This window comes from Diprion similis, chromosome 6 (assembly GCF_021155765.1).
Source record: "Diprion similis isolate iyDipSimi1 chromosome 6, iyDipSimi1.1, whole genome shotgun sequence".
In the NCBI taxonomy this organism is placed as follows: domain Eukaryota; kingdom Metazoa; phylum Arthropoda; class Insecta; order Hymenoptera; family Diprionidae; genus Diprion; species Diprion similis.
The window spans coordinates 13,023,046-13,083,993 of NC_060110.1; the positions used below are offsets into that span (position 1 = coordinate 13,023,046).

The window sequence follows — 60,948 nt, forward strand, 5'->3', positions numbered from 1 at the left end:
AAAACAGTTTTCTTAAAACTGATTATGGTTAAACGATGAATATTGACTTCCGTTCGATGAAAAACCTGCACCGATTACAACGGTCCATAGCGAATACTCGTGAATGGCCGAATAGCGTAATTTATTTAAAAAATGCACATATATAGGCATTAGGTATATACTATATTCTTTTTTTAACACCTCACGGAGTAAAAATACGAGGACATAATACGCACGCTAATGAACGGCACGCCGGGTATTAGAAGGTACAAAAATGTAAAGTTCCAACGTAGAAGAGGCACGCGAAGCTGTGAAAAATTGTACGTTGATTGTTATTATCCATGTTGTTGTTGTTATTACGTTTGTAAGTCACGACCAGAAATTCCACGAGACGTATAACTCGCCTAGTTGTTACGGCACACTGTCTACGTCATGCAATATTACAAGCCAGTATGGCAACGAGTGCCGTTACTTGTGCCCGAGTCCGAGACAAACGTCTAGCTCTGACCGTTTTCAAACGTTGTACCTGATAACTGCTTGGTAAAGTTTTTACTATTGCCACCAGAGAAGTTACTGTATGCCTGAATAACCTGCTTGTAAGTAAATACTGACGTGTACAGTTAAACATGATTGCAAGAGCAAAATAACTTTGACTTTTGACTGCAACTTTAAATTTTAGACGATTTTAGTGATAATAAAAAATAGTGCATAAAAAAAAACTGCTAAACTTCATTTGAACGACAGACTTTCTTCTGGCAGTATTTCCCTAATAACACTATTTTTCAAACTGGAGGAATGATAAAAATAAAAATAATGTAATGTTTACTTTCACTTGTTCAATGGCTAGACTAATACATAAACCGTTAAAATAAAATTCGATTAATTGTAGCGGAACGTAATATTCACCGAAAAATGTCGTATAATTTATGTCATCTCAACCGAAAATACTTTATCGAAAAATCGGTGAAAAAATGTTGATGGTACAACGGTAATGAAAAAACAACACTTTCTTCAAGGATATATAATTATATATCGTAATTCGCAATCTCGACTAAGAGCGTATTTTATTCCGGTATCAAAAAAGTATGTATTCCATTCACAGGATATACCAATTATTGTGCTATACATTATAAATTATATGCTACAAGTATATTGTACGCAGAGTAGTTCTATTATATACTTATATATTATAAATTTGTACATACGGAACGGGCTACATAGTTCGTGTAATTAAACAACGCGTTAATTAACGCAAGGCCCGCGAATTGTTCGCGTTTATATAATATGAGATTCTGTTCACGTAGCGCTGTATAGTAATAACAAAAACAAGACTGTACCGGCTTTACCAATTAACTAAAAACATGTTTATCGTTGAATACTTCAACTACTTTTCAAGCCAAGCGGGTATTGTAGTTTTTCTTTTTCCCACCGATAGAATAATTATTGATTTTCAAATTTTCAACCGCAGTTTGCTCTCGACAGTAACAATTCAATTAGTACATCCCGTATATTACCATTTTATCATTAATCACACGAGCCTTGCAATGGTTTTGCAAACGATGTTAAACATACGCGTATAATAGTACATACATCCAATGTCAGGAGAAATTTAAACTCTTCATACGGCGAATCCAACCTGCATGACGTTGTAAAGATGATTTCATTCCGAGTCGACCACGTCATCTATGCGTGTTTCAAGGTACTTCGAAATTCCCGAGGAATGCAGCTTTGCAGGACACGTCAAGGCACGCAAGAAATTGCTTCGCGAGCGATCGACGGTACATAAAATTATTCTGCTTGGAAATTTCATCATTTTCACTTTCTTTCATTCGTCACTCGTATAGCCAGTTATACCTCAATTTTGATTATTTACCATTTTTGAAAAACATGAGCATTTAAATCCAAACTTCACCACGGTATCAAACAACAATAAAGATTATCAAGATATAATGTGAAGTCTCTACGAAAAAGTGGATATTAATATTCATACAATATGAAATTATTTTTCATTTTTCGAGCTTTCAAGCTTTCAGGCTTGTAAGATTATTTTTTTTACACTCAATAAGTTGTACGTATCTGTAGAACCCGCTTTCGGAGAATATTGGTGTTTTATCAAAAGAATTGCGGACTTGATGTAATTTTTGGTTCAAAGAATAGCAATACTTGAAAATACTCCCTGCACGATTTTTTAAATTTCCTTCATTACATCATCGTTCAACCCTCGATCGAGTATTACTTTGTTAGTGATTCATACGAGCATTTTGAAAATTAAATTCCCCCGAAGTTTAACAAATCTGGAGTTTACCGGATCATCATGAATGACACGGGCTTTGTCAAGAGCCCTAAAACATTGTATCCCCCTCCGGTGTAAGCCTTGGGTACCAACATTGAACGTTGTATCCTAAATTTAACGGCCACAGGTGATAATAACAACGCGGTGAAATGAGTACCCAGAACAATAAGATGAAAAGCATTTGCATCGTCTTTGGGAAATAGCCGAGGATTCAAGTGTAACAACGTTTCAGAGCTTTGCGAGAGGCTTATTGGATAGACTCGGAGAAGATGTAAAACCGCGCTTTGCTGCTTGCACGGTCTTGCGGACGGATACCTACGACGATCCATACGTTGATGTAGTTTGCAGAGAGAGAGTAGAAGAAGCGCGAAGACGTGGCCGGAAATGAACGTTACGCCTAGACACGCTTAAGGGAGAATCCTGGTCCATTTCGTCGTCGACTTAGGTATATATCTCTAAATATCGAAGTTTTCGTATCTTAAAAGCGGAAAGGGTTCAATCAATAGGCCCATTCTACACTCGATTCTGAAGAAAAATCACCGCAATAAATTTTCACTTGACGGAGAAATAAAGAAATGGCATAAATTCTACGAATTCACTATTACGATTTCTTAGAATCGGTTCCATTTCTTTATTTCTGCGTCAAATAAAAATCCATTAGAGTTTTTTGTTCAAAATTGCGGATAGAATGGGTCTGTTGGGCCCTCTTTTGCGTCTGAGATACATGGACTTCGATATTTGGCGACATATGTACGTAAAAGTCGAAGTCGACCAGAGATCACCCCCTGAAGTCGAGGCAGTCAGACTGCGAGTGGGAGTCAAAACTTGGAAGGGTGAATATTGCGAATGGCCGATATATTGAAATTTTTAAATGTATAAATAAAATAATGAAAGATGAATTCTGCGAAATTTTGATTTTTCAAAGCGTCGCTGATTAGAATGACTACTAACCAGTGACTCAAGATTTCGAAGAATTCATCTTTCGTTATTTTATTTTCACATTTAAAAATTTCAATATAACAGCCATTCGCAATATTGACCCTTCCAAGTTCGACCGCCACCCCAGACTGCAACAACAGCGATGCACCACGTGTTTCACACCACCGGTTACCAGTAGGATTGAAGGGCAGCAGAGAGCACTTATGAATTCGTAAAGTGACGTTCTCTGGTGGTGTAGGTTAAGTAGCCGAGGTATGAGGTAGGCAGGTACGACCAAGTGCGAGTGGTCGATGACCCAGGTAACGGAACGACAGGTGAGTTAAGCGCGGCCATTTTGAGAAACGCTGCAGCGTATTATACGTAGACGTACGCAATATGAATAGACGTCTCTCTCGCGCTGCATGTTTTCCAAACACGTAATTATCAGCGCACTGTATCGAGCACGGCGTGTCGCTCGTGGAACTAATTTCAGTCAATTTAATTAACGCGATCAATTAACTGCTAGGCGCTCGTCTTACGGTACACGCCTACCTACCTACCAACGTCGCGGAGATTATCTTCGTCGTTTGTGCCCAGCATCCTATACGGGAATTCTTGAACGCAGCTTCGCATTGAGCGATGCAAAATTTCCCACCTCGGCGTGAATTTTTAAAGAACGATGGCCTCACCTCCGTGCATTAATATTCGACCTTATTTCTAATTACATTATACCTACTGCTTTTATATATATATATATATAACTTGTTGGAAGTTCTCTTCGAAATGAATACGTGGATATAGAGAAGGGATTTGGAATTCTGTTAAATATAAATAAAACAAACGAATGGAATGAATAGAAGAATTATCATTATCGTCGACGGGATACCGGAGGCACGTGCTTCCGTTGGAGATAAAAAAAAAAAATAATGACGCATATTACTTATCTCTGCTTCTTCGCTCTGTATCACTTATATTTCCAAACATCTATACTGTACACACCTATAGTTGTATATTAACGTGAGATTAATTGTACCGAGTTCCGTTGATAAATGTATGAAACCTTGATATTCAACAAAATAAAGATATTGAAAAAGGAACCACGAGAACGAGATATGACAAGTGTAAACTGAATAGGTAGTAAAAACCCACCGATATAACTTGTACACAACAGTAACAGCCGATCACATCTCTCGCGTTAAGTTTCAGACTCGTATACAGCCGTATTGAATAATGTTGAAAAATTTTAATAAGAAAAAACAAATACGTGTGTAAGATATGTATACCTAAAATGAATCTGCAGAAGCTCATTTTATCTGTGCCTCAAGGTAGACTTCTCGATTCGGTACAACAAAACGGGATATAAAATAAGGAGAAGAAAAATATTTTAACAAGGCGTTGCAGAAGCTGAGCGCTCGAACAACGAGAAGAATTCCTCCTCCACCCCGTGCACGCCATCCGGAATCTCCGTAATCAGATTACAACGACCCGCACCTTCCCTCGACGTATACAGCTATCTATATCCACTCGCGTTCACCCTCATTCGCGTAAATAACGTCAGACATGCGAGCATTGGTTTCGTGGGCACCAATAAGCCGCACCACTCGAGTCTCCGTTTAGCCCATTGGGCACGTACGCTTCCCGATTGAACCCCTATAATACATTCAGCATATATGGTCCATTGATCGCGAATTATACGCGATGTACGGAGAAATCGGAAGTCCGCCTTCGCGGGGTGGATGGATCATTCGATATAGCCGGGTGTTTGAAAATTAGGATAACATAACATTGCAAAAAGGTCAATCTACAGGATTCCATATGCCGTGTCGTCTGGTCACCTCCTAGATGTGATCTTCTTCTTCTCGGACGGTTTTTACGATTACCGGTTATAATTATCGCCGATTCTCCTCACAATTCCGATCGCTAAAATATCGTCATACTACTATTATTGTTATAATCATCGCTGTGAGTAGACGGAGAGATATTTGCGCCGCAAGGTCGCCTACCAGACGTCAGCCTCCGTCGCGGAGGTGAAAGTACGAAGCAGTGGGTAGATTATACACAGCAACGGCAACTCTGCATCTATCCGTGATCTGGTACTTGGTACAACTAGAAACCTTTTCCACAGCCTCGCGTAGCCATTAAATCTCTAGGATATAAATGCCGCATTACGTTATGCCCCAGGTACGAAAAGACCGCGCGACGCGTGACGATACAATACTCGGTGTGTTTCTCAACGCCGTCTGGATAGATTATTTTTCTTTTTTGTCTTTTTTGCTCCTCGATTTCGTCCGTTGCAATGCAGAATAAATCACAGAGCCTGCAATTAACGGAGCATATGGTCAATTCCTCGCGAAGCAACGAGAAAACATGCAGAGGTATGCGACAAGAGGAAAGAGTAGAGTTTTGAGGGAGTGCCGGAAAAAACGGAACTGTTTCGAGTCGCTGAAACCGGTCGAAAAGAAGCCAGAAAACACTCAGTGCCTGCTTCAGATGCATAACGGTGAAAATAAGGAACGAACGTCTTGGGATTCCTCCGAGGGCTCGTGGGAACGCGAATGCCAAACACGTAACGTGAATACAATGCGACACTAGGCGGGTGAACTCTGACGTATGTAGACAAGCTGTTTCGACTTACCACGCGTGTTGAGTTTGAGCGCACATTGCTCGTTGAGGGCACAAACTGCCGGTGCACTTGAAGGTGGAGTTGAAGCTCAGTCGAGACGAGGTAACATGACTGCATTCACCTCGAGATGATAGAGACTCAGGATCGCTGGCCGCGGAAGTTTGAGCGTCACTTTAATTAATGTATTTATTTATGTACTTATTTATTTTCTTGTAACACTTTTGTCAACCTTAATACTACGAAGGAACGAATAAACCGGCACAAATCCCTCCCGAAACTTTCAGTTTATTTAAATATAAAGCACTCTCACGATAAATCAACGAACAAACAATCAATCAATCGATCACGTGTGTGACACTCTTCAATGTTCAAATTATGTTCACGATTCAACTGTTTTGTCACGTGATTTGGACTCCTCTTTGCGGCGTGCGGTCCCCGCGCGATAAGAGAAGAAAGAGGCAGGGTGTAAACAACCCGTCAAAACGTCGACTGCGCTCTAGGTGGAGCCCGTCGGACGGGGGAGTGTTCTTCACGCCACCGTGGGCAAACGCGAAATCAACCGGTTCGAAGGGACGACCGTGAACGACGTCGCGGAACGTAGACGGAGACGGAGACGGAGACACTAGAGACGCCCGGGAAACACAGCCTCGCAGCTGCGCGCACCGCTCGAGCTGTGAGGGCTCGAACTGCTGCGCTCCGTGGGATTGGAAAGGCCTCCCCCCCCCCCCCCCTCGCGGCGTCGTCCTCCCTCCCCGCCGACGCCTCGCCGTCGCGTCTTTCGCCGTTTCCTAGCTATTTCTGCCGTGGAATCGGGATATCGGGATACCTGCGGCACAAGGCGGAGGAGCGTGGTGCAACTGTTTTTGCGAAGCGTACCGTGGCTTTATGCACGAATATGATTTCGCGGATTGCAGGAATTAGGTTCAACGGGGATTTTATCGCACTGAATAAGGATATTATCTCCTCTGTTCGGGGATTGTATTATCTCTCTGTCTGTATTTCCCGCGGGAGAACTTTTCGTATTGATTTTTGCTCGGGGTATTACCGAACGCGTGGTCACAGCGCGCGTTTCGGTTGATAACGAGCAAACGCGCTCGCGATTTATGTAGCGAATGACGATCCCGTTTTTACCGGTAAACATTTCTGTAGACTCTTATTTTTGACGGTTAATCAAGGTTTTTTAGACCTCTGTTTAAATTATACTTAAATTACACTCTGAATATTAATGTATAATCAGCATTGTTATACTATGAAGATACAACGTGTCTCCTGTCGCTTCTTTGTGTCTCCCACAATTTCCGTTTCGTAAATGGATGAAAAAACGAAAATACAGTGGGTACACTTACCCGGTGTGTATATTATATCTTCAGCGACAAAATCTCGAACAAAATGTAGAAACAAAGTAATAATATTAATACACATGCGTACTCAAAGAAAGAACAGATTTGTGGAAAAATTATAAAAAATTTAATCAGAAGGTGCGTCGAACAGCCCGTGACTGTTCCTTTAGAACATCCTTTATGAAGCTTCCTCTCAATTTTTAGAACAATAAAATGTTCAAATTTTACTGAAAACTGGCTGGAAAATTGATCTAAGGACAGCTCAAGCCTGTGTTTCCTCGAATCATCGCTGGTTCACCAGTGAAGCTATACACGATGTACAAAAATACTTGTATCGTATACCTTTCATCTGTACAAACAAAGTCTCTTCGTTGCTTCTATACTCGCTAGACAAAAGTCACGTTCTATCCGTTATTATTGCGCATAATTTTATATGTACCTCGAAAAATTATTCATATCAGCAGAATTTACCATTGTGTTTCACATCACACTTTCCGCATTATAAATGACACCACATTTAAAGTTTGTGTAACAAGCGGAGAAGCCACAATTATTATGAGACATGCACTAAGAATAGTCCGCGTCACCAATAACTGTACACTTGCGGTCATACCCGTATCTACATATCTTACAATCGTCGTAGTCCCAGAGACCGAATTTTCTGACACACTTGGGACACGCTCTAGACGTGAAAAGTAAGGTTCGTTGAATGAGACTCGAAGAATTCTGGAAAACGAACTGTGTCGTATTACCAGTTGTATATACTGTTGTTTGACGTGAACGAAATTCTCAGCGGAAATTAAAAGACACTGAAACGATACCTTAATTTCATTACCATACTTTATTAGAAGTCTGCAAATCTCATTAACGATTTTTCGGTTAGATAGACTAGTACGAGAAAAGCCAGTGACCCGCGGATCTGTCAAAACATAGCAATAATTCGTCTCGATTTGGAAAGCTCCTCGTGCCAGTTATTAATCAAGGAATCAGTCACTCCTGTCTTTGTGAGAAAAACTGCAAGCACGACCAAGGTGTAGATAAGCATACAACTCGACATACATAATAAAAGGCTTATATTAATAAAGGATATATACAATGAAGCGGTTGTGTTAATTACAGTGTACGAAAAATGCGTGAAGCATGCAATGCCTTTTGTATTATATATTCCTCTTGGCATTTTGGCATAGCACAGAACTTGAATTTAATTAGACTACCAGTGCTTCACGCGTATACGTTCTACTTGTTCGATCTCCGGAGAGCAATCTGAATTTCGATACTACATATACGCTTCTAACTTTCGCATCATGACTCTAGTGTATAACGCCTAGGCAGTTTCCGAACTGTTATCAAGTCCAATTCTCGTATGTCGAGCCTATAGGAAATATTGACCTATAGATGCATACATTGTTCAATTTACGACCATGTGCATTTGCATCCGAGGCAATAACGCTGGTAGGTTTTGATGCAATCGTACAGGCGCGGATATACACGTGTATACACATAGCACGACTTTCGTTCGAACAAAATTTGACTTCGCAAAAAGAAGAAAGTTGTAGTTTGGAAATTCTCTGATTTTGCCGTATTCAGGGAGCTAGAAATATTCTAACGCACGTCGAATCGCTAATCTATCAAAGGTATGTGGTGAAGATGTAACATGCGGAAAGTGAAACGTTCTCAGACAATTGAATTCAAAATAATACATCAGGATTAAATTAGACATTGGAACAGTAGATTGCAGAAAACTTTCACTTTCAAAAAAGTGCAATTTTCCCAAATTTCTAAACACATTAGTCACCTGCTCATTTGCCGAAGAGAAAAAATTCATAAGCACTTACGTTAAATTTTTCAATCACGGCCAATTTGAAATTGTGGCTAAGAAATTTTAATTTTCCTCCAACAGATAAATACATACGATCGGTGAGAAGATCTGACTACAGTAAATTATCATCACGCATTCTAAACAAAACCCAGATGAATTAGCAAGTAATAGTAAAATTTATTTTTATTGTGAAAATGAATGTTTTACATATGGCTGGTGTTGTGTGTAATATTATTGGAAATAACGCTAAGTTACGTTATGTAACATCAAACGTATGCATAATAAAAAATAAAATCGTAAGAACAAAGCCAAAAATATTTAACCATGTACTTATCGACTTCGAAGAGTTCAAAATCGCGTACGCGCATTCACGTCTACATTTTTACTGTGTTTACTCAATGCAACGAAACATTCTGATGCTCATTATTATAATTAAACCGAAATATTATTTTTTCACCGCAATTGTCTGGTTCAGAAGCATAAACTATACAATCTCCCAACTATTACATATATAACAATTTTGTTTAATCATAACTTTCATCGGTTCTCGTGAAAAACGTAACACCTTTAGTCAGCCGGCATGAAATCCCTTTTAAAATACATACGATAAACGAGAGATCAAGGTTTTACGATTACTATCACAGAACCAGAAGACACCGCTAAGAAATTGAAGAGCCGCCTGAACCAGCAGAAATGTTCGGTTCAAATCTTCCCAAACAACTGTTTCATCTGTACCAGATGTTTGAGACAACCCAATTTCTACACGTAATTGCACCGAAAAATACTTTTTGCAGTAAAGTTCGTATGAAAACTACACCAGTTCCACAGAATATGTACATTTTCATATGTTGAATATTTATAGAAACAGTCCATTCAGTTTTGAACTTATCCTTGCAATTACAGTTGTGCGGTAAAGGTCAGTACTGACGACTTTTCAAGAAATTGTACGTGCAGATCTAGTCGCAATTATCTGAGAAGACAGAATACATTTTGTCCAAAGTATGATAAGCATTTTTTTCAAATATCTTAGCAAGGTAGAGCCAAGATTATTTTTAAAGAGCGATAACTAATATTACTGAAATAGATAACAAAACTAAGAGGAAATTATAATTTTTTTCAGTAAATCCACACTCTTTCTTACAATGCGATACGTTTACATAAGACATAAGTGTTAATTTCCATTACTGAAAATGACGTTCGCAGTATAATCTGTTTAAAAATACACACATTCTTTCGTTTCTTTAGATCAACGAAAGATAATTGCATTTGCACAAAAACAGAACAAATTTAAACAATTAATAAGGGAGACGATGCGATTAATACGAAAGACCAAATACTAGTTTCATTCAAAACGTAAAAAATAAAATCAAGCTATTCTATATTAAATATTCCGAGGTCGAAGAAACACAAAAATGGCTGCAATATCAAGCGAGCCATGCTACAACACATCGCCCGCTAACCAACGAATGCTGCTGACATTTCTCTTTTCTATCCGCCTGCTCATCATGCTTAGTATTCTTTCGTCTTCTTTCATCTCATTACCTAGATTAAATTATATCAATATTTTTTATTTATATATATCACGCCAGTCCCTCCATCATTATAGTAACGTAGGTACACTTTGTCTCAACAGTCACTGTTAATTTTTGTTTTTATGTGTTTATCTTTTTATCTTTTCAAACGTGTAAGCTAGTTACTAATTTATGCTGGTTTTTGTGATCCCTTCTTGCCGATAAGCGATTTGTGGATATGTGGAATGACACCTGGAAAAGAAAAGAGTAAACTGTGAAAGATGATTCGCAATCTCACTTATTTGCTAATTAAGTGAATATCTCGATCTTAATTTTACGAGATTTGACAAGTTTTCCTCGTACTGAGAGTGAATATTTTACAGAACATAATCGGTACACAGAGTTGAAACTGAAAATAAAAATGGGGCATTTACCTCCTCCTGCAATAGTTGCCTTAATGAGACTGTCCAACTCTTCGTCACCACGAATGGCGAGCTGTAGATGTCTTGGGGTAATACGTTTCACCTTCAAATCTTTAGATGCATTTCCCGCCAGCTCCAATACCTGAATTAATAAGATTTGTCAACGGCATTGTTTATCGAGCGAATATCCTTAATGAGAAACAAGGAGAATCCCATAGTTTTTTCTAATAATGTCTAACATCGATATATTTCAAATGACAAATATTTACATTATGCAACTGAGATGCGAATTCTATTACCTTTAATTCCTTAAATTTCCTACTAAATTGCTTGCTAGAATGATGGAATAATGAAACTGTAACCGATATGTGTATAAAGGAATGGAATTGATGTAAAATCAAAGGATGCGAATGATTAGATAGTTCTTGTCTTTATCCATGAGCCTACGCTCCGTCATTACTGTCAATAAGCAACGACCAATTTCGATTTCAGAGACACAAGTACATTGTCAGCAACAAAGTTTGGAATGAAAATGGATTCGCGTTAATTTGCAAGTTCGGATCTGTTCAGTTCTACCAAGTAACAACGTTGAACACTAAAACGCAGCCAGTAATCACGCTAAATGAAATGAATAAACAAGAATGCGACGAAAACACCACTTATCCATTGTGATGATGCACTTTCCCGCCTAAATTACGTCATGAATGAAACCGTTGCACTGTACCGAATGTGTTACCGTTGTAACGTAAATATAGTACGAGTATAAACACTGCGAATATTACCTGTCAACTTTAGTTCAACGTAATTTTTATCCTCTGATTGATAATTCCATTATCTTATCGCAGAATTATTGTTTTTTTAACGGGGAATTACGAGTTTGTCGTAAAGGCGGGAAACGGCAGCCATGTTAGCGGCGTCACCAACGGCACCTTCGTCTCGTATTTTAACTCACCTCAGCCGTCAGGTACTCGAGAATAGCCGCGCTGTAGACCGCGGCCGTAGCACCGACACGTCCATGGCTCGTCGTTCTGTTTTTCAAGTGCCTGTGGATCCTTCCGACGGGAAACTATGGGGGGCAGGGAATGAATAAATAAATAAATAATAATGGACGTTACGCATCGATACCGAGAGGGTCAATGTTTTCGGTTCGCTTCTACCAGCTAGCATCTGATGACTGATCTGAATATATCAAACAGATCGGAGCAGACAAATTTTAGACTTGAAAAATATTCAACAATACGCGATGATTTGGGTTTTTAAAATTTTCCCAGCACGCCTGACGGCTGCTGCCGTGAAACGGTACGTTTTTCGGGCTCGGGCGATAAATGCGAGGATGATAAACTCACCTGCAAGCCAGCCCGTGCCGAACGGGAGACGGCCTTTGCCTTCGCTTTCCCAGAGTCCTTGCCCGCTTTACCACCAGCCTATTCACAGAGGAAAATCAGGGTTAATTTTCAAGATACAGACACCAAACTTCGTCAGCACAATCACAAAGCACCGGGCTTTACGACGGTGTCACTTTCATCCACGGATGGCCGAAATTTCCCCGGAAAACTTGCGGATACTCACCATTGTTCGACGGGATCTTTCACTGTTCACTACTACAAGATAGACTCACAGACCACGGACGCCACCGTCTAATCGCCGTCCCGCCAAACGCGCTTGGCGCTGCTAGTGCGTCCCGTAAACTACCCCACGTGACCGCCGCGGGCCAATCACAATGCGTCCTTTTGATTACTCTAACCGCATGCCGCGCTATCTATCGATTCATGCCAGAGGTAAAATGTTCAGGGACGCTCCTCGCGTTCCGTTTGGCGTTGAACCTACTTATTTATACGAACACAATCCATCGGCGATAGACAACTATTTTGCATGAACGCCGAAACATTACAATAACAATATTCACGAATGCTTGTATGTCCCCGATACAGATGACGATACGATAATTAGATTATTTTTTCTGTTACAATTAATATTGAAGTATCTCACTGCACGACGGCGGGACCTCGTCTATAATAAACATCCTGAATGTTCCATTAAGTTAATTTTTACATTTAAGTAGCAGTGGGTCATAAATTCCGCAAAATGATCGTTAATCGGTTCGATATTCCAAACTTTAACACGAATTTGATTTTTATTCGCGTACTTTGTACGAAATGAAAAAAATTATGTCAATTGTTGTCTCGTGGAGTGGGAACTTGTAGCTTGAAATATTTTGTACCATATAATGGATTTGAAAATTTTTAATCATTTTAGTTTCTCGAAATGAAAAACAAGTTTACCCGGGATTCAACCGTTTTTTGGGACGCTCTATCCAAATACGAATAATATTATTGTACCAGTTTTGGCACTGGAAAAAAGCGTACCAGCCGATTAACGAGGACCAGCGAAACTGACATGACCTTATATTACATTGCAAATTCTATTCAATACAAGATTGTGGTTTAGAAAGTGCTTGTAAACTAGAAGCTACGTTATCAGAGTTAAAATATATTTATAAAAAAAAGGGTGTGGAAATGTACATTGTGTATACCACAGAAATAATGCAGCTATGCAGTAGCCACAAACGATCATAATTATATAAGAGACCAATTTTATATGACTAAAAAATATTTTTTATATAGAAAAACGACAATGAACAAGCACGGTACCAATATATGAGAGCAATTATTTTCGATACAGATCGTTGTTATTATTCTATAATTTCGTATACATTTTATTAATATAAATTTCATGTAACACATAATATATATATATTGTTGTATTATATTATAGTAAAAAAGAGAGAAAATGTTTTCATTACAGTAAGAATTTATTTATGTAGTTGATTAGTAATGCATTAAAATTGTTTTTCTCTTCCAGTTTTGAGTTTCCGTTTTTTCTTCCTCTCCAACTTCTTAGTGTACGTACATTGAAATAGATTTAAGCCTCGACGTAAATTAGGAGTGGCGATTTATTGACGCATTCTATATTTCAAACGTGAGACAGACGAAGAGACGATAGACTGAAGATAAATGCATATGCGCAATGACACGACGAATTACTCATACGTATGCCATCTTTCCCGCGTTTCTGCCTTAACTGACCGTTGATTATTTACTTATCATTCCCGTATGATATGAGTCCAATGAATTGCTGTCCTTATTTCAGCCGCAACTTACTTACATCAAGGCGTATTATAATAGGTAACGAATTTACTTTATATCTAATCTAGTTCGCCCACCATTTCGACCAACTCGCCGCATTTGTCGTCCAAATCATCCTGAAAAAAGGATTACCCATATTATGTCACATATAAAACCTGCTTGTTTTAGCCTTCAATTGATATAAAGTATTAAATCAAAAGAACAGTGTGAGACAAATAAATTCAGCTTGCCTTGTACTCATTATAAATCATTTTAACGAGCTGGATTGAAACTGTCCAAGTCTTACATTACATGGTGAGAATTTCGGGAGAATATGTATAATATAACGCTATCATCGCATTATATAAACGGGCCGGAAACCCGTAGATAAACCTATTATATGCGGCTTAACCCTTCGAGGCATGTATTTTAATAATGTAATAAAAATGTCTTACATTCCGAAACACCGCATCAGATTAACTATTCTGAATTTACAGCGTTTAATTTTAAATTCGAAACCGGTAACGTCAAATACTCGGATGGACTATTTCGAGGATAATCGATGGAGAGTTTAAAGAGGGGAGAAATACCGTGGGCTGAACTCAACAATGACACCGATACGTTTCACAATCACGAAAATTACCGGGGAAACAATTTATAAATAGGGTTAATTAATCGACCCGTGAAACTGATGCATGTATAGTACTGCAGATGGGCTTATAAACCAACAGATGAGCAATTCAGAAATTATACAGACGTTCGGTAACCAGGGTGCAGGTCTGAACTTGTGCATGATTCGAAGCTCGATTGAAGTAGTTGAAATTTAAATTTTCGAACAATTTTATCTGTTCCGGACGTCTACTCACCTCCCCGATTTCGAGGCACTTGCCCCACTCACTCAATGTGATTTTGTGATTACCATCGGCGTCGCAGGCGTCAAGGAAGGGAGCGATACAATGTTCAAGAGCCATAAGCGGAGCTCGAATGGGGAAAAGTTCGTGTCTAGAAACGGCTCTGTCATGGGGGCTGCCATCGAGGTCGCACCACTTCCATACCACGGCGTTTGTCCAACGGAGAGTCAAGTTCTTTTCGGCGGCCCGTTGCATTTCCAAAAAGTGTTCGGTAAGCTCTCTGCGGTCGGCAAGGTCACGCATAACGTTGAAAAGCCAATCCCGCATGCGTCGGGGGAAGTCAACCATTTCATCCTCGGTACATTCCTGCAAGCCGAATTGCAAGTACTTACAACGTAGATCAGTTTAAGATGCGCCTTGAGTTCGCTCCTCACAATCGGTATGATTCACTCGTGACATCGCGAAGGCGTTATCAAATTTACCGGCATTTGTCTGCACTCCCCGAAGTATTCGACGTGGACGTGCTTGTGCTCGGGACTCTTGCATCTCGGGTCATCCGTACTGCAGAAACACCTTGCCTGGTGGACCTCGCAGTCACTCGACCATGTCTCGTTCAAATTGGTGCACACTTTGCGGCGAACATCTGATTCGGGTTCACATTCCTCCACGCAGACACAATGAGCAACACCTTCATCGTCGGGCTGTCGTGTACAGATATACGTGTATTACATTGTTAAAGAATTCTTGAAATATTTCCTAAACATCATTCCTCCTCCGATCCGTTTACCAGAATCACACAACTAACGACAATACAATTGTTATAGATTTAAGGCATTATAATATATAGGTACAAGGAATAAAAATCACCTGGCAAGAGCGTCCAGCACTGCAGTGTTTGTCCATGCAAGGGTCGTACTTCCAACGATTGTTTTCGTCGGGGCTGACTGTCTCGTATTTGTCTTCTACATCTTCGGGCAAGACTTCGTTGATGCTCACATCTTGAGTCTCGATGTCAGAGGATGGTGTCGAATGCGAGCGATGGCCATGATGCTTTACGGGTAGAAATCATCGTTAGTAATTTTATATCACAACAACTTATGGCTGTTGTGTAATCGCTTAAATTGATGGCGCTTAATTCGATATAAGCACATACGCACACGGATGACATAATAATTATGTTAAACATGATACGCAGATAACCCTACAAGGTCACACTTCAGTAGAATCGCATAACGGTCACACTGTATGAAATTCACCGCAAAAGTGATTTTTTTGCTTAAAAAATAAGTCCTAAAAACCTATAAAATACATGTAGGTATTATTTAAGGAGCGCAGAAAGAGCTCTCTTAGTTTTGCTAACCAAAATTGGTTGTTTAAATGTTGTCAAACATCGGAAAAGTCAAAGAGCGCGCCAAAAATGTCGAATAATAGCCTTTATTTCGCATGAAGAATGGCGCCACGACAAATGTGACTCTGCGAAGAGTTTGAAAAATGTTTGGGGTGAAATTCACCCAGAGTGACCGATTAGGCTCGAAATTTGTTGTAGAAAAGAAATGACAAAATAGAGCACAAAATTAAGACCTTTGTATATAATTATCTGTATATAATTAAATCTAATTACCTTTCCGGAAACATCCGAGAGCAAAAGAACAGCAACGCAAAGAGTCACCAGAAGCAACTGCGTCGTTGCCCTCATCCTGACCTCTGTAAAATTCGATACATTCCTGTTACACGAGAAGTGCATGAAAATAGCCTCTGCAGCTTATCTATCGCTGTTTGTTACGTATAACTGTACAATTGGCGACGATACTCGCGGCTTATACATATACCTATGATTCGCGGATTCCTATATAATATGACCAGAGAAATATTTTCAGAATTATCTTGCTCCAGATTAGAATTCATGCCGGAAATAAATAATACACCGTTAACAAAAGAAGTCAAACCGGTTTTTTGTTACATTTATTCCAATAACATCAAGCTTCACAACAATAATTTATGTGTCGTAAAAATAATTGTTGATCAGCGGCATGATGAACTTGAATATGCAATATGCAATAGTCCGTGATACAAATCTGTTGTATCGTTATGACATGTACAATTCATGATATATTCATAGCGTTATTTATGAACGAATATAAATTGATCACACATTATGTCTATGTACAGAATTGTGTTCTGTCTTAACAAGTCGCAAACTGTGTCATCTCAATAACCATTGCAGGCATGCCAGCAGTTTGTTAGTACTAACAAGAGCGAATTAAGATTGGAAGAGATATTTTATTCTGCAATTGAACTGGATCACAATACTTTCTTACATCGGTTAATTCTAAAAGTATGATTAATGCTTCGCAACATTGTTCGTTATTCACATCTCTAGGAATATCAATTTTCCTTTCCATTCGTTACAGGAAGTGGCGCGAAATTTACAAATTCCCACAGTATTAGCGCATGGAAGTCATACGACTATAGTTGGAATATTTTGAAGTAAATAGAACGTTGTAAGCTATCTTCGGGCCATCTTGGGTCAATGTAACGGGCGATAGCAAACCGTATCATACCTTACGTGTTTGTTAATAATCGCAGCTTTAAGGCGATAACCTAATTTCGGCAATGCGCCACGCGTGAATATATGATTTAAATAAACTTTGCATCATACTCGAGCGATAGTGCGTTCAGCGACGGATTTGGTTATTCTTGATGTAAGATTGGCTTTGATATATTTGTCAAGCTCTCCAAGTTGTACGGCTTATAGGTAATCGATCCAGGTTTTTATTAACGGAAAAATATTTGCTAATAAATTCCTCCACTGCCGGGAAAATACTACAGGGTAACGAAAACGTTGTGCAGCACGCTATCGCCGCCATGTTATCGTTGTATGCTAGATATAGAAAATCACTCGCAATATCGTACAAGGATTCGCATGTATTATACACGTAGAGCAAGTATCGGTCCTTGCATCCGGATATCCTATACGTCTGATATGCATATGCATGCATGGTAGAACTGTGATGTATATACATAAGCGCAGTGCGATAACGACGCAAACAAGTTCTCAGCATTTGAAATTAATTTTGCTACCCAAGAAAAGAAGAAGATTAAAGAAGCCATGCACTATACGTGATTTTCATAATTATGTGTCGTAATAAAATTATACATTTCTAAATTCGGTAGCTTCCGGGGACCGCGAATTTAAATTACGCAAATTTCCACGTCATATAGGAGTAGGTGCATTACAAGTGATAGTCGAGAGAACGGAGGGGATGCTCGATTCGTTGGGATTCAACTTTCGGATATACAACATTGTTCGCGGTACTGCAGATGTCCTTTTACGGGGAAAACGGCACATCCGATCCTGGAGCTGTGCGCCACGTGTGCGGTGTGCCTCCAAGAAATTTTAACGCCCGACGCAGATACGTTGACAAGAAACAGAGAAGGAGCGAAAGATGAAGTGGGAGATCGTGGGCCAAGAGATGAAGGAAGATGGAGGAGGGAGAGGCACGCAGATACGGATGGCGTCGGCAGCGACAGGGAATTCAAGAGGCATGGGTCGATCTGGTTCCCCGAGTAACGCCCGTGCGTATGAATACTAGCTGAGTTGGATGCAGGCATGAAGGCACGAGGAGCCGCATGCGGGCTCAGCACGGTCCATAGGAATCCAGATACCGAGAGCAGCGCAGTGATACAGAGCAGAAATGGAACTGTGATCTTATACAATTGCTATTGCCTCGCGGAATACAGGGAAGTGTAACGCGGCACCGCCGCAAATACTCGCAGCTAATCGTAGGGAGGAAATCTTGCTCCGTTTATGTAGGGCAATGTTTAATTATCTTGTACGTCGGTGGTTGCAAACCAACTGCAACTTCATCTACTGCAATCGTAAATTTCTTTATGTCATGGAACCGTAGAGGATGATAAAGGATTTATCCTCTCTTTGCTATTGTTATTGGCATTGTTGTTTTATTAAATGTTGCCATTAAAGGAACAGTATCATTCCAGTTTTATGCTTTCAGTTTCAGACATTTTATACATTGCGAACTTACTTTTGCTTACTTTTATATCCGGTTATTTTATGCTTATCAAGTTGCATCATAATATTGGCAAGACTTTTTTCCTACGATCTCAAATCGAGCTATGTGCTGGAAATCGAAATTCGTGCTCGGAAGAATTGCACTAAATTTGAACAAGAAGTTTCATGATTGTTACAGCACATCGAAACACAATGCTCGTGATTTCGGTTGCCATACTAAACAATATATTTAGCGTTTGGAATAACCAAGTGACCTGATTGTAATAAATCTTGCAAGCACGCAGTGTTCCTGAGGATTGTATTTCAGTCGTGATTTCTCGATACATATTAGGGCGCTTCGTATGTACAGCGACTTGTCAGAGAAAAATTAAGATTTACATTGAAGATTTACTTCAATGGAATTGCAAACTGACATGAAATGCAGCTTGTGCAGCGGAGGACGAAATGATAAGTAAGCATCAATACCGACCTAGTGGCACTATCACAGATAACAGATGTGCTTCATTTCCGAAGGAAATGAAATACTCGTAAATCTCGTTCGACACTGCTGAACTGAACCATTTATAAGAAAAAGGTCTCGGTACTTGGCGCGTGAAAATGATTTTTTCTTCTCTACTTACATATGTATTTTTGATCTCGTACGATCTGAGCCTAGAGTCTTATTATAATGCAATGAACACTATAATCGAAACCATTTGTCATATTGATACGTTATAGTGATGTGCATGGTCTTTACTATTTTACCACACTTTCAATGATAAATGAGCGCGAAATACCGGGTGCTTTTTGACAGTTGACAACGAGCAAATATTCACTTCATAAAATCTGACACTAGACTTACAAATAAAACTAACATTGCCTGCTAATTTACTCAACGCGCGAGATCTATTCATCTCTCAAATACATGGAAGAATTTTCAAACATCCAATGATCTGTTTAAAGAACTTCCTTTTGTAGGAATAACCGTGAGCAATTCTGATCTGAGTGTAATTACAGGCATATATGTAAAATATAAAGGTGAAGAATTTCAGTCAATTTTGCTGTAACTGTATAACAATACAGATTAGGTTATTTTGCAATTGTAATAAATCACCCGAAATAAGAATCCAAAGAAGAATAAATTATCGTATCATGAAGTTATAATACTCTCGAGTTTTGTTTTTGTTTTTTTTTCTAACAGAGTTTTTCCATAGGGAAAACAATTTATTCCGTGAAAATAAATAATATCAGCAATTCAACTGGTGAAAAATTTTTCCAACAGTTATAATTACTTCAAGTAATAGTATAACTGTGGGAGGAATTCATACCTTGACCGGGATAAGTATCGCAGAGAAGTTGTCCTATCGGCTCGTTGGACCAACGACGACTGACGGCTCGTTCGGACCTTCTGTAAACTCAGATGATTTCATTCCGCCTTCTGACATACCCTCGCTTGATCTCATTACCATATGAACTGTCTTCTTGCTTTACGCGAATTCATATTACGTAAACAATTATATACGGGGACAGAGACTGAAACGGTTCGTGACACGCACTGTGCAGACTAATGCCTCTCCTTTCAATAATTCTCTTCCACAAATTGATAAACCAAGTTAGAGGACTGTTATCCTAATTATAAATTTGTGTGATCCTATCAGCGCAACGCAGCAGTTATATGTTGAACTGTCTGTCGCGTTACTTTTAAATCTGTAACATTAGGAATATATTCGATTTGGCGAAAAGTTTGGAAATCCCACATTGGCACGTGAATTAAGGTCATGTTTCGCAGGAATAATAACAACACTTGCGACAACGTGATCTCTTATTCCATAAAGGATATTAAAAATTGATTATACTTGACTACAATTCAAGTGCTTACTATCAGTTTGGTTGGAAGAAAAAAACTGAGGAGCAAAGATGGTTTATACAAGCTGAACCTTATGACGAGATTTGAACATTTTTTTCTCACGTATATTATGAAATGCATGGCAATTACTTGTTTAGGTTCAAACTCAAATTCGAAAATGTTGTTCGCATATATATTGTGATTTCAAGCATAGACATATTCACACGATGAATTAGGATTTAGAAGTGATAGTTCATTCAATTAATATTTATTCCACCATGTAATTATATGATATCACAGTGAGTCTAGGAGGCTTTGCAACACTAAAAAATTTATAATAATTTTTTCGATATCTATGTGATACTGTTTAAAATTAACATCCTATACGGAAAAACTGCACAGGATTTTTCATTTTTTCATCAATTATTATTCACTAGTTACAAGTGGATATTGTGCCCATGGAAAACGATTACCACACAACTATTATTGTATAATTCTATGCAGACTCAGAAATGATAATCATGTAGAATAATTTTCGTAAGGCCCAGACCAAGAAAACGTCAGAAAGAGTACCATAAGTCGAAATATTGTCATCACGGCAGTGATTTCGCGTACATATTGTGATCAGGAATAAAAAAATTATTTACATACCTATACGCATACGTAGTATGTAGGGTAGATTATTAAGGTAGACATCAAACAGTCGTTGGCGGCATGTATTCAGTTTTTTGAACAATTCCCCAATATATCACCATAAAATTCAGCGATTGTGTTCCAATTCGTCTGCCTTATTCATCAATTTTCCTTACTTAAGTAACAATATACAAATGAAGTATTATTAGTTGGTAGCAAGGTATATTATACTAAATGCAAAAAGTTACAATACGTGTCATGTTTGTTTAAACACGTGTTTTTTTTTTCATCATCTTAATTTTTCTTTTGTTATCGCAGTAACATTTCCACGGTCGTACACACTAACTGGCTCAAAGATGCCAAAAATAAAAAGGTATGCTCCAAAAAATTCACAACTTAATTACACCATCCTCTATTAATATTTATAACTATCATATTTGTTGAATTGTTTTTGTTTATTTTTATTTTTAATAATTACCTACTTGTGAAAAAAAACATTCATACTAAAAATTTGCAAATAGGTGATACGCACAAGTGCTTTTATGTAACAGTGGTTCAATTTAAGATCATTGATAAGACTGCTCATCAGGGTTAGCAAATCCAGAGACTTTCTTTAACGAAACACCTGGTTTGTTATTTGTGGTAAACAAGCTCACCCGCACTTCGGTATTTAACGGTTGATTATAATGACGACACCCCGATTGTCCGTGAATGAAAATACACATGCCATTCTTGTATCACTCTTTCTATACAGCAAAATAATCTAGTTTCTTTCATCCCCTATATCAAAAACATTTCACATATCCGTTGTAATAACGCGAACAATTTTCACGTAAGCTTGTTTAGCGTAATGTACAAATCGGTTTACAATTATCGAGTAACTACTACAGTTAATATCAATTTTACTATATACTTTGAATACAAAAAAAAAAAGAGAAATAAAAATACAATAATAATACGAATAATAAATTTGTAAATGTACTTAATGTGCCGAGGTATAACAGTTTCGCGTAACCAGTTCTAAATACAGATCGTCGGACTTTCAACTATACTATGCAATGATTACAGATTTCTTCTTTAATAGAAATGCTAAAAAATTAATTACGAAAATGTTTCAAGACCCGAACATGTATACATATTACAGTTACTCACAGGCGGGTTACACGAAACTGGTTTATCAGTCCACCATTGAAGCACAGCATGTACACTGAGAAGTGAATTTAATTGTATGTATTTACTTGATCTAAATACACGTCAATTGAATCAAACACTGTATACTTAGACGGATAATTTTTTACTGATTCAACAGATTGATTGTGTCGATTAAATTAACGAAATATTTTGCCAAGATCTATTACTTAATTATCACCTTTGCATGTTGGATCGCCTGAATTTTGTTCTTTAGCTAAACAAACTAATGAAATCAATTGAATATTTATTTGGCTAAAGTAAAAATGATCTATATCCAAAAAACAAAAATAGTTCATCGACTGTCAACTAAATATTTTGTTCTTTAGATGAAACAATTCCAGAAAATGAATATTTGTGTGAAATGAAATCTCACGAAATCAAATAAGGTATATATGAAAAAGTAAATGCACATGTAGAAGTAAACCTTATTCCCAGTAAAGATCGAATTCAGTATAACAAGTTGGAAGAATTCTGTTAGAAAAAACCAAACGAGTTCAGTTTTAGATAGATATTTCGATGCTCATTTTTTCAGCCTCTGCTGCAGAAAACTACCTTTATTATTTGCATTATGATGCCCAATGGCCGAACGCTTGTCAATGTCAGTTAGGCCGCGATCTTTGATTACAAAAGAAATTCGTTTGTTCAATTTTATCTTTTAAGTAGTATTCACATTCAATGATTATAATCTTGACAGACTGTTGGTGTAGCTGGCCTATGATGCAAATGCAATAAGTCATCAACTATGCTTCTCACTTATGCTGTTGTTTATGTATACACCTAAATGATAAAGCAACAGAAACGTACTTATTACGCAGTACCATGAATTATTGTGGATTTACTTGAACTTTCAGTACGTATAAATATGTACTTTGAAAATATTAATAATATTCTACAATGAAATTATTATTCACAATTTAGTACGATATTCACTAGATTGTATGTTTGATAATTATTATTGATATCAATTTTTATAATTAATCATTCACTGTATCATGCCATTTTCATTACAGTTATACGCATACTAATGGTATCTCTGGTAATATTATAGTAAAATCAGTCCGTATGGACTATTAATTTAAAGAAAGAATGGAGAACTTTGTTTCCTTAATTCACTCTCAGCCTTAAAATTGCAGAAACTTGTCGTCATTTACCATTTCTGTATAGTATCCGGTTAATGAGCTGTTTGTCAATCCGCATCTCTGCCTGGATCCCTTCTTTGCGAGCAACAGTCTCTGACATGAAATCAGTTTGAAATAATAAGGATTGAAATTTGTTAAGACTATCAATTGAATAATTCCACATTAGCAACTGATAGTTCTTCACTTATTTTAGAATCTGCCCTCAACAGAAGGCGATAATTGACATATCTTGGAGTTGTGACATCAGTTGCAACATGCAGATTTTCAATCTTACATTCAATTTCAAAAATTATTTGTTATTTTGATATCATATACCAGTTTCAATATTCGTCAATACATAGTGCCAGTCGAAAAGTAATTAGGATTCCTGCAATGCAGAAATTTATGCAAAATTGCTTGTGTAGAAACGTTAAACGTTTACACTTTTTGGAATTTATTTCAATTTCCATATCTTATTTTTTCGATTTTTTTGCCGAATTAAACACTGAAACCAAATGAAATAAGGTTCACGAAATACTTGCATTACGATGACTTTTATATAAGTGTAATCATAAATAATTCCAAGAAAGAGAATTAAAACGTACTAAGCTAAAAAGTACTTAGATTAGAAGATATTTTTCCAGTATTTTAACACTTGACTGATCCATTAGACCGCACGATGGAATCATATATAAAGTGATCAGAATTCGTTATTTGGCTAATTTTGCATACATAGCACCAATTCTGAACCACCACATTGTAATTGGCGTAACAAATATCAACATAGAGTAAAATATATGATTTGGAAGATTTTTTTGATGTACTGCATACATATCTATCGATGATTACACGCGGAAGCTATTCGATCCTTTTTTAGCGAATTCTGAACTCCCCCTCTGCTATGGCAGGACAAAACAATTGGAAGCAAAAGTGTAATGACGGCGTTATGTAGAGACGATATTTATGTTTCTATACTCAAATACCTAGTACTCTCAAATTACAGAATACACACCCTGCAGTTGCACACGGCATTTTCGGGACTTTGTACCAAGTTAATTCACAAAGCATATCAAACTATAAGTGAAGTATTGTCTTTTTTATTTTTTCTTTACCAAAAAACAGTTGAAATTATGCACTTGTATCAAGAATAATAAATCACTTTCACACTCCACAGGTATCGACAGTGTCGTTTAAGAGGCGAGTTGATAAACTAGTTTAGAAATTGATTTTGCCTCTCTTGCCGTAGTATTTTCAATATTCAAATAATTCACATGAAGTTCGATCATGTGGAGATTATTCAAGAGAAAATTTCATATTTACTTCCATTTCCATATCAAAATAATTATTTGTAAATGGTGCTAATATGAACAATCGTAGGACTGAGGGATAGTTCACTATAAACCATTATAGCAATCATCGATTGCAATTTTTGTATGAACCTAATTATTAAGCAAAGACCCTTTGACGAGAACAATCCAGACGGTCAACAATTTACTATTCTAGAAATTTTTATACAGTGAAACCCTTGATTCACACCTACTTGTCCAATACAATGTTGGTGTATTGTGAAAAGATTAATAATAAAATACAAACGTACCCGATCTTGTCAAATAGAACAAATATAATTGCAAATTTGAAAAAAAATTATAAATTCAGTACAGCATTATTAATTTTACACGATATATTTGACTTCGTAACGAGAGTACCAGACCTCTTTCTGACAATCTATAAATATTGATATTCTCATTTTACATGGTGTAGTATTTTCATGATTCTGCTTGAATTGAGAGGATATTGAAATTATACACAGTATAACGAGAAGTATGAGTAAAAATCTTCGACAATGACACGTATAGAAAATTTTTAGAAAATATCTTCCGGATATTTCAAATCAATCATCACTCTACTTCATTCCTTACTTTTAAATTTCCCCTAACTTTCGTCCAAAACTTTTTGTTAGAGTATAATTGCGCATATTGAGATTACCAATTTAATTTTTGCTGTGTTCAGAATTTATTAATCGAATCATTCCACAGACTTAGTTCAATCGCTTCAGATGAGTCTCTGCCCGACAAATATTTCACGTAAATTTAAAGATATAAAAGTTATCATTAGTCTAATTCAGCAGAACTAGGAACGAAGTTACATAATTGGCAAATGTCAATCTCCTGTATCAAAGATATTGTATCAGAGTATTCGTAATTAGTGCGATCAAGTAAATAAAAAAGTAACAATATCTCACGAAATATGACACAACAACATCTCTTTTATGCACAAGATAACAAACAAAATATCATTCTACCACGATCCGAATTTCTGCGCATGTGTTTGCGAAAGAGTAACATTAACAAAACTATATACCATTAATTATACTGAGTGTCAAACTTCTATTTGTCTGTTTACGAAGGGAGTTAGCAAAACGTAGATACTTCAATACTGGGGACGAATCTGTTTGCAGAATTTTCCTACTACCCTATATTCTTGATACAACCATGAGTAAATTTGAAAATTGTGAAACCACTTTGTTTGTAGTGAACGTTTTCATGTCTCATGGTCAATTTTTAATGTGACATACTACAACTTAAAACAAGATATCATATTCTTGCTCTATCCACTATTAAATATCATTCATTTGGTTAATTATTTTTTTCTTACATCGGATTTGAATGCAGTTTTTCTGAAACTTGACGGGGTACATGATTCTATGAATAGATTGGTATTCAGAGTAGAAGAAAGAACTAATAGATCTTTACGGTAAGTAGGTGGGGTATACATTTTTTCAGTTAGCTTTGTCCGGCTATTGTCTCTCACTACATACACGTCAGTCCTTTACGTTATTTGTCACGTTGTCTTGGAACTCGTGCAACCACATGGAAATTTGTTAAAGCAACTGTTAACACTATAATCAATTTGGAGTAATGGATCATACGACGTTCAACAAATCTAACAATATAAACTACTCAAATTAATACTCGCACATATTTCTCGATTTTCCACTTTATACAAAATCCTACAAGTGAATGGTTATCATATGGGTATGTATTTATATATGCATCTAAGAATAACCTCGAATAATTAAATCGCTTTATATACAATGCACTAAAACGCGTATAATATTGAACATAGGCAATGGGACACTTTTTCATATTTGGGCCTCGTTATGATCCAAAGTGAAACTGTATCACTGATTCCATACATATCTCTCACAATAAATATTTTTAGCTATCGCACGACCTACAAAACACACTGGATACATGTGTTGAGTGTAACACCGAAGTTGGGCAGGATGCAACTTACAGCGTTTAGAACATTTAACGACGATTCTGATAGTTGTGATTGCCTGGTTGTCTCATGCCACCCCCTCGGCCACCATCACCTCCACGTGAAAAGCTGCCACGACCGACTCGTGGCTGTCCGCTACCTCTTATCACACCACCTGGACCCCCTGAAAGGTAAATTACAGTATATTCTAATTGCAACCTTCTCCAAATTTTTGCAAATTTGTCTATATTCTGATTGTAAGTGTTCAAAGAGCAACATATATAATACCTGGTCCACGTTGCTGTTGGCCACCCATTGGGCGTACTGAACCATCTCCAGTAGACGGCCTCCCACCTCCTCCTTCCATTGACATTCTTGGCCTAATTTTCTTCTCCTCCACATTCAACTTCGTGTGATTTTCATCAGGGAAATGGATTGGCTGTAAATAAAAAGGATTTTAACGGAGATTTACCTTGTACGCGCTATTGAAGTTGCAATCCGATTTTCTTGATGTAAATCAGCGATCAAAAACGAGATAGGTAAAGAAAATCCTCTCACCAAACTCTGTAGAACGTTTACGACAGACTGGTGGTCCTCAAACGTAATAAATCCGTAGTTGGGTACTCTGCTAGTATTGGATGTTCCATGGGGGGTTTTTCCTCTTTCGTTTTGTTTGCTGTGAACACGTAGATCAGCTACTGGGCCATATTGCTCGAATAATTGCCGCAATTGGTCTTCTGAAGCATCCAAGGGAAGATTACCCAAAAATAATTGATGAGAATCGCCGTACTGAACTTGCCGGCCCCCGCGACGTTCACCATCTGTGGTAAAATATTATCAATTTGTTAAACATGGAACTAGCTGCCTTATGATTCAATTCTACGTAAAGCCAACTACAAGTAGAAAAAAGCAAATTCAAACTCCTGAGGATAAATGGGACTCTTATTGATCGCTACCAACAATGCCAATCTGATTCTCAAAAACTGTAAACCTTTCAGGATTCACCATATTAAAATGATAAACCAATGCCGAAAATGAATTGAAGAGAATTCTGAAATATTTCAAACGGTTGCTGCAAAGTGATGTCGAATAAACTATTTTAGCGTCAACATCACTAATTGTCGTTTAAACCCTTTTTTAATCAGAGATGTAATTTTCCGCTCAAAGAATTCGTTATAAGGTAAGGTTTTTTTTGCGGACTGGTCTCAACAAGTTTTTTAATGCTCCCGCTTCAATCGTAACTCGCAACTATAATCACCCCAGCCGTTGTCATCAGAGAAGGGGGGGCGGGATGGTCCCCTGCCCATACCTCGTTGCACAGGTCCTCCTCGTGGAGGCCGTTGTTGTTGTTGTTGTTGTTGTTGCTGCTGTTGTTGTTGCTGCTGCTGCTGCTGTTGTTGTTGTTGTGGTTGCTGTTGTTGATTTCCTCCGACGCTCCTATGAACCTGATGTTGATTGGAACTGACATTTGAAGGAGTGGAGAGAATAGGTCCAGCATTCACAGCAGGCACAGATATGCGATCATCAAGACGTTGATGTGTGATGGGTGGCTATAACAAGATATAACAAATTATTTGAATGATCATAGATTATAGGTGTTGACTTTTTTTATTTTTTGCTGTTATTTATTATTCCAAAGAGTTTATAACTCACGGGTGACATGGACGCCTTAGGCGCTTGTGGGCTAGCCGAACCAGTTGCAGTGGCAAAAGATTTGACTAAATTTGCATAGGTTTTAGGTCCACTATTATTGGTGGTTGTGGTTGGCACTGGGACTTCCGGTTGAGAATCTGAAATCGAATGCTGTTCCAGTTCTACTTCTAGCGGCTCCTGAGACTCCTCAACTGGAATTTGAGCTTCTTCTTTCACCTGCGGCTGTTGTTCAGGAACCACTTCGGGCTCTGGTTCCTGAACAAATTGTTCCTGAGTTGCAGGTTCAGAAATGTACGTATGGGCATGCTGCTGCTGATTGATTAGAGGTGATTCATCATGAACAGAACCATTAATTGCCACTGGTTGCATGACCGGATGCACCTAAGCATTACCCAATAAATTTTTTTCATTGTTATGTTCGAAATATTAAAAAAAGTTACCTGATTAATTTTTGCTGAATTATTTTTACGTTCCGAATGTTTACTTAAATTCTGTTATTATTGTTGGTTTCATTTGATAATTTGATTAAATATTAAATTGATTCAGCACATGTGTAAGGGGCATTCAAAATTTGGAACTATAAATATTTAACGTTGAAAGTAGGGTTTACTTGTTACTTCTATTTCATTTTTGGAAAACTTGTGTAAAATATTAAAATGTATCAACTTCAGATAATATTTGGCGGTTACTGGAGCAACATCAAGTATCAACTCTAATTACAGCGATATTATACATCTGTTCAACTTCATCGCAATTTCTATCGTGAGATAGGGAAAATAGGTAATCCACGTTTTGATTGATGCAAGTAAAATTTTGCTGCATCTGAAGACCACAATCAATAAATAGAATTGACTATTGAGGATCACACACCACAGTCAGACCTCCAATTTTCTGAGTTTCCCCCTGTTCCACGTAAAAATTCTGTACAGCCTGTCTATTGCAGGACGATAATAGACAAAATAAGTCACAATTAATTAAAACATGTGCAGGTAATCTTCATTGTGTATAGTTGAGTACCCCTGACATGTGTGAATACCAGTCAATAATAATGTTGTTATGTGTATCAATTTTAAAACACAGCTTACGGGTTGTTGAGGTGGCGGGGCGTAGTATACGTGTTGTTGTTGCTGCTGAAGTTGCGGTTGTTGGCTTGGGATAATGGAAGCTGGACCTTGTGGCTCTGGAGGCGCAGTTGCGGGTGGTAATTGATGCCCTTGATTGGGTTGTTCATCCTCTTCCGGTTCTGAACGCACACCTTCTTCAGGTTCCCGTTCACCAACACCTTCACCTATACCTCCGTCACCACCTTCAACATCTCCTTCTTCCTCGTCAGGAAAACCAAGGTCTTGGTAACGAAAGATATCATTGTGAACATAGTACTTCTTCGGTGCTTGCGCGGCCAAAACAAACGTTTGCGTGAAGCGACGCATCGGCTGTCCTGCATTAGACAGCTCTCCTGTCACCTGTAATAATTATTACAATCAAATTATGTCATGATAGAGAATTGTTATAGAAATTTATCAATAATCTTACGTGGTAGCGTAATGATTGGTCAAACTTGTATATTTTAGAACGATTATATACCTGTACAACAACACCGTTCCCAAGTGTAGCCTGTGAGTCAACTTGACTGATCTTTGCATGGCAGTCACGAAAATTCAGTTGTTGGATTTTTTGATGGATTTGCTTTTGACCAATAGCTGGATTTATTTCTCTGTTAGGAGCATCCAACCCGCCATGAACAAATGAAGAGTAATTGTTGTAGAACCTAATTAAGAAATTAGGTAAACGTCAGAATTCATATTCATATGGAGACGTAGCAGGGAGTAGGTTTTGTATAATACAAACCATATAGTTTATTGTAAGTTCAAAAAATTTGTAAGGATTTTTTTAAGAATGACATTATTTGAGTCTAAACTATAAATATTAAACTGTTTGGTTTTTTGTACTTGAAGTTATATTTCTCAACATGATTTTTATAATCCTATTTCTAAATTTTATTGGTACAACTTCGAGTGATATGAATATTTTCATTAAATTTTGGCCATGCCTGTTGAAAAATCTATACTGCTGTAGGGAGACTACTTTTTATGGAAAGAAATAGTGGTAATCGGACAGCAAAGATGAAGAATACTGAAATCATTATCTAAGTACTACAGCAGCAATAATTGACTCATGATAAACAAATCTGAACAATAATTCTTCAAAAAAAAGTATTGTGTAATGACTGAGTATTAATAGCAATAATAAATGAACACATTGTAATATGCAGGTATGCCTAACTGTTATCACACCAAATTATAGATGATTTATCAACATATAAAATACCTGTGCAGATGAGATGGGGCCTTGTTGAGCAAGGTATAGTATTGTCGGACGAACTCGCGGCCGACAGATTGGGGCGTGGGGGATGCCTCCATGACCATTTCCTGTCCTACTCCTTGGCGTTATTTTCCGTCTTCGAGTATAAGTTATTATATAACAAAATTGATATTTTTCAGCAAAGTGATTACCTTGAGTACTTAGTGAGATGTCGGTGACAATTGGCAAGTCTTAGAAATATTAAGGCAGGCAGATTTTCTGAAACAAAGAAGCAATATAATTAAAGTTAATGAGAAATTATTAAAAAAGGGATGATAGATTAACTGTAGAAATGTTCTACATACAAATACTAAACTTTTGCCTAGGTTAAAATAGATTCAAAGACATCTCAGACACTAGAATATTTATACAAAATATGTTTTGCCTTTCATCAAATCTATTTGTCGGTCATTAGTCATCAGTCACGTTTGAAATTCTTGCAAAACAGATATTCATCAACAACAGTACGAAGTACATTGAATCTACTTCAATTCCGATCCATACATACTTCAGACAACTGATTCACAGAGTATGGTATAATCTATATGTAATAGAAGCAAATAGGAGTCATTCTCTTTGGAAGTGAATACATTTAAACATTTGGTTTGGAAGTTACACGAGGAGACACTGTTTTAAGCATAGCGTTCCAACCTTGATTGAATATCAAGCTTCAGGCGAAAGCCAAGGGGCATCAAACAACAAAATCATGATGGAATAGTGTATAGATGAATACTGAAAATTGATCATGAACCAGGTGAGAAAATAAAATTAAAACAACAGAAGGTGCATGAAATAAATTCAAATTATATGGAATAATGGTAAATACAAAGACGTGTAGGTCGCATTATCAGAGGCGAGTAGAACATGTTAATTCAACTTCAGGAAAATTTTGTTCCCAAGTGACGTTATCCGGATAGATTGGCTAGATCCAAATACCCGAATTAAACAAACAGCAAGATATTTCGCGAGGCGGACAATACATAAAAGCAGCGTCCTCCGAGCGGCGCTCTGTGGCGGGGCATGGCGATTAAATTCGTGGACATTTTGCGAAAATTTCCAAGGGCTATGGTGGAAAAAAAAGAAGAAATCGCTCACTTATAGTTGACAAATTTTTTTGAGTGATAAAAAAAAAATGCAGAGTATGTGAGGTTATACCATAGAGCGTGTAACGCTATGCTCAATTGAACCTACAAAGCCGGCATGTCTAGGGCTATGGCATGTTAAACCACGCCGAAATTGTCTCAGTGCAAGGTCTTCCGAGATTCTGGTGCTGTTCTTAACGAGATATACACGAATTATCGGTCTAATTCAATGCTCACCTTCACAGATCTTGACGCGTTTCGTTACACTTAAGTTATACGGTAGTGTTAGGCTGGAAAAACTTCGATGAAACAAGGTTCAGTATGAATAATAACAGTTTACAATAATGTTAATTATAAAAACAGTTCGGTGTGGGCCCCTCAGAGTACCGTGGTGTCAGCACATGCACTGGATGCGCACGCGCGATTCGAGAAGCTTCGAACCCAAAGGCTTTGGGTGCTGCTTCGAGGCTAGCCGTGTTTTCAATCGTGTAGACCACACACATCAGAAACCCGGGAGGGTCGAACGGTTTGACTGGTTCCAAACAAACATGGCTGCATATTTCTGGCTAAAATATTCGACGTATTCTGCAAAATCTACGTGCGAAAGAAAACACATGAATCGACCGCCTGATCCTGTAGAACAGGAGTGATTGTCGTCACTTCTGATACCCTGATATTGTGCTGTAATTGCGGAAAATAAGCAAGAGAATATAACTATGATTCAAATAGCTTTCCAAATATTATAGTTTTACGTCACTTACCAGGAAACACCAAATAATTTACCGCGCTAGCAGCTTTTGAAGAGACTACCTGAATTTGTTATAATTGTAGCGAATATTTTGAGGTGCTTGTGAATGCTGGCGAGGTTTATGTATGTCACATACATATATATACGTATTAAAACCACTAAACGCATATTTTATTCTAGTGGGTGAAATTCAAAAAATATAAAAATATTACACTTCGTATGGACGATTTTCAAAGTATGACTATAAGGTACAGCATTTAAATGGGGAACAGATTGAACAGATTGACTGTGAAGTAGAATTGCCATACCTACAATTACCTGTTACCGATTTGTGTATCATGAGGTGGGATTCATGAGACAAACATCTTTCTTTTCATGTGATACACCGAATATCGCTATTTAAAATAAAAATAATGTGTAACATTACACTTGATGCAGGATGTCAAGGTAACACAGAAAGAATGAGGATGAATAGACAGACAATTTATGTACACAAAATGAGTTTTTATTTAATCCTATATCTTGTTTAACAATAAGAAAGCAATCTTTTTACAATCATTGTAAAAAGTACATTGCCTGCTTACTTCGCTACCATAGCTTTTAAGTTTAGTTATAAACAAAATTAAAATAATCTTACTGTTAAAATGGTTGGACATGGTTGATTGCAACATGTCGGGATGCTCTCCAGCTCACAGAATGGGAGCGAACCTAATCTTGTTTTAAATCAATTTTTTTTTTCTTTTGTACAAAATGCAGTTTATTTCACAGTCTTCATTGGCTTGTTTTATCGATCATTTTATCATCAATTCCCATAATTAAACCAGTGTTATATGGTGTGTCCATATACTGATTGTGCACACACGCACACAAAATTACCCGAAATCAGGACGTATGATCTTCAGTTTTGATTATTTAACGTTAAAACCGATCTATTTGCCAGTTATATAATAGTATAACTCGTTCTGCTGTCAAATAGGACCGCTCAAGTAAGCATGTAGATTCCATTCAACAGCATTTATAAATTGAATTGATTCTGTATAATAAATACCTCGTATTAGATAAATTACCTTCAGATAAGATTTGCGGTTCCAATTTGCCTAATTATGTCACATACAACAGCCAAACTGCTTAGGGCTATGAGTACAATTGATATACATCATTTTATAATCCATCGAATATTCAAAAAATGAAACCAGCATTGCAACATTTCAAGAATATGCGAAATCAGCGTCAGCACACATCTTTATATTAACTATAATACTTGACACCTGTGTAGAAATTAACTGCATCATTCGAGCGGTTTGTTCGCGCCTTGCTTTTACTTTTTTTCTGTCTTGTCAACTAATTATTAAATAATATTATCATTACCATTACTATTATCATTATTATTAAGTGAAATACAAATTTATACAGAAGAGCTGGGCTATATTATGTTATTTTAATGATTTTATGTACTGCAGTATATTATGTTAATATGGATGAACGCAAATGAGAAACTATTGCTGTGGACTGTTTTTGATGGGTTGTTTGCGCTGTTGTTGACGGGGTTTAATGGAATGATGATTCGTCGAGTTGTGAGATTTGTTATAGGGCAGGAAATCTGAAACAAATGAAATAGCATGGTTAACAATAATTCAATGTGTCACGTTCATAAATACCAAAAAACCCTTGTGGCATAACACTACAATCTACCGTGCCATGTGAATGAATATGCTATCACGCTTTTGCATGCAATACTCGGTTGGTACCCTGACTCTGATTTTATAATGCTTCAATTCTGAAGCACGTGTTCTGTATTTTCCATCAACACTGTATCTCTGAACACCATCATTTCACCATTTTCGTTTGGGTGTATTACTGAACAAAATTAAGTTTCAAAGGAATGAGTCATCTGCGAACAGACATTTGGAGAATAGAGGAATCTGAGCAGGCCTGTAACCTTCAAAATGAAGATTTCGAAGTTTATCATGTAGGTGCAGCAGCAGAAAGAAATATTGTCATATTATGGATAAGTAAGAAATGATGTTGAAAATCTTATCTTCTAGCACAATGTCGTATTTCTTTTTTCTCTATTTATCGTAATCTGTCAGTAATTCAACACTGTGACGGGTTACCATGAATGTCCAGCTCATAGAATTTGCGACTTTATTTAGAGCAAAATTTTGAACTAACATAATGCAGACATACAATGGCAAGCTATATTGAGGGTTCGAATATTGATTCATAAAAAAAAAAACCATACACTAGAGTCTGCGCTGATCCTGTATGTATGGATCAGAGGAATAATCTCGTTCCTCAAAATTTGTTAATGTAATTAACAAATTTATGAAAACGATTCATACACAGATATAATAACGGTCATATCAAGGGAATTAGCGGACTATGCAGAGCTTGCAGACCCATTATTTTCAACCTTTCATGTCGAGTTATCTATTGATTTTTGAGCTTCAAAAAAGCATTTCCATCCACCTATTCATTTATAATGCATGTTACTCTGGTTCATGATAGTTCGCGCAGCCTGTTAGGGCATCGTGAAAATTTGTTTTCTCATCCTACCTTGAATTGCTGGAAGATTTGCATGTGACACTCCATAATTTTCTTCAATTTCTCAAACATCAAGGCATGAAATTGTAATGTACTAATTAAGAACACTCACCAGTGGTTACAATACAATTTCTGCACTGTGGTTGCAACTTAAGATTTCCTTAGTAAGGTTGGTGCCTTTGGTTCTGGCGACCGCCACCCCTCTGCTTGCCGCCGTAGCCTGAGCCTCCTGAAACACACGCACGGCGCACTGTTAGCCCACGTGATTGGAACCCCTAAATCCTTCCACCGATCTCAGATATTTAGAAATCTATTCAACATTAATCTGGTTAACTCTACCACACGCACACAGTGACAACCAGTTGAACTAGAAAAAATAATGTTTACGAAAGAGGCTGGCACGATAATTAAAGGCAATAGAAATACTACATAGAGGCTACAGGCTAAGGTAGTAAGCGTTCGGCTGTGTTCCTATTCCAGTGAGAATACTCTCCTCACTTGTACGATTTCTGGTCTTAAATGATTAACTGAAATAAAATCGGAATTTTTAAAAAGAAATTACATACTTATGTTGCAACTGTAGGCACTCGTTCATACAGCTGTAGTCACATGTTGCATAAGAATGGAATGACTAAAATGATTCTACATGAATTACACCAAAGAGCAGGTTGCCGTTCAAGTGTTTCGGCAAATTGACAATATTTCTAGTTGAATTAATGATTTGCTACCTGAATTCAGGACAAAGTTATGATACTTTTCATCAATTTGTTATGGTTTCCTTTACTGTTGACAGAGCAGAAGATTCCAGGAACTTACAAGTTGCAAGTTTCAGTAATTCTTCCACTGGTAAAGGCACTGCTTTGATCTGTCTAAAAATTATTCATCTTTTCTGATCATTTTTACTGTGGATATGAGCCAACACTAGATGCAATGATTTTGAATGAACTGAAACTCAAAAGATGTATGGATAAAGGGCATGCAATCGTGAATATCATTGAAATCACAGAATCTAGAAATATTCAAGTACCTTGCAGGTCACCCTATCAAGCCTAAGTAAATATGTTAATTATTTGGCTCATAATTCTTAATCAAAAGACCAGAAACGTATATTCGGAATAGGTTGCTCCATTGAAATGGAAACACAGGTTCGAGGGTACAGAACACAGGCAGAATTTAAAGTTTACTATGCTAACCAAGTTAATCGTGTCGTGAATATATCCCAAGCATTTTTTCTTTCATCAGATGGGATGTTTCAAAAATGAGGAAAAAATTTGTTTGATGCACGTCGAATGAATTGGAATCATACAAAGGATGGCAGTAAAAACTAACTGGAATATAATGTTACAGTAAAATGGAAAATTCTTGATGAAAAAGTGATAGTGGAATGAGTATTTTCTGCCGAAAATGGCACGATATACAGATTCTTACAGTAGAATTAACAGCTCTGTGTTAATTCTGTACAGATTTCATTTCACCTATTGGGCCACGGCGCATATTTACAACAGTATGTTCGCGTTTTGTTGTGTAAGTGAAACGTTTCACTAATTAAGTATTCTGAATTTGCATCAAAATACTTTTTCTGTAATAGTTTTCAAAATAATAAAATTAGAAATTGTATAAAAATCATATTGCAATATAGGCCTTGGCATACATGATATACAGAGAACATTGGTGACGTGGACAAACTCATAGCTGATAGCAAAGTGTATGGAATCATTGTACATAGTCGTTTTCCTAATATTCTCTGTGTATTCATCTGAATGGAATAAATGAGTATATTGGTACGAATAGCACTGGTTTGGAATAGCTAGCAGTAACCACTGCATTGAGTTCCCTTAAAGCGCTTACTGTTTACTGAAGGTCCAGATAAGAATCAAGTGCAATACAAAATAATACTGGCAATTTAAATAGGTTGCTACCGATCACTTCGGTAAATAGTGAAAAATATTAAAATTGATCAAATGAATATTCATTTTCGTGTCATTGTTCTGTTTATACTCGTCGAATAACTTTGAATCTCATATTCTCATTACTTTTGGCAAATTATCAATTTGCTAAATACACACAAACGGAAGTGCTTTCATTTAGTACAGCATACGACCGATAAAGCTGCCTTTACAGTAATTATGGATCCGAAAATTGTATAGGCAGTATTGAGAATCGTCCACGTAGTTACAATATGACTTTCCAAATTATTTCGTAAATAGCAGCATAGCAATAGTTTTTAATCGATCGAGTTGTTACAGATTGTGTTATTTGTAATGTGAATAAATTTCTCATATTATTTAGAGGCGGAGGAAAATATTAAGTGATAAAATTTTTGATTCACGAGTGGGAAATGCTGAAAAACTACTTATTAGCAGGCACAAGGTTGGAGCAAGGAAATAAATCAATGAATGTCTCAACGGAATGAAGGAATTGAAAACAATGAACAAAAAAGGAACGCTAAGGCGTACCTTTCCCCCGTGCACCACCGCGCCCACCACTGTAGCCACCATCGTAACTACCACCGCCATAGCCATAGCCGTCTGCATTTCATGGAACACACGGTATAAGTGATGCAGTCAGTATAGCCGTACTGTTCCAAAATTACTTTCAGCGCAATGTTCTCACAGTCAACGATTACGTAAATTTCAAATATTTGGTCATGGCCCTCTATCAATGATTTGACGGTGAATCTATTCACCAATATAATGTATTGTCAAGAACTTGCACGAAATAATGTGTCGATTTTTTCTCTATACGCGAATGCTAACAGATCACTGGAATAAAATTTCAGATTGAAAACGAGCCATATAATTTTTTGACTTTACAAACACGATTTTGAATGTAAAGATTGATATTCATTGAAATAGTACAGTGATTTCCACAGACAAGCTGCAATTTACACAACACGCGATTTCAACACAAATTACTCGGGGGCATAATGCCAATTTTCTTTCATTACGCAATCGTTTCCAAATACATTAACATCAAAATTATTTGTGATCCATTTGCAGGTCAATTGGTATTCTCTACACTGGTTTGGCTAAAGTGAAAGATCTGACATGCACTATTCTGGCATCACAAGGTCGATGAAAAACTAAAATGCTGGACTGTACTTTGAAATTCAAATTGATAAATACCTATACTGTATTTATAAAGACCAGTAGATAAATAACTGAGATTCACACACAGAATCATCAGCCATAAATGTGACTGTCAGCATTTCAAGTAACTGTACAGCGTACGTACTGAGAAAAAAGAATACCATCATCACGACTAATTATAAGTTTTCTCATCATGGATGCGATGCTCAAAACCAATCACTTGAATAAAATCCATGTTTTTCTCATAGCGCCGTGTGGTGTGCTGGTAGGTTTTCCATGTTTTTAAATGACTGTTTCATCAAGATGCAAATTCGAATACAATATACTATATGAGTATAGTAAACCATGAACATTCAATTTTCGTATGAAAATCAGCTGTTCATATGTTGTGACAAATTCAACTTATGGAAAAAGTTTAAGCTAATTGCAGATTCCCAGTTTTTCAATACTTTAAAAACGGACAAATTAGGGAAACCTCCTTAGTGCATACTTATTCTATAAGCCGAATTCGTCACTAATTGCTTTCCAACGTATAAAAAAAAAATATCGGATTTCATCAGGCAAGGATTCAATTCATTTCTCGAAATATGTTCCACGCCCAATTCGACTCATCTCATCTTTGTTTCTGATTGAATAGAATGAAGATTACTCAAATGCTCATGTACCTATATAAAGTCACCGATAAGAAGCATCGCGAAAGGCTCATTCTAAGACAAAGCACGTAATTTGGCTAATTACTGCAATGAAATTACATGAAACGAAGAATTTCAAACAAAGACATGCAACGAAGGATCATGATAGGACCGAAAAGCAGGAACGAGGGGGTATACCATTTCGTACTCCGTGTTATCCTGTACACTTTCTTTTTATATTTACCACATAATTGGTTTCATATATAATTATGTTACAGTGATTGCGTGGATTTGAAGTCAGTGAGTCTGCAGAATTTAAAGAAATTCTTTTGTACAAAACAATAAATTCTACTAATTCACTGACATCAATCAGTGAACGTATGAAAGATCGAATTTTTTTTTTCAAATAAAGAAAATTCTACAACTTTTAAATGAAATGCTACTCTACATTAGTTTCAGAATGCATTTTTTTTCTGACAGGTTCTAAGAACACAACGAAACATCAATTTTTCAATGCAACAAAAAATTGTACTAAGATTGAATCAATATCAAAAATAGTTGGAACAGCTCATCTGGCTTCACACTTTCACTGTTACATATTATATTCTCCTAGTGTATTGTTAATAAGTTATATATTCATTCATTTATAGCATATTAAGTAAATATATTATAACAAGGCATCAAAGAATATAACGTATATAAGATATAAGTTAGTTGGTCACAGCGTAACACGATGGCTGATACCAGGGAAGTACATTAAAATGTTCAGTGTATGTTCTTGGCTCCAATCTCTTCAAGTATGTTCAATACATAAACATTTCAATTGAATGTGTAAAGACGTGAAGATAAAGTAAATTTGAAAAAAAAGGAAAAAATTACCGTTTTTTTTAGAACTACAAAACGGAACCAAAAGAATTAAATTTAAGTAATGAATATTTTAGTTCAGAAGTATTCGCAAAAAATGCGAACATAATTCAAATTTATGTGAACAGGCTCTTTATAGTAAACTTGATTTGAGTTTTCTGAATGAGTGCGTGCGCTAAGGTGAAATACTTGAATATCTGGCAAAACAATTAGATTCAACAGTATTTAAAGGATTATAAACTCGAATAGCAGAGCAAAGTCTCATAGGGTTTTTTTCATTCAAAGTGTAAATATCCCATCTATATTCATTACAATATAGTCAATCGAACCCAAAACCATTTGCCTGTCTCAAGAGAGCACTATATACAGAGCAGACACATCAGCCATGTTGTTCCACCACCATTCGACATAAAAGTAGATTTCACGAACAGTACTAACAGGACGGTGTTCTACGTAAGAGATCAATGTCGTAAATAACATTTAATAGGTAACCGCCGAAAGAAAAAAAAATATTAAAAGAAAAAAGAGAAAAAAAATTTGTCTTAAAATTTTACGATGAAAAAAAAACTTCCTTTTGTATACGCGCCATATTCAAGTCTGCATACATAGAATCATCCTGTTTAAAATCGTCTTAATATACAAGTTTCCTTCGTCTTAAAAATAGACCAACAATGGCGACTGCCGCGTATCTAGTGCTTCAATTAGTGGCCTGTCAGTTGCAAGAAGGAAAATCAATATATAAATAAATATAAGTATGTCGTGTGTATAAAGAACTATGAAAGTTTTAGTAAAAATTTAATAGTCAATATTACCGTATCCACTGTAGTCGTAGCCACCATAACCGCCATAACCACCGCCATAATAGTCGTATCCACCTCCATAACCATCATAGCCACCTCCATATCCTCCCTGGCCGTAACCGCCGCCGTAACCGCCACCATAGCCGCCTTGACCCCAACCGCCTTGACCGCCAAATCCTCGGCCACGTCCCCCTCGACCTCCACGTCCGCCACGACCTCCAGCGCCGCTGCCGCGCATACCACCCATCCCGTCGGGTTTGGGAGTAGCTTTCTTTACGTCAACCTACATCCAAGAAAATAATTCAATTTTATAAAGTTATGGTAAAATTCGTCATTTGCATTATATGAAAAATATTCGTGCTTCCATCATGTTCACCAACATACTCCTTGGGGTGTGACATGATTGATACGATGTAATGATGAGCAAAGACGCATAAAACTGGAGGAAATATTGTAACCAGCTTTGTATATGATAACAAGACGGTTAGTGAAAAGTAAGCTCAGTTATCTTAACTGATCTCACGTGACAGTGCCATTCTGCCATCCGAAGGTGTCCTAAGATATCTACATCATTGCTTACTTCAGGTTCAATGCATGAATATTTCTGATGAGGTCAGAATATGAAAGATAAGATAGGGTAACTATCATAGGATCTAATTAAAAAAAAAAAAAAAAAAAATATTGTGAGGGAATTTAAGGTACTTATGTGTAATTGCAAATGATAATAGCAGGCTTGTTTAGTTTACAGTGACACATACCTCTTTTCCGTTAATAGTTTGTTTTGGTGTCTTCAATAGTTCATTTACTACTTGTTCCGATTCAAATGTGATGAAGCAGAACCCTTTCCTTTGGTTCTTTGTCTTATCAAACGGCATCTCTACTTCAACAATCTGCAAAAAATGGTATAAGAAAAACAATCAATACAAGTTGTGATAGCTTATTAAATCAATATTCTTCAAAAGCAGCTTTCTCGTCAGGTTTAAAAATAATCATCACATCAACTCAGTAGCAGAACTGACTAAAATGTTTTTGTCATCACAAACTATCAAAATAAGCTAAATTCAAGAAAATATTCAGTAGTATCATCAAACAAAGGAGAAATAAAACTAAAACAAATAGGTCATTTGAGTCTCCAAGTGAAATGGATATTAATAATAATCGTGGTATTTGGATGCCTACAAATCCATCATCAACAACATATTATTTTCTCACTATGATTTCGATGCTGAAGGCAGTCAACTATTGTGGAAATACATTCACACGTGGAGTATCATGTTTATGAACGGTTTTGAACAATACTTCATATAAATACTTACAGAACCAAATTGGGAAAAGAAGTTTTTGATGTCGTCATCGGTCAGTTCTGTCGAAAGACCTCCAACAAAGATCTTTCCATGACGAGCTTTGGCTTTTTTGGGATCAACTTTTTTGTTGTTGATTACGTGATCACCAGCAGCCATGATCTAAAATAAAACAAATAGCGTTCGCATTAGACATTGCAGAGAGGAAAAAATTAAAACTTGACATTTCAAATAAAGCTCAGCTGCCAAATTGTCGTCACTTACACTCAGTAGCAGAACTGACATTTTTTGTATCATCACATTAACTAGTTATTTCATTGTGTCAAATATTGGAAAAGAATATATGTTTCTTACGAACAGAATAGTTACCTTATCTAGCGATTCTGCTCTGGCAAAAACGATGAACGCGAATCCTCGAGACCGTCCGGTGTTCGGATCTGTCTTGACGTTGATACTTTCAATATCACCATATGAACCAAAGTGATCTCTTAGCTCCTCTGAAAATTGAATGGTAAATCAACATTGAAATTTGAGGTCTTGAGTCAATACATTATCATTATGTTAAAAGTTAAACTAGAATAAAAAGTACTCAGTATTTCTATAACAATCTCACGTAACAGTGCCATTCTGTTATCTGAAGGTGTCCTAAGATGAAACATCATTGTAAGCATAGTTTTTCTACCCAGTTAATGAAAATTTTGAGTCTGACTATAAGATGAGGCTCTAGACAACATGACTTTTAAAAACAACACATTAGAAACCACACTTACTGTCAGTAGTTTCCCAGCTGAGTCCTCCGACGAACAATTTTCTGCGAATGACAAAAATAGAAGACATTAAATTAAATTAGTGAAAATTATTTATATTTACAACGTTCAAATTCGTTAACTTTGTAAACTGCTAAGGAATTTAACTTCATAGGGAATATTTTACAACATAAATTGTTTCATGCTTGTGATATTTGGATGTCAGCAAATTCAAATATCTCCGCATACTGTGCAAAAAAAAGATCTGCAATGAAAATGATGAGAGGTACGTAGCATAGCAGTATTCAGATAGTTATTTTTAAAATAGTAGCTTCGTCAATAATTAATATTGAAAGCCGCGTACCACCTGGATATGTAACTTTTACTGTGAAACACATTTTTATACAGTGCAGCATGTTGTATTATTTTTCCCCAAAAATGATTTCAGACAAATTTTCATCTATCACTCTTTTGTTTTTCGTACTTCTTTTCTTATATTTAGTTTAATTATTGTTCAAGCTACAAATTTTGTGATTACAGTAAAAATAATAAAAAGTTTCTATGTACCTATCATTGAGAGACTCCTGGTTCGCTCCACCCGACCTGCAAAGCAATTCAATGATTTTATTTTACCAATGGAATTTTCAACTGTAGGTTTACTAGACTAAATGAAGCGAAGAATTTGTATTATATTTCCCATTTCTCAGATTGAAAAATGACTTGACATGAAAAGAAATGCTTCGACTTAACCCCTGGAAGTATCTAGAATAACTGTAAAAATGTTAATTTCTTTATTTTCAGTTTTACCAATTACTAGTTACATAATATACAAATTTGCATAGGGCTATTATCGGAAATGGGGTAATGGGCAACTTTTCAAAACAATACAACAAAATAGAAAATTTATTATATATGTATTGTACGATGTTGATAATATATTTTTATATATAGAGGTATGGATATTTAATTTTAATGTTAGTATAGACAGCCGTAACATAACTGTACAGGCTGCAATTTTGAATAAAGTTGTGTTTGGGTGAAAGAAGGAGGGAAAAATGGAAAAAATATTCCAATACCTAAGGCTATGTATATATCATACGAACCTTGCATATATAGAATCAGTAGGTTTGCATTTGTTCAAAAGATAAAATATGAAAACAATTCGAGAATGCTGTTTTAGACGCATTTGAAATTTCACATGTGCATTTGCCAATCGTGAAACTTCTTTAAAAGAAAAAAAAAAAAAGAAAAAAAAACTGCCTAGCAATGACGAAAAAAACTTGAGAAAAACACATGAAAAATAGTGTGCTGAGCGAAATTTTCACAACAGTCAGTGAAACCCGAGCAATACAGTTACAACTCCAGTTGACATACAGCTGCGCCTAAAGGAAACAAGATTCAACTTTGCCAAGTTGGAACAAGACCGTTGATTAGCCCAAATAATTGACAATTGGTAGATAGGTACTGCAACTCGATTGAAAAGCTAAAAAAATTGTTTATCATTATTTAAATTATTATTTTTCATTGAGTCGTGATTATATATTTCTCTTTCTATTCAAATTAAAGTTGTGATATTTTATATCTCTCTTTCTCTCAGTGTGGTGATTATCTGTATCGATAATTTGTTTATATCATCTAGGGCTGGTGATAAATACCGTGGGCACCAGTCACTCGCCGGTACTCAGTTGTTGGTCGGGTCACGGTTAGCCAGTTGCGAGCCGCCCGCCATATTTGCACGCAGTCGATTGCCACCTGCAGACCAAGCCAGATAAACTGGGTTAATGGCATTTCGACCTATCGAAGATGTTCACATTTTCCCTAGTGACTCTGTGCTTTGGTCACGCCCAAATTGTATTTGGAATTGACATCGGACTCGTTGAAATTGACATCAGATCAGATCATAATTGACTCTACGCGTGACCCAGCAGACAAGTGTGTGTGACTCTGATTCAATTTGACTCGACTCGACACAACTCGACTTCCAGTGCTTGTGCTGATGTACTTGAACTTGACGTTGACTTCTCGCAATAATTGATAGAATTCAATTCTCAATGCCTCGTTCACTGATCCCAGGTAAGGATAATGGTCAATCGTTAAGTATTGACCAATCTGAATAGCGCTGCAAAAAATTGAGGAGATTCTCGGCTGGCCAAAAATGGAATCAAAAAAGTTACACTCTAAAAATATTACAATTAATATCCATGTACAAATTTAGTAACAAACAAATTACAGATTCTTACTTATCATAATTAAGTACAACTATTAGTAGATAGAAGAAAATTAGAATTTACACAAAGTTACAATTTTCCATACAATAGTAAATCTCGTAAAAGCACAGTTATCAACTAATAAATTATCAATATCATCATATTTTATAGTTACCTTGATTTCATTTGTTAATGTGCAATTGTTTATTATTATTTTTTTTTTCAATTTACTACACAATTCAATATTCTGGAGCGCCGGCTGTCAGCCATATTTTTCTATATGTTCAATATTTTACTCGCGCCCCGCGACTTACACCGATTACTCAAATGTACAGGTAAGAGATTGTAACCTAACAATATTTGGCCTAATTCAAAAATCCTTACTTCTAACATTTAAAAACAAATATCGTAAGAGGAAAGTACTTTTGATGGATCATTCAACAAAATCACATACTATCACTCATACCGTAGAGAATATCTAGATAATCAAACAAATATCAACCAGACCCGACAACAGAGTGAATGGTCGCATAATGCATTGTCAACTTCCGAGATTGTGCGATGGCGTAGACAAGAACAAGTGAGAAATGAGAAAGTTGGACTCGTTTAATTAGCTAGATTCCATAAGTGAAAAGGTTACAACTTCTCTTCCTGTACACAAAAGACTTGAATAGATTAGAGTGTAGAATGCTTACCCATAGTACAAATGTACCCCAAACTTTATAATTATTTGTGAATCCAAAGCTGTAGGGATGTAAGAGAACATTGGGCCTAAGGCCCAATAAATCACCTTCAGAAATGATAGAAAAGGAAAAAAAATTACAATCTATTTACAGAACATCGCGCGCAAGAATTCAACTGCTAAATGCTGGAAATCATCCTGCTCAAGGTCCCGTTATGCTGAAAATGTAAAAGTTACGCCGCAAATTGATGTCCTTAAAAACTAATTTAACAAACAAATGATCATTACGTATAACAGTTATTTAAACAATATTCTAGGCTATGTATTTAGAAGATAAGATGCGAGATCATAGCAGAAAATTGACGTACAGTTGTTCGCAACAAAGGAAACCCAAGCCAACTCCCCGCCATTTTAAGTGTGCGGGCGCGTCCGCGGCTTTAGCCGGCGACTCCATTTTTTTTTCGTTTATGTTTTCAACGTAAATTTACTTGCAAGTATGTAAAAATAATCACCAAATAATATTCTGAAAACAATATACCATCGAATGGTGTGAACGGATTTAGAGGGAAATGCTCATGTAATGTAGATGCAACTGGATATTTTTTAACAGCGTCGTGCAACCTGGAACTTCCCTCCATTTTGCTTTTCATCGATCACAAAATACAAACGACAGCGGGGTCTTTAACGACCCCACATCTAATGATAATTGTTCAGCAGTTGCAACAAAGATTTAAGTTTGTAAGAAAAATAAACATTATGTGTTCTCCCTGGGTAACAGTGTTGTGTATTTTTGTCAAGTTTACCTGTCCTCCTGCGATTCCTGGCCATTTTCTGTAGCGTCACCGCCACCGTTTTCAGCATCACCATTCTGTTCGAAGCTCTGGTCCGCGATGTCTTCGCTGAAGTCCTTGTTCTCCTGATCGGCCATTGTGTATTGTTTATTTGGTTGTTATTTTAACGAAACGTTGATTCGACTTATAAACTACGCGAGGTAACACCACTTCACGTCCGCACCGCTCGGCTGCCGAATGGAGAAGACGGAATGGGGACAGGAAAATGGTGATTGTGCGTCATACGCGACGCGCAAGGTGTTCTGGGTATACGCTAGCCTCTCCCGACCAATCGAAAGCCTCCTATAGCAATTTCGTACGGAATAACTGGTCAATACTCTCCGCCGAAGGGGCATCCGTCCGAGGAGTGGGGAGAAGCTCAACCATGGAACCAATCAGATCACTTCTTTGTTCAAGCCAAGTAGTAGCATCATTTCCCAGGATTCCCGCGCATGCCAACGTTCGCCGAGCGGGAAATCAATACAGCGTGGGTCCATCTCCCGCGCTACGCATATTTTTTGTTCAACCCTCTTATCTCATATTTGCACAGGTGAACCATATAACTCGTGCAGGGAAAACGAAAAGAAATGATCATCTTTTGCGGTTGGCTAGATAACTTTTGATTGCAGTTTCGTCAACTCCTACTCGAAATACGACAGGTTGTTTACTTATCTCAGTTATAGATCACGCGTCACCATTTCCGGTAATCGCTTTGGTGGCTGCAGCTACGACCGGCCGGCTAACACATAGCTTGTTTATCGCTTGAAATATTTAATGGTGTAAGCGTGGCCGCAAGCGTATTGCTAGGCGGACACAATTTTTTGTAACCATTGCGATCGTCTGTATCATATTATTTATTGCGAACGGTCACGTAGCCTTGCTAGCTCACTAAAACGTTCGCAACTATAGATCCAAATTATAAAAATATTTTTCCTTGTTTCCTAGAATAGTCTTGTATTGCTAAGCAGTTGTGAAATGGTTGAACATTAAGTATATGATCCCTATCATTGCAATCATTTGCAATATCGCGTTACGCAGAGGAGCATTTTGTGCAACTTTACTCGACGTATTGTATGTACAGTAATGTTCATTAATAGGTTCCCAGTGGCTGACTGTTTTTTGAAAACTGGAACGAGTTCTCTTCCTAATCCAGTTTTACATACCAATGAGAAACAAACAAAACGTTGATCATAGACATGTTTACTATATAAATCGAATCTATCTAAAGAATATTTTCTATCTAAATATAAAGCAATACTCATCTTAGTGTTGATTCCAAAAAAATATAGGTACTCACTGGGAACTCACTAATGAACATTACTGTACTGAAAACTTGATTTTTCTTAACACATTTCTGAAATACATAGCCTACTAGATGGGTTTCATATTTTTCTTAACAATCGATATCAATCTAGATATGTGTATGTGTGAATTGTGTCAAATAAAAGATTCGATGCGTAATTTTTTAAATAATTTCCCACGTGTTTTCCTCTCTAAAAGCCGGTATCTGTTGGAAGTGTCAAATTTCGCATATTTATATACAAATTTGAAAAATCCTGGTTAAGTAACAATTTTATAATATCAAAATGCCCGAAGGAACAAAGGTAATGCTGATTGATTTGTGCCATCGTCCCTGATCTATTAATTATTCTGAATTTCCCAATGTTCAATTGACTAGAATATTCAATTACAGAATTTAAAACTGCGTGATGTTTGGCGAACATGCAATAAAATTAGGGCTGCAATATTTCGGGTTGGGCTCAATCTTTGGGACTATTACAAACCTTTGGATCCCAACAATAATAGCCTCCTCTCAGGTATAAATCCTCTTTGAATATATTTTAGTAGACGTCAGGGTATTAGGAAACCCAACCATATAACCTCCCTCGTTTCGCACTACGTTTCCTAGTACTACTATGTACTACAGGGTGTCTCAAAGAATTCTACGCACTATACTTCGCATATTGTTCCTACGCGGATCAAATTATTTTATGCTAAAAGTACTTCACTCGAAAAAGCTTAATTGACGAAGAACCACGTATGTACAATGTCCTACCTCTTACATACACGTGAATTACAGTATAGCACCGAGTGCTGCGAAATGTATTAGATTGTAATGAATCCGTGGTCTAATAATAAATACGAAGCGAGAACGTTTTAACACCCATGTACGTGTCACGAATTTGTCGATTAGGGAACGGATTCGCAGAATACAAATATGCTACTTGTGTACAGGTACAATGTGGGAGTGGCCCATATATATATATATATATATATATATATATATATATATATATATATATATATGTGTGTGTGTGTGTACTCACTAATCCTAATAGAGGATATAGAATACACATATATATGTACCTTAGCTGACCATTAGCGGAATTGAAATTGGCAATCCATTTTATCGCATTTCCAAATTGCAAATAATTTGTACAAAAGTTATAAAATATAACTACAAGAGTTCATCAATGTTTTTTGTAATAATTTTTGCAGAATCAAAATTTGTCTCGGTTCTGGCAGGGCCTCTTCGAGGTCCTATCGGTCTATCGGATCAGGAAATTGGAGACTTGGCTGACTATTTCAGAGTTCAGGACGGCCGGATCCTGTACACGCAGTTTTGCCAAGTTATTCACGACAGTGGTGCGATATCAGATCACTCGTAATATGAAAACATATCGAACCGTTCAAGATACAAGTAAACCTCCGAAGTAGCGGCCATCAATGAAATGCCTATTGTTCTAACAGGATTTTTTCTCATTCACTGTTATTTTTAGAACTCGGGTATTCAGAACGTAAGTTAGGCCGATGGATATAGCCGAGTCGTATAAATTTTGCCGAAGCGATTAGCGTTATTTTAAGAAAGCCCAGGTTTACCACTCAAATCCTCCGTCCCGTTATCCGTTACCCTATACCTGAGGTACATTCTCAACTCAAGAGTCTAGACACACGCGGGTAGATGCGCACCTCTACACATTCAATCAGCAAAAAAATAATTTGTTTCTTACAAATTATACGATGCCAGATTTGATTGTATTCAGCTGCGTATTTATCATTCGAAATGATTCGATTAACTGAGCTGTTACAAAAGAAATCGTACATATTAACCGCAAGTCAAAGCATTGTACTTATTAAGCCACTCAGCAATAAATCTCAGGTGAAAAGAGTGCTGTGGCTGATGACAATTACTGAACTTATAAATAAGAGAATTTAGATGAATGTGGTCCTAATAACGTTGATTGAATTTTAGCTTCATAGATATTACAAAGCCATTTTGATATAATGGAATACGGTTCTATAGCTCTTGGTTTCTGAATGACCTGCTTTTTGCTGTTGAGTTCAAATTAATTTCCTTCTGGCTGCACATTGCTGGCGATGAACAAAAAGATGATAAGTTTCCAAGCGATAATATTAACTATAAAACAGTGATCTATACACCTTCGTCAACTTCGAGATTATAGCTCTCTCCCCACGTGTCTATTGTTGGAGAGGACATTGCCTCCACTACCGGAAGTTTTTAAATATTTAAGCAAGCATGCCTGTACGCTGTACAAAAAATGTATTCGAACACAAAATAGGCGAATATTGTCTCAGGATAATGTTTCCTTTGATCGAATAAAATTCAATTATCGAAATACACATTCCATCTAGACTAAAAATTATCATTCTCAATCATATCAAATGAATGAACTCTGAACCGATCTATGAATGAAATCAAAGCGAATGAGATGCCACTAGAATAACATGTAAACTGACTTTGAGTATGTTTATTTTTCAATGTATTACGCACTTACGCTGTGATCCAGATTCGCGTAACGTCCAACCTAATCACTTTCACACGAATAACTTATTGGTTAAACATTGTAGTTCCTGAATTTGGAAAAAATAAGTCACTAGTGACGGGATTAGAATGGGAAGATCCTATGCATGTAAACCGACTCAGTCACACCGAACACAGAAGGTTGTCGATCATCATCACACAAATCGCAGTTCTCATCAACAAACGGAAACTGATCCTGCGACCTTATTTCCAAGACTACGAATTGGTATGTTAGAGAAAAACGTTTACTATGTGGCAAAAGTGTCGCGTAGTAAAAAAGCTAAAGCTAAAGGTTGAATAGTCTACAGCCAAGTCGTGACATTGCATACATCGTTGATAATATTATAAATTAATGAAAGTGGCAGCTATCTCGCGTAACCTTGTCTCTTCCCCTGTTTTAGGTAGCAAAAAATGCTGGGACAGTGACCTTCGCCCATTTTGCAAGAGTCTTAAACTTTCTGGGCATCGTGCTGGCTGCCGATGAGTTTAATTTGTTGGTAAAGAGATTTGTGAAGGACAGTTACACTGTGAATTACGTAGCTTTCGTCAAGGCAGTGGAGGATGCTCAGAACTACATGGACCAGCACGGGATGTTGGATTTGGGAGGCGTACGTTTATATCTCGATCACTGTTCGAATTTCCTTTTCCAGTCAATACCGATAACTCCAGAATTTTGAGCCTGCAGAGATTTTTGCGCTATGCTGAAACTTTATGCCTATTTTCGACTGAACATCTTACAGAATTTATTGGATCAATTTCCTGGAAGAATCATCACTGCAGAATTACCAAAATTGCCAAGGCCAGAGATAGGTCGGGTATTGCCAAGTGAAGTGTTCGAACGGCAATCTGTATTTCATCCTGTAATGGAAAAACGTAAAGAGTTAATGCCACTCAGGGAAGTCTTGCAAAGGGTTCAACGCCACGTCTTGGAGCACCGTATTCGTGTAAACGAATTTTTCAAGGTATGAGATTTTAATCAAGATCTCATCCTCGGTCACAAATCTAAAGGCTAGCACTATGCAGTCTAAAGTACAACGCATATATCTTCTTACGGATTATCATCAGCGCGAGGATCACTGTTTTTATTTATTTATTTATTTCTTTTTCTTGCAACATAGGATTTCGATCCCTTGAACTGTGGACGGGTAACAGTATCACAATTCCGAAGGGCTCTTGATGGAATGCAAATATCAGCTATGGCCCGCCTGTACTTAGCTGAACCAGAAATCGAAAGCATTATTGCGTTCTATACCGACTGCAATGATCCGGAGAGAGTTAACTGGCGGACGTTCGAAGATGACTTGGATCAAGGTAAGCTGGGTCTTCAAACATTATTAAATATCTGGCTTTAAACATACATAAAATTTTTATGGTTCGTCATTTTCTGAGGGGATATTTGTAACTACCCCACTGCCATTTGGATAAGGATTTACCTAGTTTCTTGCTTGAGTCAAGATTTGAGCCTAATTTCTACTGGTTTTCGTCCAATGTGTGTTGTGTAAAAGTTACCACTTGTTACAAACTGTATGCTTCCGTTGCATGTAGTGTTCACTGTCAAAGAACTGGATAAGCTTCCAACGTTGCGCATCGATCCCCCTCCCGCAGAGATAGCTGAATTGTGCAAAAGAGGACAGAAAGATTGGCAATGCGAGAAACCATCTATACGAGAATTATGCGAAGCAGCTTTGCACCGCGTGAGGCGTCGAATAGAGGAGAGAGGAATCCTTCTGAAGCAGTTTTTCAAAGCTTACGATGCGTAATGGCTTGAACTAACCAATGCAATGTTGTATTTTTGACAGTTCCAGTATACTTGACTGCAACTCGAGTTCGTTATTCGTAGGCATAATCACGGCCACGTAACGAGGAGTCAACTCCGACAGACCATGACTACTGCTTGTATTCTTTTGTCCCGGGAGGAGGTGTACGCTCTGGAGCAGCGCTATAACGATGAGCTGGGTTTCAACTATTCATGGTTCATCAAAGAAATGGAAGCACTGCCCGAGGAAGTACCACTGTACTATGCGATGCTGGAAGAGAAGAAGTTGATCAATGCCGAGAAACCGCCGCCAAATCCGACTGGCGACGAGAGCAATATCGTACTAATCCTTGCGAAGATCAAGGCCAAGATTGTTCGAGAACGAATCGGGGTACGTTCTAATAGATCACTTTGCACAGTCACTAACTCACCGTGGTTTTATCTTCGTTTGTATCAAGCTTACATGTAATTTAGCGTAACGTTGATTATGAATTTTGCAAACAAAATGTATTTCATGTATGAGCAGCGAACGATTGCTTTTCAACCGAAATAATATGTGTGTATTACCAACGAAATTTAAAGAAAAAATCAACGATATAGGAGAGTATAAATTATGTTAAAAATTGTAGATTGCGTAGAGAAAACTATTATTTGTAATATTCGATTTCATCCATCACTGTCTTTTGACAGGTCTTAGAATTCTTGACATCGTTTGATCCACGCAGAGAGTTGATTATAGGAAGAGCAGATTTTATCCGAGGATTGGATCAGCTACGTTGCAATCTAAGTTGCCGAGAGATTGAGACCATCTTTGAAGTCTTTAAAGCACCTCTCAGGTACATAAAATAAATAAACAATATAGGCATGGTGATTTCCATAGGGAATGAGTGCTTAAACGGATTTACAATAATTGAGTCGTCCTGTTTAAACAGATGTGCTTCCGTTTTTATGAAATTAGTTGATACACCTTCTAGCTGAATAGCAATACCTTATGAGTAATTGGTTTCACCAGATCGAGGTAAGAGACGTATAAACATTGCCTTGAAATATTAAAATGCTTACAGACCACAATTTATCGAATACGCGAGATTTGCTGAAGCGGTCGAAGAGGCTGTAGCCACTGGATCTCTCGAACGAGCTCCACTTCTGGTACCCGTGCAACACTTGCCATCGACCGCGTGTACGAGAACGTTCCTCAACTTCGAAGAGCGTCGGATCCTTGCGCAAGCGATGGACAAGTTATGTACGCAGAAGAATATGAATATGGAGGAAATATTTGCGGTGAGTGAATGTTTGACCAGGTATGTGGTATGGCATAATCAAATTATAACACCTGTTCGAAACACTGCGATACCACCCCATCCGTCGATCATACATTATCTATCGTTTCGATTTGCACAGGACTTTGATAAGGAAAATATCGGATCTGTGTCTCTGGATTGCTTGACGAAGGCTTTGTCGACGAGAAACATGCTACACATTGTAAGCAGTGTTGAACTCGCAACAGTACATAAGTGTTTCGGCATCGAACGCGGTGGACGCTTGGAGTTTGATTACCGAGCGTTCTTAAGGGCACTGTACTTGTTACAAGAGAATAAAAGAACCAATCCAATATAAAAATAAAAAAAAAAATGCAACACATTTGGTACAAATTCTAATTGCCTGGCGACATAACGTGTACCATGATTATTTGTAACTGTTTTGTCGGTGAAAATATTTTAAGAAAATACCATAAAATTTTTATGGTAATTCCGATTGTAATTTTTGTTGTACAAGCGTGAATAAAAATATTTTAAGTGAAACTATCACTGACTTGTTTGAAATGTTCGCCCGATTGTCGAAAGGGAAAATAAATTGTGTATTATACCGCAGTATGGTGCGAAATAAAATGTTGACAGTTGCTTTTCAGGACATTATTTTAAATAATTAGTATTTTCAAAGGGAAATGGATATTTTGAATCGAAAGATTTTCTTTGTTTAACTCATGCCATCAAAGTTCGAAAACATTGCACAGTCATTAATAACACGAAGGCACAAGTTTATACCTATGTATAAGTGCCCCGTTGAAACGCGCCTGGCAAATAGGCATCTGCCCTTACACTGATGCGAATATGTAACTTACTAGGCGCATGCTTTATATTTAACCTACATACGGAGACTTTTTATGGATGCATAACACAGGGAATTAGAGATGGCTAAAATGTAAATGCCTAGATGTACGTCTATGAACAATTTGACCGCTTTTCAAGGGTGGTCGTAAGTCCAATAAAGTCCACAATATAAGTTTGCGAATATTATGCCGTTTGATCTTGAAGTTATTTGGTTTCAAATCTGTGAATAGGGTCTTTTTGGTGAGTTTTGTAATATACGGTTAGTTAGTTCATCAATTTCAACTGCAAACAACAGTTCGTTGATGAAAGATTTTAACACATGGGGTTACGCATGCTTATAAGATGGTGCATAGAAGATGCACGGTATCGTCAATAAAGAAGTTACCTGTAGTTATGTGCTCGATTAACGCGGATGCGGGTTTTCGGAACGCTCGCTCTACCTGTGAATGATCTACCCCATCTACCCACGTCAACTTCTCGCCTTACCGGCGTCAACTAGCGATGACTTTGCGATCCTTCGGCTTACAGCATATACTACTAGAGGTGCTACCCGTGCCGTCAACCACGTGAAAACTGCAGCCGAAGTGATGAAAGAGAGAGAGGGGATATACTCGTTACAGCCTGTCTCTCTCACCATCCATTTCATTGGCTGAGAGGAAACGCATCGGCCAAGCAGCTCTAGAGCGAGAGAGATATGCTGTAACGAATATGTCCTCTATCTCTCTCCCACTCCTCCGCCACACTTTCTGCAGACGCGAGGCCACCTTCAATAGTATATGCTCCATGTCCTTCGGCAAACAGTATAGTGTAATTATTGTCCGTTAGTGTGGCTACCGTGCTGACGAGGTCCGTTCGAGCTGGCAACCCTGTGCGCAGTACCGCTTCCGACGTACCATCTTTCCCGTGAAGCAAGAGTGATTGTTTTCAACTTTAGTCTTATTTAACACAATTTTTATTAATGTCAGAGCCACAGTCCACGCTTCTACTAAGAAAACAGTTAGCAGGTACCCTAAATATTATTTGAATACATAAATGTAAGGCGTAAATGGTGAATTGTTCGTGAAAAATGCTTGGTCATTTTTAGCTACGAAACGGTCGACCTCGCCAACACGGTCGATTCACATTTCTTTGTCAGTTGTGTCTGTCTGGGAATATCTTTAATTAAAATTCAACCAAGTACTGCGACGTACCCAAAATCTTTATCACAGATCCTATAAACTCCCGGCGTTGACTTGAGCGCAAAAATCAATAAAGTTACACCCGTGTACCCCCGTGAATAATGCTAACCTAGCATTTCGTTTTCTACCAGAGAACGGCCCAGGCCATGCGCCTTGACGTGAAATGCGTCACGAAATTTACCGTCTGCTTATTTTTAGCCTTTGCATGCTCCACGTATTACGACGCGACCTTCTTCGTTTAAAAAAAACGCCATAATTGACTGGAATATCAGTTCCCAATACAAACAATTTTTTCTCTTTATTATCCTCTACCCGCTCCCCCCTTCTCCCGTCTCACAAGCACCTTGACAGGAGTCGACCAATTCACAAGGTTGGGTCAATCTCGGGAGAATACCTCTGATTATTATTAGCCTGCAGTGGTCCACGGAATCCACACAATCTGTTGAATATTCACTTTCTTTGTGACAACTCGCCGTAATTTCACTCTTTCGTCCGAAATTATGATTCTTTTCATATGAACATCGAAAATTGAAAACAAATAATTGGTTAGTTCGAGTACCGTAAATTTGACCAAACTTGTCATTTGTTAGAAACAAAATTTTGTCAATTTTAGGTAGTTTAATTGTGTTCACTTTACATTAACACTTGACTATATGTTCGTAATTATATTCCATTATTAACAATGCCCAAGTATCTGGTATCTGTGTAGGTTTGTAATTTGATACATTTAAAACTCGGTTTGGCAAGGATCTTAATGTATACACATCATTTAATTAATGGTCAATCACAACAAATTGAATTCTATTATGCGTGACAATTGATTTACGTATTAACCTGTTTGATTTGGAATTAAATTAGAGCACGCTGCCTTTGTATTTATTATAATGTATTCATGCAGCATTTGAAAATAGACTATTCAATGTTTCATTCCAATTGAGCTAATTTTTGACTAAATTTGAACATGTGGTATGACAAAAATTCGGCTACAAATCTACGTGGGGTTTTAACTTCACCTCACATTGGTACAGTTTATAATAATTTTACTAACTTGTTGGCAGGTTATCTAAACATGCACTGCGTCTTCATATTCTCCTTACATTTGTGCTTCCGTATTCTCTGACTAACCATGAACCTGCTTCTCAGCATCCATATCTCTCAGCAAGAAAGCAGCTGCGTCATATGGAATTAAATCGATCTGTGCAAACTTCCATTAGTTTGGTCCATTTATTGTCTTAAAAAAAATGACTAGTGCTTAAGTTGGATTAATTTTATATCTGAAGAAAAACTGTAATATTATCCTATGTTTGTTGACAATTTTCTGTCCATTTTCAGAATTAAATAAAAACCCAGTGGAAGGGTTTTCAGCAGGCCTCATAGATGATAATGACATATATCGATGGGAGGTGCTCATCATTGGACCTCCGGATACATTATAGTAAGGATTAATTTAACTCATTTCCACTAAGTGGCTGAAGTTTTTAAATTTTTTCACCAATCACTCGTTGTTTACTCTGTATCACCAACAATCAAATTAATATTGTTCTTTAGTTCAAACATTTTTGAAACATTATTTCTCAAATACCTTTTTTTTTGTATTTGTGATCTTTGATAACAAATTACAAGATAAGGCAGCAAAGATTATTCAACTGCAAGACTATCTTATTTTTTATTTAATTATTTGTAATTTCTTATCTTTTATCTATTTGTGTCTTATACCGACTCTGCAAAATAGTACTTATCTTCACCGGGTAGATAAATAGATACATGTTAGCTTCATTGTCGACTCAAAATTATTTTTACTTGTATTTGCAAGTCCTAACGTCCAGGGAGTCGACATTTTTTACATTCCATCAGTCTAATTTGAGTACTCCTCTTGCTGCAATTCATTGCGAGGAAGAGTGACAATAAATGAATAATATTTATTCTTGTCTCGTTTCAAGTGCATGATATGTGTGAATATATTCATTTTACAGCGAGGGTGGTTTCTTCAAAGCGCATTTACAATTTCCTAAAGAATATCCGCTGAGGCCGCCAAGGATGAAATTTATAACAGAAATATGGCATCCTAATAGTAAGTTGTTTCTATTTTTACTTTCAATATAGCTATCAGAATAAGTGTAACTTTATGGTATCATTTTCCCACCTGCAATGAAGATGCGTAGAGTAGCCAAACTGACTTTGAACTGTTTATCGAACTATGTAACTTGCATGTTGAATTTGACTGTAATTAAGACAGGTATGTTTGTAATTTATTTCGACACGAAGATCAATGATGTTAAATATTCTCAAAAGCACGCGATTCAATCAAATATCCAACATTTTTCAAATTTTAAATTCGTTTTGGTTTTTTTAACAGTCGAAAAGAATGGCGATGTGTGCATATCGATCCTTCATGAACCAGGCGATGATAAGTGGGGTTATGAAAAAGCATCAGAGAGATGGCTGCCTGTTCACACAGTTGAAACAATTCTTATAAGTGTCATCAGCATGCTCGCTGATCCTAATGATGAAAGTCCGGCAAATGTTGATGCTGCTGTGAGTAATATCTTCTGACTGTGTGTAGATATTAATATTGTATTTAATACTGATAGTACTTGATTTCTAATGAAATTTATCAATGTTTACAGAAAGAGTGGAGGGAAAGTTATACAGAGTTCAAGCGAAAGGTGGCAAGGTGTGTTCGAAAAAGCCAAGAAGAGTGTTTGTAGGGGAAGAACGAATATTCAAACGGAAAGACTTATTTAATTCTGGTATGTCGTGTAATTTTAAAAAGTAAATTAATCAATATGAAATCAAAAATACGAAATAAACACCAGATGGCCTAAAATACGTTATACATTTCCCCGACGTTACGATTATTCCGAGGTCTACCATAATCCCAAATTATTTTTGTTCAATGGCTGCAATTAATTTTGGTCTTTAGGTAGTAAAATCAAAATCGTAGTTTCCGGACTTTACCGTTACATGACACTACCGTTGCATGTTTCATATCTGTAGGAAATAATGAGTAGTATAGTTTCAAATATTCTGATCTTATCCCAAGAACCATTCACCACATTTTAAACGATGATCAAGAATTCCTCATCCCTGTAAGCAGCATAGGTTCGCAAAAAAAAGTTGCCAATGTGATGAAAAAAAAAAAAAAAATACCGGTGCGTTTGTAACTTACCCTTGAGTCAAACACCCAGAATTATTTTACCATAATGTCCGATACGTTAAGTAGTGAATCATTTACATGGTTGGTCTGAAAACTTTTTGTCACTCATTTTTCAACGTGCATGATATTTTAGTGCCCTAGTTATTTATTAGTTAGTGAAATATGTTCATTTCCCAGAGTCCTTGATCTACAAAAAGTTCAAAAAGAAGTAGAGTTGAAGATTATTGACGAATTTGATTATATCCACAGGGAAACCACGCACTGTATGGCATAAAACCAAGCGAATCATGCGGATATTGGAACACAGTGCCACTGAATACGGATTAGAGCAAACCTGGGCGAGGTACTTCGCTAAGCTCTGTTGAGTCGCCGAACCATCAACAACGTACGATCCATCGACATGAAAAACATGAAAACACACATAGCTCACCTTTCACATGATGAACTAAAACTGATTTACAAATATACATAATACAAATCATCTGTACCAATAATACCCTAATATTAATAGTGATTGTAAACTTAACCCCCCACCCCCCTGTTCCTCCTGCCCAGCACTCTGTAATTTAAAATATGTTTACGTTTATCACTCAACAATATTCCTTAGCGTCGTTTCGTATTTTCTTACTTTCGTATTATAAATAAATTTTTGTAAAGTCGAAAAAAAAAACAAAGAAGCAACAATCGTTGACGTAAGCCAGTGAAATACAATGTGAATTACATTTATATCATATTATTATAATTACCGATACCAGACATATAACTGCGATTATATATATATATACATATATATACACTATGTGTGTGTATATATATATATACATATATATATATATGGATATATGATATAAATTTTTGCCGAACCGTAAGTTGCCAAAATAACGAACGCTAGTTAGAGTAATGATAGTAATAACAATAATAATGGTAATTATTAGTTGAATTAATATTAAGTGCACACGTACATGCTGTGAAACATTGTACTCGCTCTTCGTCACTATGGTGGCCATTTCTCCCTCCCCACCTCTCCGACTTGCGGTTCTACTACAAAACTTAGGTTGAAATTGAAACAATTTTGTCCAACTATATATAATAATATTGTCAATTAAATTTTAAAACAATGAATTTTCACGACTTATCATTTTTTTTTTTTACCTTTTTCTATTATACACATAGCTATCGTTCTGTACATTGTCGTATAAAAATCTGGTATTTATTACGAACGGTTTTCAAATGATCTGTGCTTATGTCATTGGAAGTAGTAGAAAAGTAGAACAATATGTGTTGTAATTATAATATTGAATCGGCGCAACTATAAACTGAACTGAAAAAGGGAGCCAGTAATGTTTTTATAATTAAGACGATCCGTGGAGATGAATGTATAACATCGTTAAAGCAACGATTTGGCTAAATTGATAAATTAGACAAGTCCAAGATGAAATCTAATCAATCCGTTTACTAGTGGAACGAAGTAGGCTTTTCCTGACATATTGTACCGCTGATTTTGCTGCTATCAAGAGTTAATTACAGAATTCCAATACTGCATACAGAATGTTTGGATTTAACGGCAAAAGAACTTTTGAAGAGTGATCGAATTGAAAATCCTTGGAAACACAAACTAAGATTTAAAATGGTGAAATTATTGACTTGTAAGATTTGTAACAAATCTATGAATAAACAATAAACTAGCCTACAACTAGCTAGCGAGTGTTAAACACGAGCATGTGATCGTTTCTTTGTTCGTCCTGTTGTGGATTTTTTATTGAACGTCTTTGTCATACCCCTTACCTAATTTAATTTTTGAACAGCTTTTAAATTTGAAACGTGCAAAAATATCAGATGTTAAATTTTCCATACACTTTCAGTATGAATGATTGAGAAAATGTTCTCAATACAGTTATGAACAGCCAGAACCTTAAAAAATGTTTTGGACGCTGCAAAATTATCAAGATAATATGTAAAGCCCATGATGATTAATCGGGCAGCATGTCTTCAAGTATTGAACTGCTGCAGTAAAAAGTATAATCAATCAAATACGATCGCAGCGTTGGAATCAAGCACACTTCGGTTACCCTATGACGTCACTTTCTAATTGCAAGTGGAAAGTCCCCACCAGTTAGTTTCAACGTGAAATAATAAACAATCTATTCGCACACTCTAGCTACGGATTGATGGTTAACGAATAGTGATGATCCTACAGGGGAAACAAAATTAATTTAACGAACATTTCATGTAATTATCGAAATACTCACCAATCGTTTAATTACCTCCGAGGTATTATTTTGAGACCGAACGTGAATTTGTTATAATCATTTTGTTCGACAAGTGTATGAAAAATGTAGTTGTTTCGCAGAAGAAATCCACACGAATAGCGCAAGTAATTGTGTAAATGAGACGTATGTATTTGGTCGGAGTTTCTAAGTTCATGCAAAGATTTTGCAACACCGC

The 60,948-nt window shown here is 36.9% G+C and overlaps 6 protein-coding genes across 17 annotated transcripts; 2 read left to right on the top strand and 4 right to left on the bottom strand.

Annotated features, from left to right (window-relative positions):
- Positions 1-10,621: 10,621 nt before the first annotated feature.
- On the bottom strand, positions 10,622-12,582 carry LOC124407464 (histone H2A.V). The gene is made up of 5 exons (XM_046883601.1): positions 12,475-12,582; positions 12,252-12,329; positions 11,858-11,971; positions 10,918-11,047; positions 10,622-10,735 (listed from the first exon to the last, which is right to left on the bottom strand). Exons 1-5 carry the CDS (start codon positions 12,475-12,477, stop codon positions 10,674-10,676), a joined length of 387 nt encoding a protein of 128 aa, XP_046739557.1. The 5' UTR covers positions 12,478-12,582; the 3' UTR covers positions 10,622-10,673.
- A 1,171-nt stretch (positions 12,583-13,753) lies between these two features.
- On the bottom strand, positions 13,754-20,374 carry LOC124407462 (SPARC). The gene is made up of 6 exons (XM_046883597.1): positions 20,219-20,374; positions 16,503-16,585; positions 15,749-15,931; positions 15,364-15,582; positions 14,897-15,247; positions 13,754-14,167 (listed from the first exon to the last, which is right to left on the bottom strand). The coding sequence occupies exons 2-6, from the start codon at positions 16,575-16,577 to the stop codon at positions 14,111-14,113; spliced, it is 885 nt and encodes a 294-aa protein (XP_046739553.1). The 5' UTR covers positions 16,578-16,585; positions 20,219-20,374; the 3' UTR covers positions 13,754-14,110.
- A 614-nt stretch (positions 20,375-20,988) lies between these two features.
- Positions 20,989-32,446, bottom strand: LOC124406677 (ras GTPase-activating protein-binding protein 2). 8 transcript variants are annotated; one of them, XR_006929254.1, is made up of 10 exons: positions 32,273-32,446; positions 30,921-31,172; positions 30,177-30,360; positions 29,678-30,055; positions 28,593-28,973; positions 28,198-28,489; positions 27,498-27,760; positions 27,228-27,378; positions 26,917-27,123; positions 20,989-23,792 (listed from the first exon to the last, which is right to left on the bottom strand). XR_006929254.1 is itself a non-coding variant. In XM_046882195.1 (10 exons), the coding sequence occupies exons 2-9, from the start codon at positions 31,016-31,018 to the stop codon at positions 26,990-26,992; spliced, it is 1,881 nt and encodes a 626-aa protein (XP_046738151.1). In that variant the 5' UTR covers positions 31,019-31,172; positions 32,273-32,446; the 3' UTR covers positions 20,989-23,792; positions 26,976-26,989. The 8 variants fall into 8 exon arrangements, 7 of the variants coding, with proteins under 7 accessions (XP_046738151.1, XP_046738153.1, XP_046738154.1 ...); XM_046882195.1 differs by having other exon boundaries at positions 26,976-27,123; XM_046882197.1 differs by lacking the exon at positions 20,989-23,792 and having other exon boundaries at positions 24,790-27,123; positions 30,921-31,050; positions 31,106-31,172.
- Positions 32,447-33,266: 820 nt separating this feature from the next.
- Positions 33,267-46,694, bottom strand: LOC124407467 (RNA-binding protein squid). Of its 5 annotated transcripts, XM_046883606.1 has the most exons (10): positions 46,452-46,694; positions 43,327-43,362; positions 42,784-42,824; positions 42,383-42,510; positions 42,029-42,175; positions 41,471-41,602; positions 40,725-40,995; positions 37,784-37,855; positions 35,440-35,556; positions 33,267-34,383 (listed from the first exon to the last, which is right to left on the bottom strand). In XM_046883606.1, exons 1-9 carry the CDS (start codon positions 46,574-46,576, stop codon positions 35,489-35,491), a joined length of 1,020 nt encoding a protein of 339 aa, XP_046739562.1. In that variant the 5' UTR covers positions 46,577-46,694; the 3' UTR covers positions 33,267-34,383; positions 35,440-35,488. The 5 variants fall into 5 exon arrangements, with proteins under 5 accessions (XP_046739562.1, XP_046739563.1, XP_046739565.1 ...); XM_046883607.1 differs by lacking the exon at positions 43,327-43,362; XM_046883609.1 differs by lacking the exon at positions 37,784-37,855 and having other exon boundaries at positions 46,452-46,693.
- Positions 46,695-48,064: 1,370 nt separating this feature from the next.
- LOC124406505 lies at positions 48,065-53,674 on the top strand. The gene is made up of 12 exons (XM_046881939.1): positions 48,065-48,082; positions 48,157-48,295; positions 48,978-49,124; positions 50,349-50,531; positions 50,707-50,909; positions 51,042-51,263; positions 51,420-51,612; positions 51,847-52,057; positions 52,142-52,448; positions 52,748-52,893; positions 53,122-53,338; positions 53,459-53,674. The coding sequence occupies exons 1-12, from the start codon at positions 48,065-48,067 to the stop codon at positions 53,672-53,674; spliced, it is 2,202 nt and encodes a 733-aa protein (XP_046737895.1).
- Positions 53,675-54,999: 1,325 nt separating this feature from the next.
- Positions 55,000-59,625, top strand: LOC124407469 (ubiquitin-conjugating enzyme E2 G1). Its single transcript, XM_046883611.1, has 6 exons — positions 55,000-55,172; positions 56,679-56,781; positions 57,320-57,417; positions 57,703-57,881; positions 57,974-58,096; positions 58,753-59,625. The coding sequence occupies exons 1-5, from the start codon at positions 55,127-55,129 to the stop codon at positions 58,052-58,054; spliced, it is 507 nt and encodes a 168-aa protein (XP_046739567.1). The 5' UTR covers positions 55,000-55,126; the 3' UTR covers positions 58,055-58,096; positions 58,753-59,625.
- The last annotated feature ends 1,323 nt before the right edge of the window (positions 59,626-60,948 follow it).

What these genes read in the sequence shown, in the direction of transcription:
- LOC124407464 (XM_046883601.1), bottom strand. An exon ending in TCGAGTACCTGACGGCTGAG is followed by an intron (nt 11,048 to 11,857) that starts GTGAGTTAAAAT and finishes TTATTAATTCAG; the next exon opens with GTATTGGAGCTGGCGGGAAA. An exon ending in GGCAACTATTGCAGGAGGAG is followed by an intron (nt 10,736 to 10,917) that starts GTAAATGCCCCA and finishes TTTCTTTTCCAG; the next exon opens with GTGTCATTCCACATATCCAC.
- LOC124406677 (XM_046882195.1), bottom strand. Translation starts at nt 31,018, where the DNA reads ATGGTCATGGAGGCATCCCCCACGCCCCAATCTGTCGGCCGCGAGTTC. An exon ending in CTAAGGCGTCCATGTCACCC is followed by an intron (nt 28,490 to 28,592) that starts GTGAGTTATAAA and finishes ATCTTGTTATAG; the next exon opens with CCACCCATCACACATCAACG. An exon ending in CCAACAGCAACGTGGACCAG is followed by an intron (nt 27,124 to 27,227) that starts GTATTATATATG and finishes TTTACCTTTCAG; the next exon opens with GGGGTCCAGGTGGTGTGATA.
- LOC124407469 (XM_046883611.1), top strand. Translation starts at nt 55,127, where the DNA reads ATGTCAGAGCCACAGTCCACGCTTCTACTAAGAAAACAGTTAGCAG. An exon ending in AGAAATATGGCATCCTAATA is followed by an intron (nt 57,418 to 57,702) that starts GTAAGTTGTTTC and finishes TTTTTTTAACAG; the next exon opens with TCGAAAAGAATGGCGATGTG. An exon ending in CGGCAAATGTTGATGCTGCT is followed by an intron (nt 57,882 to 57,973) that starts GTGAGTAATATC and finishes CAATGTTTACAG; the next exon opens with AAAGAGTGGAGGGAAAGTTA.
- LOC124407462 (XM_046883597.1), bottom strand. Translation starts at nt 16,577, where the DNA reads ATGAGGGCAACGACGCAGTTGCTTCTGGTGACTCTTTGCGTTGCTGTT. An exon ending in GTGCTGGACGCTCTTGCCAG is followed by an intron (nt 15,583 to 15,748) that starts GTGATTTTTATT and finishes TGTACACGACAG; the next exon opens with CCCGACGATGAAGGTGTTGC. An exon ending in GGGAGTGCAGACAAATGCCG is followed by an intron (nt 15,248 to 15,363) that starts GTAAATTTGATA and finishes TTCGGCTTGCAG; the next exon opens with GAATGTACCGAGGATGAAAT.
- LOC124407467 (XM_046883606.1), bottom strand. Translation starts at nt 46,576, where the DNA reads ATGGCCGATCAGGAGAACAAGGACTTCAGCGAAGACATCGCGGACCAG. An exon ending in CAGGAGTCTCTCAATGATAG is followed by an intron (nt 42,825 to 43,326) that starts GTACATAGAAAC and finishes TGTCATTCGCAG; the next exon opens with AAAATTGTTCGTCGGAGGAC. An exon ending in CGGTGGTGCACGGGGGAAAG is followed by an intron (nt 35,557 to 37,783) that starts GTACGCCTTAGC and finishes CGTGTGTTTCAG; the next exon opens with GAGGCTCAGGCTACGGCGGC.
- LOC124406505 (XM_046881939.1), top strand. An exon ending in CCAAGTTATTCACGACAGTG is followed by an intron (nt 49,125 to 50,348) that starts GTGCGATATCAG and finishes TAAACATTGTAG; the next exon opens with TTCCTGAATTTGGAAAAAAT. An exon ending in GTCTTTAAAGCACCTCTCAG is followed by an intron (nt 52,894 to 53,121) that starts GTACATAAAATA and finishes AAATGCTTACAG; the next exon opens with ACCACAATTTATCGAATACG.